General features: G+C 51.7%; 1 protein-coding gene across 1 annotated transcript; it reads left to right on the forward strand.

The window, feature by feature from the left end:
- The first annotated feature begins 22,521 nt into the window (after window positions 1-22,521).
- LOC131491241 (large ribosomal subunit protein P1-like) lies at window positions 22,522-53,693 on the forward strand. Its single transcript, XM_058693879.1, has 4 exons — window positions 22,522-22,578; window positions 30,325-30,651; window positions 33,006-33,017; window positions 53,538-53,693. Exons 1-4 carry the CDS (start codon window positions 22,522-22,524, stop codon window positions 53,691-53,693), a joined length of 552 nt encoding a protein of 183 aa, XP_058549862.1.
- The last annotated feature ends 17,633 nt before the right edge of the window (window positions 53,694-71,326 follow it).

The following is a 71,326-nucleotide window of genomic DNA, read 5'->3' on the forward strand; positions in this document are numbered from 1 at the left end:
CCAGATTGACTCTTTCCTGTCAGTCTGCTGGCCGTCGGGCGGGGAAGGCGGAGCTGGGACCTGTGGGCAGGCGCTGCACCCCCTGTGGCTGACCCCCTAGTGACAGGCTGGAGGCATAACTGTCCTCTCCCACAGGTGCTTAAGAAACAAGTTCTCACAGGGGTGCCTGGGTGGCTCAGTCGGCTGAGCGTCCGACTTCAGCTCAGGTCATGATCTTTCGGTCTATGAGTTCAAGCCCCGTGTCAGGCCCTGTGCTGACAGCTTAGAGCCTGCTTCGGATTCCGTGTCTCCTTCTCTCTCTGCCCCAACCCACTCGCATTCTGTCTCTATCTCTCTCAAAAATAAATAAACATTAAAAAAAATTTTTTTTGAAAAGAAAGAAACAAGTTCTCACAGAGGCAACCAAGATGCAACAGACATGACCTGCCCGCATGAAGGGTCTGCCCAAGACTCAATTCCGGTGTCCAACTCCTGCCGGAAATCTAACTGGCAAAAGATCGTGGCGTAGAAAAGTGGCTGCCCTGGGGGGGTGGCGTGCACGTCCAGAGCTTGCGGGGTCACAGTCTGCTCAAATGCTTACTGCACACCCAAGAAAGAAAGAAGAGCTTGGGACCCACTGAATCCTCCCAGGAAGAGCAGGGACTCAGCAGCAGAAGTCAGAAGGGACCCGTAGACACCTGGGAGTGAGGGGAAGCAGAGGAGATGCTCACCAGCCAGCCTTACTCCGACCAGAGCCAGGAAGGAATCTCACTGCCCCCGCCCCTCCCCTTGCCCAAACCCTTTCCCCACCCTGGAGGGGTCATTTACAGCAGCCTTATCCCCTGTTCCCTATAGCCTGTCAGTTGCTCTGGCTTAGGGAGGGGAAAGGGTTGACAGCGAATCAAATTTGAAATGGGGATTGCTATTATTATCTGTGACTATACTTTTTTTTTAATGTTTATTTATTTTTGAAAGAGAGAGCGCACAAGCAGGGGAGGGGCAGAGGGAGAGAAGGAGACACCGAACCTGAAGCAGGCTCCTGGATCAGAGCCGGATGTGAAGCTCGAAGCCCCCGACTGGGAGATCGTGACCTGAGCCGAAATCAAGAGTTGGATGCTTAACCGACTGAGCCACCCAGGCGCCCCTGGGACTATCCTTTCTAATTCTGGGATTGAAACCTGTTTTATGCCTGAAAGTGACTTTTTTTTAATGGGCTTGTAATCTAAAAGTGAGCCAATAAGCCATGGGGATACAATTTATTTTTTGTTGTTTTTTTAACATTTATTCATTTTTGAGAGACAGAGCATGAGCGGGGGAGGTGGAGAGAGAGAGGGAGACACAGAATCCGAAGCAGGCTCCAGGCTCTGAGCTGTCAGCACAGAGCCCAACGCAGAGCTCGAACTCACGGACCGTGAGATCATGACCTGAGCCAAATTCGGAAGCTTAACCCACTTGAGCCACCCAGGCGCCCCAGTGGGGATACAATTTACAAGGACAGTGAGAGACACAAATAAAGCTGCATTTTGTTTACCTCTCATAAATTTCAGGTTGCAATTTTTCAAAGGATCCATTATACCTGGCCAGCCCAGGATTCCATGGGATGAGGCAGCCAAAAGTATAGAGGGAGATTCTAAATTCCAGCCCAGAGCAAAAGTGAGGACAGGAGTCATCTTCTAATAGAACCATGCGCATTAGCCAGACTCTCCAGGCCAGGCCCTGAGCTGGTTTGTGTCAGAAGTAACAATGAATGAACGTAACCTTCCAATCATGCCAACGGCAACCTGTCAGGGGCCCAAAGGAGTTGCCCAGCCATTGGGCTTGGTTCTTCCCTTGAGAACTCTTGTGCCCCTCACTAGCCAGGAGGCTGAGATAAAAGGACTTGGGAGTGTATATAAGGCCTAAACCATACGCCGCAGGCAATGGCGAATCACTGAAAATGTGTAAGCAAGGAAGTAGCCTGGGACTTCTGGTATCTGAGACCCAGGAGTCAAGAGAGCTAGAGAGGGGGCTTCGGTGTCTCAGGGGAATGGCTTCTGACTGCTTCTGGGCCTCACTCACCCACCCCCACTCTGGTTCCAGCTTAGGAGTTTTGTAACTTCCAACGGTGGATGGGATCTGGAACCAGGACCAGGAGATACGGTGCCCGGGACCTGTTCCTGATGCAGCTGCGTGAGCTGTTTCCAGCCCCCAGGACCTCCCCAGCCCAGACCAGGAGAACCACAGCCCCAAACACCTGAGATGCAGTCTCTCAGAGCAGGCAGAGATGCAGCCATCCAGGCAGGGGTGAACCAGGAGGGGTGAAGGTGGGCATCTCCCAGACCCTGTATCCCTGGAGACTCTAAAGAGAGAAAGGTGAGCCTAGTAGGTCCCCCATCTGCCCGTTGTTCACAAAGGAGAACAGGGAGTGTTCCGTATGGGCATGAGCTCCAGCCAGCTCCTGTCCCTCAGCTTCAGCTCAGCGCCCAATGCCAATGCCAATGCCAGCTCCAGGCTGGATCCACCTGCTGTTGTAGCTCCAGCACCTGCTCTGGAACCGTGTGGTTCCTGCTTAGAACCAACCTCGAAGGCAGGCTGCATTGGTGCAAATCCCTGATCTACCACTTAGGAGCTGTGGGATGGGGCGCCTGGGTGGCTCAGTCGGTTGAGCACCGACTTTGGCTCAGGTCACGATCTCGCGGTCCGTGAGTTCGAGCCCCGCGTCAGGCTCTGGGCTGACGGCTCGGAGCCTGGAGCCCGTTTCCGATTCTGTGTCTCCCTCTCTCTCTGCCCCTCCCCTGTTCATGCTCTCTCTCTGTCTCAAAAATAAATAAACGTTAAAAAAAAAATTTTTTTTTAAAAATTTAAAAAATTAAAAAAAAAAAAGGAGCCGTGGGAGCTGAGGCAAATTAGTTCACCTCTCTGCCGGTCACTCTCCCCATCTGTCAAATAGGCACGATTATAGTACCTACCTGATGGGTCTGAGCGAGGCTGAGACAACTGACAGAGCAATAGTCAGGTGGCACATCCTTCATTCTGTGTAAAATTTGCCCCAATTCTAGTGCCAACTCCAGCCCTCACCCACATTTTTTGGCTTCCAGGGCTCAGAGGGCTGATGCGTGCACTCACCTCCCATCTCTCTCTCCAGGGTGGATTGGTTTGAGTACGATCTGTAATCTTTCTCCCAAAAGGCCCCAGAGGGACCCATTGGCTCCTTCTAAGGAGCATTAACTCAAATGGTAACCAGCTCTCTGCGCCTGCCAGGAGGCCAGGTCCTCGGGGAGCCCTCCAGACTGCCATGGAAGAACCAGCAGGCTAGTTTTCTAGCCCAGGAGTGGGAATTGCAGGACAGCTGCCCTATGCATGCCCAGGAGCCTGCTGCCCCTCAGAGGTCTCCCACCCTGTTGCCAGCTGAGTGCACCCTGCAGAGGTGGTTTCCGGGGGTCGGGGGATGACCGCAGGGCCACCTGGGCAGGTATCACAATATGGCCCATGAGCCCCTTCCCTCCCTGGGCTTTGGAGCAGCCCTCAACCTCCCAGCAAACAGATTCCCTAGGAGTGTGACCACAAATCCTTGACTGCTGGCCAGGAGCTCCTGTTTCCCCTGTCACCTCCCTGGGGTGGAAATGAAGAGTCCCCTAGTAACTGGCTCACCAGGGCCCTCATGTCCCAGGAAGCAGGGGAAATCTCACTGAGGAGTCTGGTCTAAGAGGAGCTGCTAGGGCCAAAGAGATCCTTCAAGGGGACCAGCAGGAGCCGGACACAGGGAGGGCCACAGAGGGGCCAGACCACCAGCCCTGCCAGGATTAACTCAAAAGCCCCACTCTGTGGACAAAATGTCCACAGCATCCACTCCCTACGTGCTGGAATTCGATCTGGGCTCCAAGAGACATAGGGACGAGCCAGCTGGGGGCCAGAGAGAGAGGCCAAGAGAGGGAAAGAGAAGGGAAGTTTCTGCCACGGCTTTCCTCAGACTGGGGCTCCCTGAGAACAGAGCTGGGTCTCCCCTCTCAGACTGGAACTTCCTGAAAACAGAGCTGGGTCTCTTTTAAGCAGAGCATGCGGTGTGCTTTAATGGGGAGGCTTGCCCCCTTCCCTGCCTCCAGACACTCCCAGAGGCCTCAGCACCCCACCCTGCTCCAACTCTCAACTTGAACTGCCATTCAAGCTCCCTGGGAAGAAACCAAGGCTGGCAGGGGTATATACCTCAATTGCCCCTCCCCACCCCGTTCTGCTCCCTGAAGGAGCGGGTCTGTGGTTACTCTGACCCCTCTGGTTCAGTTCCTCCTACACCCTGGGGCAGCTCTTCTAAAGTCCTCTCTCTACTGCCCTCTGCATTTAACCATGGGCAAGTCTTCTGTGCAGAAACACAAGCCTCCCTCCACCCCACCAGCTCGTCTGTCTATCACCCCCTCCTCCTTTTAATAGACCTGCCATTCGAAAAGTATTGGCCGGACTCTGATGGAGAATTCAAGGCGACAGACACGGAGGTAGCTGGTATGTAGCTATATATGCCACTCATTCAACACTACGTGCCGGGCCCTGGGTTACGGCCTAGGATTCGGTGGTGAGCAAGGCTCGAGTGGCCTTTGCCCTGGTGGACTGCCCAGCCTTGCTTCAGCCCTGCTGTCCACCTCCCTGGGTTAGTCACAGGGCTGGGGAATCACAGCAGCCAAATCCCCCTTGCGGGGGACCAATGGTCACAGGGTAAAACAGCAAACACCCCAGGGCCCTCACCAGGGCTCGGTCCCATGCAAATCTTCCCTTCAACCCTCTGAGTTCATACCTCACTCCTATCACTCCTAGGTTACTGAGACACAGAAAGTTCTGGTATGAATGAATGAACAAAGAAACAAATGAATAATTGCCATCTGTCACCCCGCTTCACAGATGATCTCCCCAACCCCCAGCAGCCCCCATGACCAGAACACAGAGGTTCCAGCCTATGGGCCTGGAAGGTCTAGAAAATGAGGACGCCTATGCCGAGCTGGGGCCTCTGTGGGATTTGCTGGCTGAGACAGAAGACGATGTAGTCGAACCTATGCCCTGAACGTCAATCTAGCAGAAAAGCATTGAAAGGCAGGCCCCTGAGCCTCTCTTGTTTGGAATGGGAGAGAAGGAGGGGGCTTTGCCCAGCAGCAGGTAGGCCCATTATATGCCAGTCTGTCTGCCGACTCCCTGCCAGGCCTGCCAGCCCCTCACCCAGATCCCAGCAGGGTGAGGTCACGGACTGAACCTAGGGACCCCCTCCAGTCAGTCCCCCAACCCTCCAGTCCACAGCCCCTACCTCTTATTCCAGGCCTAGGTGGGGTCCTGCTGGGCTAAGAAGGGCCTTGAGTTCCAGGGAGGAGAGAAAATGGAAAAAAAGTCAATGATTCCCTGCCCCGCCCCCTCCTGACATGCACAGATGCAGGTTGCCACTCAAAAAGCAATCTCTCCAAACGTTTAAAAACTGCCTGCAATTTGTATCTTGTGCTTGACAGAGCATCTCCAAGTCATTTCCTGGCGCACAGAAGTATAGACTCCTGAGCTGGGAGCCGCACCACCCCCAGCCTAGGTCACTAGTTGGGTACCCCCCAACACACACACAGGAGAGGGAGGGAACCGCCTGGAGAAACCCCCTCAAAGCCCCTTCCCACCTGGAAGGAAATCTGAGGGAGTTCCCAGAGGCCAAGAGCTGCAACCCCAGCCAGCCACGCTTGGAAGTTTCAGATCCACAGTCAAAAATGAGGCATGTTCTTTGATTCTTCGACAGACATATTTATGAATAAGCCCTCCCTCCCCGGGGACAGTGGGTGATTCTAATGTGCTGTGTCCTGTGCCCTCAGAGGGGGAGCATGAGGACCCAGGGACGCAGGCTGGGGGTGACAGCTTTCCCTTGCCAAGGGGAAGTGGGTAAAGGAGTTCCAAATGGAGGGCACAGCATGGGCAAAGGCACAGACAAGTTTAAGAGCCAGAAGTGCGGCGTCCAGGAGGGGCAGCAGGAGGCGAGGCAGGGGATGGGCAGGGAGTAGGGAGGCCCCTTGCTCTAGAAGCTAGCTGTGCCCCTCCACTGTGTCCATGGGGCCTCGGAACAGGAAGGGACATTGATGGGGGGACAAATGGAGGCAACAAGGTCAACCAGGAGAGGAGAGGAACACTCAGAGAAGACGTGGGGTCACCATGGAGACCTGGAAACTACGACCGTCCCCTCCTGTCCCCTCTCCCTCCACGAGGGTCTGGGGTCTGCGTTCCTACCTCCCATCCTTCCAAGCCTCCCTCCCTGCACCACCCTGCTAGCCATGCTCTGCTCACCCATTTGTACGACCCGCCAAGCTCATCCCTCCCTCCAGAACCTTTGCTCTGCTTGGAACACACTTGCCACAGACCCTCGGGTGGCTGTCTCCTTCTCCTGATACAGGTCACTGTTCACTTCCACCTCCTCTGGGAGGCCTCCTCTGACCTTAATATCTAACAACGCCTCCCCTCAGCCCCGTCAGCCTTTTTCATTGTCTCCGGAGCATTCGCCATCTGAAATTAGCTTATTATGGTTTTACATCATTATTCTTTGTCATCTGCTTACAATGTTAAACTCCACAGGAGCAGAGGCCCCAGGGAGAGCCCCAAGCACCTAGAAAAAGTGCCTGGCACATAGTAGGAACCCAGTAACTATCCATGGGATGAATGAACAAACCCTGCCTCACAGCATCTGAGATTCAGGCTCGAGGATCAGAGAGAGCGGGACTCTCCCACCTGCAAACCAGCCCCGCTGCTGTCCGTGTCCTCCCTTCTGCAATTAATCATGTTCCCTCAGCGATACCCTTTGTGTTGTCATTGGAGGCCGCATCTCATTCATCTCTGTCTCGCCCCAGGCCCGGCGCATAGTAGGTGCTCAGTCAGGGGTTCCCTGCCATTAACCCTCACCACCTCCCTGCACGTGATAAGCTCAGCGGCAGACACTCCCGAGGGCAAAAGCAGCAGGGCTGAGCCAACACCCCCTGCCCCCGTCCCTGCAGGTCCCTCTGGGCAGAGGGGACGAGCGGAGAGGAGGCGAGGCTGGGGGGAGGGGCTCAAAGAGGCCCTTTGTCAAGGGCTTTCACTATCTTGCTCTTAGGAAAAACTTTGGGGGCCCGGAAAGCAGCTGGCACGGCCAGAAAGACACAGGTGTTGCTATCAAAAGAGACTCCATTCCAGCTCGGCAAACAGCTTCACCCCGCAGGAGCTGGGTGAACTTGGCCAAGCAGGTTCGCCTCTCGGAGCCTCGAGTCCCTCATCGGAAGAAACGACGTGAGAGTGGACGAAGAGTGCCTAGCACACTCCTCGCATCTGGTGGGGCCGCCATCGCAGCCCTAGCAATAACTAAATCACACCAACCGCTCACTTGTGTGTTCACTTGTGTTCATCACTCTGCTTTCGGTGTTGTTATACGGGTTTCACAACAGCTCTGCTATACATACTGGTATTAATACCGTGCGGCAGGTGAGGACAAGGGGGGATCCAGAGAGGTTAAGTAATTTGCCCAAGGCCACAGAGCCAGCAAGTGGAAGAGCCACGATTCACACCCAGGAAGTCCGGCCTCACGGTCCAGCCTCTTAAGTTTACGATCATCGTTGGTCTAGAACGACGCACAACTAAAGTAAAGCATAGCCTCACCTCCCTAAGCCTCAGTCTCCCGGTCCATAAAATGGGGGTAATAACACTGCCTCCCCAACAGGGCTATTAAGAGGATTCAGAAACAAGTAAGAAGGTTTCTGGCACACAGTGGGCACTTAATAAGTGCCGGTGGCCTTTCCTTCCCCAGCCCAAAGGGCCAGCAGCCCACTCGGAGCGCTCTGAGCAGAAAGGCGCTCGGAGAACAGAGCCAGCTGATAAAACAAGTGTCGGCTGCTCATTTGGTAAATGGGATTTGGTTAGAAAGATGAACGCTGCCACTTCTGGCTAATGTGTCATGTAAATTCTAATGATAATACAGCTCCCGCGCCCGCGCCCGCCCCGTGCCGCTGCCTCTGCCGCCGCCGCTCAATTATCTCCCGAGGCTCCTGGCAGAATCCATGCTTCACTGGGATCCGCGCCCCAGCCTGCCTTCCCCAGCCGCAAATAATGAAAACCCGCCTCGTCCGCGAGATTGCTCACTTACATTTTCTATTAATTTTTTCCTTTCAGAGGAAAAATGAGAGGCGCTGGGGAAGGAGGAGGCGAGGTGGGGGGCGGGGGCGAACCGCAGCCTTTCCAGGCCCGGTCAGCTCTGTCCCAGGGGCCGTCACAGAGACAGTCTGGGGAAGAGGGGAGGCGGGCAGGGGGAAGACCCCCCCCTTCCTGGCCCCAGTCACTGAACCCCTGAGGCAGAGGAAGCTTCCCGGGCGAGTGAGGCCCAGAGGTCAGAACCTGGACCCTTGGAGGGGCCCAGGAGCCGGGGTTCCCTCCTCAATTCACTCTGAACAAGTCAAAGGGAATGGGAAGCCGTTCCTTCATCTGTGAAAGGCCAGGTAAACTGGGTGGCTGGTGTCCAAGGCCCTGAGGGACAGACTTCAGCTCCTTGCTGACAGGAAGGGGCTCTGCGAGTGGTGGTGAGCTCCCTGTCAGAGAAGGTATTTGAGCTGGGCAGACACTCACCACTCTCTCTCACAAGGTTCTGTGTCCACCCTCAGACACTTACGCAGAATCTGATGGGTGGGGCCGGATGGAGAGTAGGGGAGGGCAGGGAGAGTTGTCCCCCCTTCGAGAGAAAGGAGAGGAAAGACTTGGGAGGGGAGACCCCCACCCCAGGTCCCACCCAGAGGCCTGAGTCTGTGCGAGGCCAGTGGGAGGCTGCAGTCGGTGTCTTCCATGTGCTAGAAACGTGGGTACAGCCTTAAACCTGGTCACGGTGTGGAGGGGGACCAGCAAGCAGGCCATTGCTCTGAAGGGAGTACACAGAAGAGTGAAAAGAGCAGAGCAGCAAGAGAAAGACACCCACCCATCCCCAAGGAAGGGGAAAGGAAGCCCCAAGGAAGGCCTCGTGAAGGAGGTGGCGTTTAATTCGGGAAGCTCTAAAAAGAGCAGAGCTAGTGTAGAGGATTCAGTAACATGTAAGAAAGCCTTAGTATACAGTGGCACTCAATAAATGTGGCCCCAACCCTAGGTGGCCGGCTTCATGGATCCACGAAGGGGACTCAGTCCTGCACGGTTAGAGCCGGGAACACCTTGGCTGCCCCGTCCCCCACCTGGCCTGGACCCTAGTCCCGGCACACACCGCCAACCCATCTGAGGAGAAGCCAGCCCAGCCTCTTAGCCCCCTTCTCTGCTTCAGACACCCCCCGGTGAGGCCACCGACAACCAGTCCCACGGCCGAGTGGCCTCCTCCTCCCGAGGAACCAGCCTCTCCGAGAGCCAGCGGCAGCCCCCGCCTCGGCCACGCTAAGGCAGGGAGGTCTGTGCCAAAGCCTGGGGCCTAAAACAGGGCCAGACACACGGCAGGGGCTCAGTTCACGCTTGAAGAATGAGTGGGTGAGAGAACTGTATTTATATGCAAAAACACAATTCCATTTATTTCAAAAAAGAAAAAAAAAGGAAAGAAATTCTAAAACCTTATGGTTTTATCTGTATGTATATGCGGAAAGGTCTGGAAGAATAGACACCACGCTGCTGATTGAAGTTGCCCCTGGAGGGTGGGCCTGGAGGAGGAAGGATATTCACTCTGCATTCTTTAAACTTCTGGATTTTGTTTTTTATAGTGAGGATGTATTACTTTTGTAACATTAACAACGACTTTTAAAATGTGAGAGATGTTTAAGGTTTACAGGCTAATTAAAAGTTATATCTATATGGAGAAGATTCCCTTGTCCTTCATCTCTCCCCCCACCCCCCACCCCCGCTCCCATCCAATAACTTTTCTTCCCAGAAAGTCCTTCCAGACATCAAACCTAAATCCGTCAAGACATTAAGCACACTTTTTGGGCCGTCTCCAGGTGAGGCAAAGAGAAGCTGGCAGAATTCTCTGCCCAGCCACAGCCTGCTGCCCTGGGAGCTGCCCCCACCCCCACAGAAATGAAGGGGAGGGAGGGGACAAGCTTGCCCTGGCCCCTCTCTGGGGAGAGCTCCCCACTTCCAGGAAGGGATTTTCCTGGCAGAAGCAGCAGCCCCTTCAGCAACCAGGACGCGTGGGATGCCTTCAGGCCCAACATATGTGGGATCTTCTAAAACAGGGACAGGAAAGGAAGAAAAATAAAGTCTGTTCCCCCAGGTCTGTTGTCTCAACATGCAAAGGCCTCCAGAAACACTTCCCACAAGAGGCAGTAGGGGCCAAGATTCGGAGGCAGAGTCCCAGTGTACAGATGGGCAAACTGAGACCCACTGGATGAGAAAGGACAGACTCTGAAACACCCAGGACAGTGGGTTAGAGGCAAAGCCAGGACTGGAACTTAAAATCCCTGGGTTGGAACATGAATAGGAGCCACTGGACCTAAAAGGGGATGGGGCAGGGCGGGGAGGCTAGAAGGTGCAGAAATAAGCTGGAGAGGCTGGGACTGGGTTACAGAGGGGAGGAGAAGGGCTGTTTCAGGCTAGCAGTCTAGGCAATCCCTTCCAGGGACACAGCAGAGCTCCTGGGCCCCATGTTACAGGGAGTTGGAGAGAGTAGATAGGTGATAGGTGCTGTTCACTAAATTTTTCCTATTCTCCCCCCTTCATGGCAGGGGGTAGGACTGCACTTTTTAGAGTTGGAAGTGAGGCAGGCAACTAGTTCTGGCCACTTCTGTTAGAGGTGTGGCCAATCCTGGGCCAGAGCATTTAAATGCCACCACGCCCTCCAGGGCTCTCTTTCCCTCAGCCCAGCTACTGGCAAAATCCAAGATGGCAGCGGCCCTGTTGACCAGCTGACTAAGAACAGAGTGATGATGAAGAGAGGCTCTGTTGACCCTTGCTGGACATATAGCAGAAATGAGAAGTCTGGTCTTTGTTTTTGTTTTTTTTAGCCACAGAGACTTGGGCATTATTTGTTATGGCAGCACAGCCTGGCCTATGCTGACTGATACACAAAATGAGCTTTGGAACCAGATGGCCCAGGTTCAAATCCCACCAATCCACTGATTCCCTGAATGGCCTTAGGCAAGTCCTTTTTCCTCTGGTTCTCTGTATCCCCTTTTATGAAAATAGAAGGCCCATGCATGAGTTTCCTTCCAGCTCCCAGAGTTCTGGGACACTCTACCCTGTTGTAGAAATCTCCCCACTCCTGGCCAAGATCACACAGGATTCTGAAGGTACCAGGAGATAGTGTGTCCCTGGGGGTCTCCAGAGGGAAGTCTTTCTACTGCAGCCAGATATGCTCCCATCAGAGGTTGGTTCCAAACCTTACTGCTCAGCAGAATTACCTAAGGAACTTTTAAAATGCAGATTCTTTAGCCCGACTCCCAGAGATGCAGGAGGTCTGAAGTGGTGCCCCTGAGGCCAGCTTGGGGAAGCCCCAGACCAGAGAACTCCCCAGTGGAATGTCCCTACCTCTGGCAACAACCTGGACTAAACAGACCTTTCCAGCCCTAGATCCCCAGGAAGCCCACTGCCCTTTTTCATTTGGAGTCGCTGCCCCCACCTCCCTCCTGGAGCTCCAGAAGGGCCACCTTCTGAGGTGGTCCTGGCTATATTTTACATAAAAGCGGAGCAGGGCACTGGATAATGCAGCTGGAGTCTAGCTCACCTGCATGGCCACATGTCTCCCCAGCCGGGTGCCAGTTTAAAGAATCTAGCCTGGAGGCCTGCCTCCTCCCACCAGTTCCCTCCCCACGCTCCCTCCACCTTCCTCCACAACCTCTCACTGGGCCAAGTGGAGAAAAACTCACAAGTGTGAATTTCTGATTAAAAAACCAACCTCTGCTTATTGCCTTGACCGTTCTGCAAAAGGAAAAAAAAAAAAAAGGTTCAGCTTGCGTGCGTATGCACACGTGTGCCCAGGTGTGCGTGAGCTACCAACTGAGGGAGTGTGTCTGTGACTATGTGTGAGCATCCGTGTGTCCACTGGAGCCTGGGGGTGTGAGAGCGTGTGCACACATGGGTCTGTGCGCAAGTATACTGTTTGGCTGAGTGTACGTGCCTTTGCATATCTGCGTGTGTGTGAGGATGTGTGCGTGTGCAGGGGTTGGGGTGTGTACACGTGGATTTGTTTAGAAGGGCGTATGGCAGTGAACGTGTCCAGACGTGTCCTTTTATACAAGCCTTCCGATTAAACTAAGACCATTCGTTTGGGGTGGTGGGTTAATCCAAAAACAATGGTTCTGGGGGAAATCATTTTAAAAATACTCACCTTCGGAGCTCCAACGTTTTATTTCAACTCACGGCATGTAAGTTTTTTGCCTTTTTCATTCTCTTTAGCGCAGGACCAAAGCCTTGCCTTTGCCTGTGGGTCTGCTGATGGGAGAGGCGTCATATTTGTTGGGTAAACTAAACCCCCAACACATCATCCTCAATTTCCAATTTCGATTTCTCTAAAGTGGCACATGAGGGTAAAAGACACTTGTGAAGTGATGTGAGTGCTGAATCTTCTAGATTTTTACAATTTCGTTTCCAATCTTATCTTACAGTTGCTTATCCGCACCTAATGGGACGGCAAATTTTTTTTTTTTTTTTTAGCAATTCACCTTGATAGAGTCTTTCTGAAAACTTCCATTTTTTCTACAATCAACTTTTTCTACAATCAACTTTTTGTGCATTCACAATATTTTGGTTTACTGATTACTTAAGTTGCACAATGAGTGCCACGGGTGTAAGTGAATTTGGAGACCAAATTCAAGTGGTCCCATGCAAGCCTGTAACCCAGCCTGTGGCACCAGGATCCCAGGACAGGCAGGGTGGGTGTGCAGTGGGTGCCCAGGAAGCACGGTGCACAGACCAAAGGGAGAACCCCAGACAAACAGTGGAGAGGAGATGAATCGAGAAGCCCCCTATCTGTGTGGGTGTGTCAAGTGTGAGTGTGCTGACAGAATGTGTGTGTCTGCGTGTGTGACTCCATGTGCCAAGGTGCCGGTGACAGCACATCCGAGTGTCCCTGTCCCATACAGCAGCAGACAAATCTCAGCCCAGGCCACTGGGAAACCACGGCTATCCACCCAATCATCCACCTATGGCAGACGATCATCATGATGTGGTCTTTCTAAGTGAACTGGCCAGGGCAGTGACATGATGTGTGTCCCTGGCCACAAGACACAGCCAGCGGTGGGGCAGAGCCAGCACGTCCTGGGCATCCACACTCTGCCATTTCTTTGCACTCTCCCCCTGACCCGTGAGATGGAGATCCTTTCTTCCCCCACCACAGATGAGGAAACTGAGACTCTGAGGGGCCAGATGCTTCCCGGGCGGGACAATGGTGGCATTGCGGTGCAGACACAGGCCCTTCAGGCCCATTGCTGGCCAGGGCACCTCCCCAAGAGGTTAAGAGACCACCGATTTCCTGAGAAGCACTGCTAGGCTCTATCGTAGATGCAGCCCCCTCCTCATCGGCATCTGTAGAACTATGGATGGAGGTGGGCAGGGGGGCTCACTGACGGATGCCCAGGAGATGGGGAGGGGCCTGGGGACAGGCTGGCATCCACTACGAACCAGACCAGGGCTCATCTCGGCAAAGTTCTCTGGATTCTGCAAAGCCACCCACATCCCTTGAGGCACTGGATGCTCCCGTCATCCTTCGGAGGAAGGAGGAAGGGGTTCTTCTTCATTTTATAGACGAGGAAACAGAGCCCAAAGAGGCATCCCTAGCAGTGAGTAAAACCTGGGCATGACCCACATAGACCTCTGCTCTCTTCCACCCGGACTTTCACTGCCTGGCAGTTAGTAAGTGCACAATAAAATGCATTATATTGACCAGGGTTGCCAGATAAACAACAAATAATTTTGAAGTATAGGTATGTCCCAAATTTTGCATGGATTATACTCACACTTAGAAATTTATTTCATATTTAAATGTCATCGGGCATCCTGTACTTCTGTTGGCTAAATGTGGAACCTTAAAATGACCTCCCCCCTCCTAAGTCACCCACTCCTAAGCCTCCTGGAAGACATGGGGAAAGAGCTAGTGCCCCCTGATCTGAGTTCTTGCTTCTTTGTGCATTACCTTGGTCAAGTCATTTGCCCCCTCCAAGTATCTATAGGCTGGTTATGAGTATTAAATAACATAATATATGTAAAATGTTGTGTCCCGTGTCCTGTGTCCTGTGTAAGTGAATGGGAGCCATTATTTATTGTTGTTGTTGTTGTTATTTACCAAATGGTGAAATTAAGGCTGAGAGAAAGGGCCACCAGGAATCAGGAGCAGACCAGACAGATGCCCATACCCGGGCCTTCTGGGTCCTGGCCCTGGCTGCTACCCACTGCCCAGGCGCTTCACTGTTCATGGTCAAGATGCTGGTGGCACCTAGCCCTTGAACGTTCTCTATCTTTAAGTAATTGCCCCCCACCCCAGCATACTGGAGCTCACAAGCAACTCAGAGCCCCATAGTCTAGACTCACCCACTGCTGTCTCCCCAGAGCACCCACAGGCTGAGGATGGCCCTTGGTCCCCTCTCCCCTGTGATCTGGGGGTGCCTCCGGCCCCCAACCCTGGGAAGTCCAGAGACGTGGTGGGATGGCAGGAGTGAGGAGGGACACTTCCATCCAGCTCTCTCCAGGCCAGGAGGCCTGCGGCTCCTCAGCCCCCACCCTCACGTCCATGTTACTTCCAGATACAGCTGCCTGGAGAACCCCCGGACTTCCCCTGGGGCTGGGAGGGGCTGAGAAGGGAATATGGGGCCATGGCCACCCCTGCCGGGCCAGGCCTGGGGCTCCGCAAGGGGCCTGGCCAACAAGTCTACCCCTCCAACTCCCTTCCTCCCTCTTTCACTCCCAGCTCCCCATCTGTAACCCTAATGAGCTGCTGACAGTTCCCATCTGCTCCTCGCAGGCTTCCTGGGTAAAGGGAGAGAGTGAGGAGGGGACACCAAGAAACGCGGGGCAGAAAGGATGGGTTTCCAGCGCTCAGCCCTGGTCCCATTATGGCACATGCGGGAGCTGCTAGGCATCTCCCGCTTGCATGGGTGCCCCCTGCCCTTCTGCCAGAGACCTCCTCCCACCTACACCTCTGAAGGCCCCACTCCTAAGGGTAGAAGCATCTTTGAGAAAAAAGGTTGCAGCCATCCCTGTCCTGCCTGGATGCCCAGACCCCAGAGCTGGAAATCTTTAACTCCCAGAGGGGCTGTCTCAAGAAGAGAAGGGACAAGTCTTCCTCCCCAGTCCAAGAATTCTCAAGAGATCGCCTCCCCTACCCCGCGCCCCTCCGTGTTCTGCTCACAGACAGTGGGGAGGTGCGGGGGCCTCGGGACTGGAGAGCCGGGTAGCCTGCCTTAGCCCATCCCGCCTGGCCCAGCCCCCTCCCGTCCTCTCCCACTCGGCTCCTGCTCGCCAATGCTGCCATCTAGAGGTAATATGGGGAACTGCAGGAACTGGTGCCTGACCTGGGAGCCCCAGGGGTCCTTCACTCCCAAGCCCACCACGGAAGGATGGATAAATATGCCCAGACTCCTTGCCCTGGAGGCGCTGCAAGAGATCTCATCCACTCCCCTGCTTCCAGGTATCTATGTGGCCATGAGCTATTTCCTGGCTCCTTGCTCACTGGGCAAACCCCTCTAGGAAACCCGAGACCCACAAGAAGGTGTGGACCCACAAGCTATGTGCTGGACACTTGTTGTACATCACCTCCTCCGAGACTCACAGCAGCTGCCATGTGGATAATATGCTCCATTTTACCAACGAGGACACGAGGACAGGCAGGTAGAGGGAACCATTCATGTAGAGTAACTGATACCCACACCTGGATGTGAACAGTCTTCTTGGCTTCATTTTTTCTGGCTCACTTCAATATCTCAGACGTTCACTAATGTTCCAGTCCTGTGCTGGAGGGGCGCCCGCTGTGTGCCAGGGTCTGTGCCAGGTCCTGGGCAGCCCAGAGACATAACAGACCTGTCCTCCCCCTTGCCCTCCCCCTGGCAAGCTCACCACAGGGCGGGGGTTGGGGGGGGGAGCCCTAGCCTGGCCCACTCACCAGGCAGTCACATGAGGGACGAGCCATGAAGTCTCTGTGAGAAGTCACCGGCTGTGACAGCGATGCCAACAGAGCCAAAGGTGGACCCTTTGGCAGCCCATGGTTCCTAGGAGTGCTCTGTCCTGGGCTCTGCTTCAGAGGCTGCCTGGTGAGGGGCATAGAGAGGCCACATCCGGCACTCCTCTCCTCCAGAGGACCCAGCCTCTCCCAGAGGCACCTGTGACCAACCCCCAGCCCTCAGCCAAGCTAGAGAACCCCCAGGGCCTGACATACAGTAGGTGCTCAGTTCGTGGACGAAGAATAAGTGAGTAACTTAAGGGCTGTTCACACGGGAGCTCCAGCCATATGAGGTCAGATGTACCGCCCCCTCCATCCCTCGCTGTCCTCACCCAAGTGGCCAGTGAAGTCCCTAGAGTAGAGGAAACCCGGGAGACCAGAATAATCCTGGACCCGGTTAAGCTTCCTACTTGCTGTGTGAACCAGAGCAAGGCTCCACTCTCTGGGCCTCAGTTTCCCTGTATGTATATAGGGGAGTTGGGCTAGCTAGGAGGCCTCTGCAGCAAGCAAGAGGAAGGATCTGGGTGCAGGAGAGGCGGCCTAAGCCCACTCGGCCACCCTACTCTCTTGCCCTTTGCACACTGGATCGGGTGAGGCCACGAGCTGGCGTCCCACGGAGACTCAAAGGAATTGCTGCTTCATACACTTGCGTGTGCCCCCGCATACACAAAGCACACACAGGTGTACGTGCAAGCATGCACACCTGTGCATGAAGTCACATGGACACACCCACAGGAAGCCACATGCATACACCTGCACATCCATGCACACGTGTGTCCTCACACCACATACCCGGCGCCTGCTCTGTGCTCTCAGACGTCCTGCTGCACCTCAGGAACAAGTTTAGGGACGCACCGAAGTTATGAAATTGATTTCTCTGGGAGCAGTTGGAATTAGTTTTAATTATCTTTATCTTTCTTCCAATTGTGCTCTCAGCCTTCTCCTCGCTGTTTAATCCATTGCTATCGACTTCCCCGCAGGCACTGAGGAGGGGAGTCGCAGGGTGGGGTGGACAGTGTGTTCACTTTCTGAAAAAATAAACAACTGCAACAACCACACCCACCCGCCTCTTCCTCTGCACCGGCTTCTCCCCGGCAGGGCTTCCTGCACACATACGCACACTCACACACACGTGCACACGCACGTGCACGTGCACACATCACACACAACAGTCAAACCTCACTCTGTGGGGAAGCCCCACCTAGAAGTCCTCCCTGACGGGACAAGACAGGGCTGGGCTGAGATGGGCTCAGAGTCTGCATCTTTGTTGGGAGGCTGAACTTTATTGATGCGTGTCAACCCCCCTGCTGAAAAAAGCATTCCGTCTCAGTCCCCAGGCTCTCTTTCCTGAGCCCACCCCCCCAGCACCTGGGGCCTCCCAGGACCACATGATAGTATTTGCCATGGTGAGGGCAGGCCCCGACTCAGAGGCATCTCTGAGATCAGACACAGAGTAGATAATCAGTAAATATTTATTGAATGAATGAATGAGTTACATTCACTTACTCATTCATTCATTCAACCAATACTGAGCCCTGGGCCAAGAGCTGAAGATACAGAAATGAATGCAAACTGGTCCCACTCCACTTAGGAGATTTTAATGGGTGGATAGGAGTCCCCAGACTGAGCGAGGGTGAGGGTGTATTGGGGGAAGGAAAAGGCAAGAATAAAAGATTGTATTTTAAACACTCTTGATGAAGGCAAATCTCCACTTTTTGAGAATCTGTTGATTTCCTCAAGCCTGCTCTGTCTCCAGAAACGGGGGGACAGATCCTAGAGCGCCCTGTTCTCAGGGGCTCCCCGACTGTTCCTGGACCTGGACCAATTCCACAGCAGGTTCCTGAAGGCTCCGCTGCCCTGCGTGTGTGTGTGTGTGTGTGTGTGTGTGTGTGTGTGGTATTGGCCCCTCCTCCATGGGACGCTCTCCTTGGAGCTGGGGAGGAGGCGGGGTGCCATCCCTCACCAGCAAGGTGCCGGTGCTAAGTACCCTGCGGCGCTAATATTTTATGATTAAAAACCATTAAGGTTTAGACCGTGAAAATCAGAGGGACACAAAATCAATGGCCCAATATTGCTTCCCCCAGTAAGTTGTGTAAATATTGTGTCTTTTATTGTTTGGCCGATGGCAAGAGCAGAGATACAGGTGCAGATTATACTAACGAATCCCCTCCCGTCCCAGCCTGGACCTGGCGGAATTAGCATCCCGGTTTGGAGAGGCCTGGAGAGCTGGAGACAGGGAGGTCCCAGGCTGGCCCACGGTGGAAAGTCATTGCACTCTCTTCCCCTCCCGCGGAATCCCCACCCCACGCAATCCAGCCCCATTGGCCAGAGGCGGCGCCGCCCTCCCAGACTCCCCCCTCCCCCATGCAGTGTCCTCCACACTCATTGCACAGACACACATTTACACAAAGGCACACACATCACATGGTGACACGCTCCCCTGACAGCCCGCCCATCACTGCTCCACCGTCTGTTTGAATTTGCATATTTAATCAGGATCTGTCTTCTCTCCTCCAGGGTTCAGATTAGGGTGGGGAAGATGATTCCAGAGGTTGTTCTCATCTCTGGGGAAGGGGATGATTGAGGGGGTGTCTCTCCTATCTGGAGCCGGGGTGACCGTGGAACGCCTGGGGTTCCCCCTGACTCTCTGGAGGTGGTGTAAGGCCAGGTACCCCGCCCATCTCTGGGAGGGGTTGGCGATGATGTAGGGGTCCCTCCTGCCAAAGGGGGGGAGGCAGGGAATACATGAATTCTACTTCTTCCAGTCTCAAGGACGTCCTTCTCCCCACCCTTTCCATTCTCATGGAAGAGTAGGTATGAGCCCAGGATTAGACACCTCATGCCATGCCCCTGCTTCCCATGGGGTGAGGGAAGTTGGAGCCCAGTAGGGAACCCCTCTAGCAAGACCAGAGAAGCTGCCCTGGGGAAACTCAACATATCCCTTCCACTCCCTGAGAAGGTGCCCAGAAAAGAGAACCACTGAACTGATATAAGGAGAGAACCAGTTGACGCGAGGGCGAGGGGAGGGGGACGGCTGGGCTGATGTGACGAGGGAAAGGTGGGGGGACAGATGTGGAAGGGGACAGTTGGGCTGACCCGAGGAGAAATAGCTGGGATGATGTTGGGGGAGAACGGCCGAGCAGATGGGGTGGGGCACCTGGCCTGATGGGAGGGCAGAGCCACTGGTCTGATAAGGTACAACAGCTGGGTGACATGGGAAACATCTGGACTGATCTAAGGGAACAGACAGCAGATGTGAAAGAACAACTAAGCTCGTGTTGGGAAGCAGCTGAGTTGACCTGGGAAGGTCATCTTGACTAATGTTGGGGAATCGCTAGGCCTATACTGGGAGAGCAGTTGGAACAGCTAGACCGAGATGAGGGGACAGCTGGCCTGAAGTGGGGGGACAGCTGAGCTGAGATAGGGGAACAGCTGGGTTGAGGTGGGGGGACAGCTGGGCTGAGGTGGGACAGTTGGGCAAGAAAGGAGACACAAGGCAAGCCCCGGCTGCAGTGTGGTCCTTGAGAGAGCCAGCTCTCGGTGACGGCCTCAGACCAGCCTTCGCCAGCAGACCTCCCTGAAGCCCTGTCATAGTCAGCTCAGGCTTCCATAGCAAAATATCACAGACTGAGGGGGCTGAAGCAATAGAAATTTATCTTCCCACAGGTCTGGTGGCTGGAGGCCAGCATGGTGGGGTACTGGTGACAGTCCTCTTCCTGGCTGGTAGACGGCCACCATCTGTCTGTGTGCTAACACGACCTCCTCTGCATGCTGGGAGGGGACGGGGGAGGGGGACACCAAAAGAGCAAGACTCCTTACAGCGTCTCCTCTTACAAAGGGCTCTGACCCCATCATGGGGCTCCTGGCCTCATGAGCTCATCTGAACCTAATCCCCCTCCTCCAAATACCATCACACCAGAAGGCTTCAACATGTGAATCTTAGGTTCAGACGAGGAAACTGAGGACTAAGGGACTGGCCCACAGGGGTGGCTCAAACCAAAGTAGTCGGTCCTAAACAGGGACTGCACGTGGTCAGCGCAGCTCCAGGCCCCTGGTCACTTGGCTGCAGCCCAAAATACCTTTCCAGAACTTGTCCCAAGGAGCAAGGCCTCCAGGCCCAGCTCACAGCTGTCCTGCTTAGTGACTCACCTTCCCCATCCCGTTTGAGAAAACCAGTTCTGCCGCCTAGCAGCATCCCCACCCCCGCCCCCGCCCCCACCCCACACCACTCCAGCCCTGGTCCTGAGAGATCCCAGCTGCATAAAACAGCCAAAGGGAATTAGGAAACAGGTAGAGGAAGAGGTCCCGGGACAACAGACAGGAGACAAGACAGCTGGAAAAGCACACCCCCACGCCACCCCACAGCCCCACACCCCTCCTCTCCAGGGCCCTTTCCAACATGAACTGCCCCTCCCCGCAGAGGCAGGCCACTGTGAGGTCCTCGGCCTGCACCCTCCCTGCACGCAGCCTTCCCAGGAGGTGGGTGCGGGTCATTCCAAATGGGCCATGACGGTACCGTGGGTGTATGTCTGTGTGCAGATAGGTCTGGGTCTACGATGGGGGTGGCCCATGTTTCGGTTTGGGGGGCTTTTTTCTGGTCAGATTCGGATGCAAGGAAACAATACACACACACAGGTTACGCATGCTTGAGAGCCTGATGGCCTGAGTTCAAATCCCAGCTCTACTGCTCCAGAGCTGTGTGACCTCGGGCATGTCACTTAGCTTCTCTGTGTCCAAGTCCCTCATAAACTGAAGCTAATAATAGTACTTACCTCCAAAGGCTGTTATAGACATTTTAAGTTTATACATGTAAAGTGCTTACCACGGTAAGGGCCATATACAAGTACTATATATGAGGCAGCTGTAATTACTATGTGTGTCGTGTGGTCTGTTTGTGTGTACATCTCCCCGCTCCAGGCAAAGCTGCCTGAGGGCGGGCACCAGGTCTCACTCTACCGTTCAGCCCAGCACCTGATCAAAACAATAGCTGGAAAAGTGTTCCATAATGACCAGGGGCCTGAACAAAGGGAACCGTCAGCGAACTCATGAGTGTGAGTGTGTGTATGTGTGAATATTGTGTATAGGTGTATACGTGTCATGTACATGTGCGTCGTTAATTTGTGTGTCAGTGGGAGACGATATTTACGCCAGCACCGCCACTGTGTTTCTGTCTGTATTAGGCTACCAGCAGGGCATGTATGTGTCCCTTGGATGTGACTGCTGGTTGGTAGTAGGTGTGTCTGTAGAAGGTGGGTCAGCGAGCCAGCGTTTGTGTGTGTATCAGCGTTGGGCGTGTGTCAACACCATGAGCAAGAATGTATCAGCATAGGGGCACTTGGGGGGGCTCAGTCGGTTAAGCCACTGACTTCCGTTCAGGTCATGATCTTGCTTCCGTTCGTGGGTTCAAGCCCCGCGTCGGGCTCTGGGCTGACAGCTCAGGGCCTGGAGCCTGCTTCAGATTCCGTGTCTCCCTCTCTCTCTGCCCCTCCCCCGCTCAAGCTCTGTCTCTGTCTCTCTCAAAAAAATAAACATTAAAATTTTTTTTTTTTTTTTAAAGAATGTATCGGGACACCTGGGTGACTCAGTCGGTTAAGTGGCTGACTTCAGCTCAGGTCATGATCTCGCGGTCTGTGAGTTCGAGCCCCGCGTCGGGCTCTGTGCTGACCGCTCGGAGCCTGGAGCCTGTTTCGGATTCTGTGTCTCCCTCTCTCTCTGCCCCTCCCCTGCTTGTGGTCTGTCTCTCTCTGTCTCAAAAATAAATAAATGTTTAAAAAAAATTAAAAAAAAAAAAAGAATGTATCAGAATATGTGTCAGCATGCGTACGGATGTGTATCTACCAGCATCGCGGAAGCCTGTGCCAGGGTTGTGCATATGTGTGTCGGCAGGGAGTGTTTATTTATGTAAGTCAGAACTGTGCATTTCTGTGTGTCAACACTTGGACTATATGTGTGTCGATGATGGGTACGTGTGCAGGCATGTGTCCACGGCGGGTGCATATGTGTGTCGGTGTTGCACGTGCATGCGTGTACGTATCAGCATTGCACGTGTGCATGCACACACCCGTCCCTCATCTCCCCGTCCTCCTTGAGGGAGGAGGCGAGGAGGGGCTCCCCCACACCCCAGGTCTGAGCCCCGATCCCCAGCGCCCCTCGCGCCTGCGCCTGCCCAGCCCCTACTCCCCCCCACCCCCAGCTCCCCTGACTGGCATCCGAGTTAATAAGTGTTGCTTTTCTCCTATTCTACTCAGGCCTGTGATGGAAAATCCTCGGGCTGGAAGTGAGCCCCGAATCGATAGTCCATTCCATTTAACAGGGTGGCTGTCACCATAACGAGATAAAAGTGGATTAACTTCTGTGCCGCTGCCACGTCCACGGGGAGCCCATCTGTTCCCTGCACAGCCGGCCTGGCTCAGAGCAGCAGCTCAGCCCGACAGGATCTGGCCATAGGGGCTCCAGCCACAGCCCCGGCTGGGTGCGCTGGGGGGTCAGAGATGGCCCAAGACCGGGATCCAGATGCGGTTCAGAATGGGTCTCGGGACAAGCTCCAGGTAGGATCCCAGTGGGCTCCGGAAGGAGATGGGGACAGGGAGGAAGCCAGCATGAGGGGAAGACCAGCTCTGGATCCAGGATGAAGACCCAGGAGAACCTCTAAGAAGCCGGAACCTCCCAGACCTGGTATGTGGCAAGGCATGTGGCAATTCCCGAAGCCTCTTGGCCTGGACGCCCTGGGAACCACACATACTATCTGAAGTCACTTCAAGAAAAGGCCCTCCCTCTCCCCTGAGGCCTAAAGCATAGAAAAGCTCCCACCGAAGCAAGAAGGATGCAGGGTGAACACCAGGAAGAACTTCCTGATCGCCAGGGTAAGCGCTTTCATGAGCGGACGACCAAAGGTTCACCTTTCCAGGATTTGTTCCAGCTTTGGCTGACTTTATTTTTTTAAAACTACGTGTCAGGAGCAAACAAAAATGGAGATTGATTCGACCAAACCCTACTCAATTTCTTCTTTTCCTTCTATAGTGCACGCTGCCAGTAGAGTTTCCCACCTGGTCTGCTTTTTGACTTCGGGATTCTTTGTTCATTCCACTGGTTCTCACCATCCTGCCTGTGGCTTCTTCCCTTGTCTCCCTGGGAAGGCCCACCGCATCTGGAGATGATCGCCTTTGTTCCCTCTAGATCTCTCATGATTTCATTTTTTTTTTATCTTCACATTTCTATCTATCGGGAATTTGCAGGAAGTAGGTGTCTGCGTTTTTCCCACACGATTAACTAATTCTCTGCCTCCATGCCTACACTAATTTGAAATGCCACTTTTAGCATTTAGGAGGAACCGACGTTGCCCATCTCCGTTACCTGGTTAATTCTTGTGCTAACCAACTCAAGTGTTAGTAAGGATAGCTTCGTGATGTTACTTTGATATTTGAGAACGTAGTTCTCTTTAACACTGATGGCCCTATATCTGTATTATTTAATAGCTGTGTAAAAGCATAACTTTATCTAATGATGGCACCAAAAAAGCATACTATCTGAAGCCTGTGGCAACTGCTTTTGAAACGTAAGCAGCAGTCCCCAAATGCTGTTTACATTCAGGTTTCCAAAGACCTCCTTTCGCTGCAGCAGTGTGAAGGAATAAAAGCCACAGCGTGTAATCCTAAGGAGGGAGAGAAAGAATCAGATGTGCAGAGCCCAAGGGTCACCCTGGGGTGTGCGGGATGGACAAATCATGAGTCCCGTCTTGGTTTGGGCTCCCTAGAAGCCAACTCTGAGACAAGGATTTGAGTGCAAGCAGTTTCTTTGGGAGGCATCCCAGAAACCCAGCAGGGGAGTTGGGGAGGGAGGCAGGGGAGGGAGGAAGATGAGACGTGTGCCTTCAGCAAGCCAGTTACTACAGTGGAGCTTCATTCTAGCGACCTTGCGGACCTGTGTAGACCCTGGACCTCAATTATCCCACCCACAGGGGTAGGAGCGGGGGCATTTATGCAGCAACTCCCCTCAGCAACCGACCAAGAGGGGACCTGAAAAGGAGGGAGGGCTCCAGGGAAACACTGCGGGCTTTTGGAAGCAGGGCAGGCATGCACTACCCGGAAAGCCCGAGGGGTCTGGGCACTGACCAGCGAGGAAGCAGGTATGGTGGCCCAGGAGCAGAGGCCAAGACCCAGACAAGGGCAAAGGGAGGGGAGGGGAGAGTCAAGAGGCCTTTAGGAAGCAGAATGGACAGGGCTTGGAGATCTGAGACTTGTGAGGGTGTGGGAGGCAGAAGAGACTGGGGTGACCCTCAGATTTCTGGCCTAGAAGACAGGTGGATGGTGGAGGAAGGACCTAAATGGAAAACTCAAGAGGCAGAGCCAGGATGGAGTCTTTGAAGCATCAGGGAGATGTCCAGGAAACAGATGGGCACTTGGGTCTGGGGCACAGTTGGGAGGTAAGTAGAGGGTGGTGAGTCGTCACTGAAGCCATCGAAGCCAGGGGTGTGGATAAGGAGGGTCCATGCTGAGGAATGATCCAGGTTAGGGCGAGAGATGTGGTGTGCGAGACCCCAGGGAACATCCCACAGATGCGCAGGAGCGATTGTGAGTGAAGTTTGACGTGGGCTTGTCTCCCCCTGGTTCCCCAGTGATTGGGAGGCCCCTCCCATCCTTCTGGGCCAAGAGGGGTGACGCCAAGGGAGAGGATGGGAGGGGAGAGAGGGGACAGGGTGATGTGGATTCCAAAGGAGCCGACAGCTGTCAAATAATATAAAACCTCATATGTTAATAATTCTTACAATTTTGCCAAAGACTTAATGGCTGGCCTGTCAAGAGCAGTGACAGAAGCTATTATGGAAACAAGATGGGAATATTTTGGAGGCAGCATCGACAGCACATCCCGTCCCGGGCCTCCAAGGACCAGGAGGAAGACAGCAGGGCCTCCTGCCAGCACCACCAGGAAGGCCACGTGCTCAGCCAGAAAGAAGCTGGGTCCAGCCAGAAAGAAGCTGGGTCATTGTGGATTCAAGCCATTGACTGTGGATTGATCACCCATGAGGACATTTTAATTAACCGTCAGATCCCAGAGCTGCCCCATCTTTCCTGTCACCCACCCTCCCCGATCTGCAGCCACCTCCACTCCCAACACACACAAAAAGGGAGAAACGGGCCAACAGCACAATCCAGAGAGAGATAGGCACCCGGAGGGTTTCAGTGGCTGGAGGGAGGGGCTGTGGCCTGATCCCACTGCTCTAGGAGCTCCCTGAGGCCTGGCGCTGCTCACGGACACCAGTCCTGGGACCAGACCCAGTTGTGCGGCTGACTCACCAAATGAGCTTGGACTCATCACTTGGTTTGAAATGCCTCCATTGCTTACGTTTAAAATGCAAACGATGGAAGAGTAAATTAAAGGACAAAGGAAGAGTAAATAAAACATGCGCAAAAATGCTTTTGGAGCTTCGCAATCTCAGAATCACCTTGCACAACTCCCGGAGCTACCTTCTGCTTAATCTCATTGAGCTCTCCGATCTGTTCCGGGAGGTGGCGTCCTGATCTCCACGTTTACAGGTGGAGACCCGTGAAGCCAGTGCCAAAGCTGAAGTGGGCACCCACTGCGCATCCACAGAGCCGGAATGTGAGCCCCGGGGCAGCAGGTCTGGGGTGGGGCCTGAGATTCTGCATTTCTAATAAGCACCCAGGAGATACCGATGCTTCCAGTCTAGACACCATACTTTGAGTGCCAAGTATAAATGCTTTCTCTCATCTAATTGGCACAACACCCTGTTGAAAAGAAAGCCACAGGCTTGGGGCTCCTGGCTGGCTCAGTCGGTGGAGCATGTGACTCTTGACCTCGGGGTTGTGAGTTCGAGCCCCATGTTGGGTGTAGAGATTGCTTAAAAATAAAATCTTTAATTAAAAAAAAAAAAAGAGGAAAAGGAAACCACAGGCTTAAAATGGCATCACATAGGCCAAGCCATCAAACCTGGGGCTTAATATCTAACATAATTGCGGTTTCAGCCTCCCCCAGAAATGTAAGGCTTAACCAGTCAGTTGGGAATTTTGTGATCAGCACCAAGGAGGCAATCTCCACATACATAGGCCCTCTCCACCCCCCAAAGATGAAGTAATCCACTTAATGAGACCCCTTGCCCTTCTTCCACCTCAGTGCAGGTGACCTTGCCTGAAACAATCCTTTCCTAATTCATGAATCACTTAACAGAGCCAATGAGATGCTCATATTTACTCGGTCGAATTTTTTTTTTTAACAACCCCTATGAAGTAAGTACTCTTGGGGCGCCCCGGTGGCTCAGTCAGTAGAGCGGCCGACTTCCGCTCGGGTCACGATCTCGCAGATCATGAGTTTGAGCCCCGCATCAGGCTCTGTGCTAACAGCTCAGAGCCTGGAGCCTGCTTCGGATTCTGTGTCTCCCTCTCTCTCTGCCCCTCTCCCGCTCATGCCCTGCTTCTGTCTCTCTCAAAAATAAATAATTTTTTTAATAAAAAAAAGAAATAAGTACTCTTATTATCACCCTTGTTTACAGAGGAAACTGAGGCCTAGGGAGATAGAATAACCTGATCGGGTCATGAGCTAACCAGAAGAACCAGGATTTGAACCCAGGTCAGCTGGCCTGTCTACCCACTTACCCTCGGAGCCCTAACACCTCCCCAGCGTTTGCCTAGAAAGTCAATGACCAGGGGTAGGTCTCTGAGGATGAGCAGGACCCATCTCCAAATACCATCACATGGGGAGTTAGGGCTTCAACATAGGAATGGGTGGGAGGGGGTTGGGGGGGGAGGAGACATAAACTTTGAGCCCATAGCGCTTAGTAAGAGAAGAGGGTGCTTCCCACCAGAGAGGGCCCTCCAGGGCCCACTCTCCCACAAAGAACAAAACCACGAAGCTCCAGGGAGTCCCCAGTGCTCTCTTTCACACGGCCAGGAAACATAAAGACACCCTCTCTGGGTCCTCCTGCCCCTGCTCCTTCCCACCTGCCCCTGCTCCCAGGCCACTGGGCTGCAAGCCCACGCTGCCTGCAGCCACCCGCCCACGAGCATTAATTGAAAATTAATCCGCTCGGTACGTGCCAACGAGCAAATCAAAGCTAAGTGTCTCAATTAGGAAGAGAAATGGAGTCGGGCACTCTTCTCAGGAGCCGGCTTATTTATGGGGATAATATCATTTTTAATGAGGAGAGCTACTAAAAGGCACAACAAATGCAACATTTAATAGAAAAATATTACGGCATTCCATCAGCGGAACGCTGTCGGGAGGGGGCACTCGGAGATCCACGGATACCCGGGAATCTATCTGTGGTTGTGTGGGCGCCTGCGTACCAGCAGCCGTGTGTATGCGTGTCTGCGCGAGCACACACAGCTGTGTGCACACGCGTGTCAGCGTGCACGTCCATGTCTGAATATGTGAATATCTGTACACGTGTGTCTGGGCCTGGGGGAAAGGGTGAAGCATTCCTGAGTTTTTGCCACAGAGGGTGGATTCCCCACCTCCCACCTAAAGTACCCCCATTCGGGGTCCCGGGCCAGCCAAATAAGGACTCAGAGTATTTCCCAATACTTAAGGGGGACCTGGTCTGTTTAGTCCCTGGAGAGCTGGAAGTGTCTGTCACCTACCTCCATGGAGGGTCATAAAGGGGCAAATTAGACTCAGGGCCCCAGCCTCCTCTGGGCTCTCTCACATGTGAGCCATGGCGGTTCCAGCCCACCATATCACTGACGGCTGCAGGACAAGGCCCTCAGAGCCCCACTGCACCGCCCCAAGCTGGCGCCAGGCCCAGCCACCCCCTTCGGCCTTGGTCTCGGGTTCAAGAGCCAAGGACTTTGCTTGCCAGGCCCAAGTCCAAGATCCTACCCCACTGCCCCCCTTCTCTACCCAGGTGCAACCCAGACCCAGACCCAGCTCCGTAGCCCCAGCTCAGGGTGGCCTCAACTTTAGCATCTGTGGAATGGGGAAGCAGCTGAGGTGGGCAGCTCAGAACCCAGCCTGCCCTCCCCTTCCCCCAACACAACATGCACACATCGTTCTCCTTGCCTCTGCTCATGTCAGAGCCCTCCTGGAGCAGGTCCCAAATCCTGCCCTCAACTCCCTTGCCTGGAACAATACCCCACCACCCCACCACTGCCCACAGGCAGCTTCTCTAATCACCTCGCCCTCCTCAGGCTCCTCCTGAGATGTCAGTGTCCCCAGCATCAGATGGGAATAAGGCCTGCCTCCCAGGGAGGTGGCTTGCAGTATCCCCAGCAGCACATGGGCCAGAGTGGCTCACGGCTAGAATCAGCTTTGTCACTGTGACCGGAATTACAACACCACTTTCCAGCCCCATACAAACCTGCGGAGGCACAGAGTGGGGATTTTTAATCCTTGGGTCGCGAAAGAGGAACCTGAAACTCAGAGAGGCTGAGAGGCTTGACTGAGGCCACACAGCAGATGTGAAACACGAGCGCATTTGTAGAGGTTCCAGAGGGCACTGGAAGCCAGGCACCTGTGGCCAAGACCTGGGCTGTCCCACTTCAGAGAAACTCAGAGAAGTCTCTAAGCCAGGGGACTCAAGCGTAACCCAGCCATGCCTTCCACCAGCTATGTGACTTTGGACTTGTTAATTAACCTCTCTGTGTTTCTGTTTTCTCCTTGTGGGGTTCTGTCAGGGTGAAATGAGCTAATACCCATCAAGGGCCTAGAATCACGCCTGGCACATGATAAACCGCCAGTATGTATTGAGATGTTGTTACTAATATTAGGCCACCTTACCCCCAATCGCCCTCTCCCTGGCCAGGCAGCCGGAGCCATCCATCAAATGGTCCGTGAAGGTCCTCAAGGCAGGGCCCCTCCCTCCCTCAAGTGTCTAGCATGGGAGCCCACTCTAGCTTCCTTGACCCGGGCCACGTGCCTTCCCCTATGCTGTCATTCCTCCCTGCCCTGCATGCTTATGTGTTTGTTTTGCATCTTTCTAGGTGTGTGTTAGCCTTGAATTTTTCAAAAGTAAAATAACAATAATAATAAAACCAAGCAGGGATTTGTGCCCAGCAGAGGGGTACCGACGGGGCTGTAGCTGGTGGTTATCCATTTAACGTCTGCCTCCACGTGACACGGGGCAAGAACAATGTGTGTCCTTTCCTGCAGTTTCGCTGCACCTAGAAAAATCTCTCGACGTGGTAGGTAAGCAATTATCGTTGGAGAGAGGGAGCGAGCTGAGGGCGGACTCTTCCCTGGGTGGAGACCTGAGTCTTTGAACCCTCAGTCTCAGGAGGGGAGACCGCCACTCCAAACCAGGAGCCAGAACTGGGGGCCTCCTCCTCCCCTCCCCAGACCCCAGGCACCTGCAGATTGACGACATTTGAAAGTTAACTTCCCACAGAAGTCACTCTCCAGGATTAATATTTATTTCTTATGAAATTTAAATTTTTCAGTGTAATTAAATTTTTATTCGTCATGAGTTATAGGTAAAAATATTTATAACTTTCCCTTTCGCGCCACTGAGGATGAGTCTTGGATGGAACCAATTACCCGGGCCTCCTCCTGGTGACTGCTCCGGGGGGGGTCGAGGGCAGGGAGAGGGTCAGAGGGCCCGCGGGGACCAGAGCCGGCATCTATCTCCCCAGGCAGCCTTATCAGCTCTGCCTCCTACATCCAAGCAGTGGAGGTGACTGGTAGGAGGGGGAGCTCAGACCTACCCCACCCCCAAATTCCTGGCGAATAACCCAGTGGGAGCTGGGATCAGGGCCAGAGAGAGGCCAGAGGGAGGCTGGGAGAAGACAGGAAAATGAGGCCTCAGAATGAGTGCAGGAGAGGAGGGAAAGATTGCAGAGAGAGAGGGCCCACGTCTTCCCACCCCGGCGCGGAACACGGTGCAACAGCCTGTCGGAGGCAGCCCCTGTGGCCAGGAGATCGTGGCTCTTGGCTGTGGGGCCTTTAATCATTTTGTGCCCAGCCTGAAGGGCGCATCTTCAGCAGAGATAGAGAGAAGTGTGGAGGGGGAGCCAGGGGCCGCCGGTTCTGAAGCCAGGCAGGCCAGCATCCAAATCCTGGTTTGGAATGACCTGGCACGTGTCTCATAACCTCCCTGAACATCAGTTTCCTCACCTGTAAGACGGGGGCCTGAAGATCACATCAGATGATGTATAAAAGACCCGACACACAGCTGGGGTTAACAGTAGAGGATCCTGGCCCTTTTTCCCAGCTGCCGCTGAGGTGCTCGGTCCTTCCAAGGAAGCTAAGGTCGCGTCGGAGTGGGGCCCTTGCTTTAACCACCAGTGAGGAGCACCCGCCCAGGAGAGCCCACTCGGCACTCCCCGGCACCAAGGTCTCTGGCTCAGAGCTCAACTGCCTGCATCTACTCAGGCCCAGCCCTCATCCTGCACAACGATGAGGTCACAGTCACAGAGGATAAGACCAATGCCCTCCTTAAAGCAGCGGGTGTAAATGTGGGACCTTTCTGGAGGAACTTGTTTGCAAAGGCCCTGGCCAATGTCAACATCTGGAGCCTCATCTGCGAGGTAGGGGCTGGAGGAGCCACCCCAGCAGGAGATCCTGCTCCCCCCTCCGGGGCTGCCCCTGCGGAGAAGAAAGTGGAAGCAAAGAAACAAGAATTGGACGAGTCTGGTGATGACACACGTTTTGGTCTTTTGGACCACACCTCTCCCGTAACCTGTTCAATAACAAGCTGAGCTCTTAAAAAAAAAAAAAAATAGCAGAGGATCCTGGGCTGTCTATCCACTGACAAGGAGCTCACTACCTCACAAGGATAGTCAGCTATCGTCTCACTAAAGCTGAACCCTTCACTCTTAAAAATGGGGCTGTCTGGACTCCCTGTGATCTCACATGAATTGCTCTGGAATATAATTCCCCGAGGCACTGGAAGATCAGAACCCACCCTCGAAACTCTCCCACACCCACCACACTGGCTATCAACACAGCCTCAAATCTGTCCACGGATTTGCCTGGCTAGGAGACTTCTTGGCTCCCACGTGGCCCTCGACGCAATCTCGGTATCAGTGGCGTGCCCTCAACAGCCATCCCCGAGTGAGACTCACCACCAGCAGGGCGACATGAACTATGAAAGTCAGTCAGGCACCTGCCACCCCTCCCTGCCTCTCCTCCTGTGTGCCAGAGCCACGAGGTCCAGACTGGACAAGGGAGGGTCAGGACTCACTTCCCTAATGCCCCCGGGCAAGGACCAGGCTCCCTCTTCCTCCTCACCTTGCCGGCCTGCCCGCGGCTACACTTTGCGCTCACTAATTAGACCTGTCACTGGCCCTGAATCACTCTCGGCCGGGCTGGGGAGGTCATTAAGCCAGAGATGGATAAGTGCTAAGCTGGCCCCGCTCTGGAGATTTACAAGGCTCAGGCTGGGGAGGATTTATAAGGTTTGTTAAATTTCTAATTGAGTTTAGAGTGCAGTGCCATAGTCTCAGTGACCAAACTGCATGGATGAGAATTGAAACAAGTACACCTATTCCTCACGCTGTGGGAAGACGGGGCCTCCCTATCTGTCCCCCTCTGCCAAAACACCAGCCCCAACCAAGCCACTCAGCACGCCCCGCCCAGCTCCTGGCCCGCAGACCGGCCACCGGCCTCGCATAGAGCTACAGGCCCAGCATCCGTCCGCAGGTTGGCTGTTGGGATTTGTTGTTTGTTTGTTCATTTTTTTAAATAGTTAATACACTCGCATGGTTCAAAATTCAAAAAGTAGAAAGGACACCCCGAGTAAACCTCTCCCCAGCCCCCAGCCCCACCATCTCCCAGCCACACGGTTCCCCTCCCTGGAAAAAAAAACACACAGGGGTGTTATCAGTTTCTAGCAAATCCTTCAAGATCCACACACACAAGCAAACACACCCGCATATACATAATGCGTATATACGTACATATATATTCTTTTGTGTGGATGTATGTATACACCTTGCTTTTTTTCACTGAATACCAAATCTTAGAGGAATCTCGAATGCTAATTGGTCAGCACCAAACAGGCCTGGGTTTGAATCTCAGCTTTGCCCCACGGTGTGCTGAAGCTGGCTCGTCCCCACCCACAAGAGCCAATTGTGAGCATGTCTTCCCAAGTTCAAGTTCAGGGATGTCATGTTGGGGGCTTGAAATTCTGTGGGAGTATGAGCACCACAGAAAGAGGCAAACACCTCAAATCCAGGCTTTTTGTTTTGAGAGCCAGTTGCTAAACATGGACCAGCATACCACTGGGTTTTGCTCCTTATGAGTTGTGTGACCTCAGGCAAGTCACTGGACTTCTCTGAGCCTCAGTATGTTTGTGTCTAAAGTGGGCTTAAAATCGCATCACGGTGTGGGCTTGAGGATTAGATAAGATAACTCAGGTGAGTGTTCAGCACCGTGCCTGGCGCGTGGTAAGTTAGGGGTCACCGCTGATGATACTGTTCCACTCTGGACAGCATCGTTGAAGAGGAAGGGGAGGGCCGGGAGTGCTGGACGAGTTCAGGGCTCTCTGAACTCAGTGGATGGCAAGTTTGTCCCAGATATCCTTGAGAAGAGAAATCAACCCAGTCTCGACCCAACTCACTCGATATCACTACCATACCTGTGGTGCGCCTGTCCTCATGCTGCACGTGACAGATGCAGAAATGAACAAAGTTTCAGTCCCGCCCACAAGGGGCTCCAGTCTAGTGGGAGAGGGGGACAGACATCTAAACAGACAATGTCATCATGCTATCGACATAGGCAGAACAGGATAAGTCCAGGGGAAGGAGAGAACCTGACTCCCCAGATGGGGGTGGGATGGCTTTCCCAGAGGTACGCTTGATGCTGAGCATTGAAAGATGGCTAGGAACCCCAACAGAAAAGGCGGGGCCTGGATGACTGATCCCAGAAGGCAGAGCTCATTTCTTCTTGGCTCAGAGAGAGAAAGTCACTTGCTCAAGGTCACACAGCATGGAAGCCACTGAGCCAGGACTCTATCTAAGTCAGGTCTCCTTGACCCAAAGCATGACTCCTCTCCTGTTGCACTGTCTGCTCTCCATCTGGTCACCAGGTCGTCATGCAGGTAAGTACTCAAGGCTCTGGGAGGGATCCCAGGAACACACAGGGTGAGAAGGGTGCCCTGGGCAGCCTCCTGACAAGACTGGTCCTCTAACAGGGAACTCGCGTTCTCATACGGGGCTGTCATCACGGCCAGAAACCCCATCTGCACACTTTGCCTGAGTTTGGAAAATCAAAGGTATGGAGCATGTCTGCAATCCTTGGTCTCTGCTCTAGAACACCCCACCCTCAAGGCCTGTGGCTCCCCTCCTTCCTCCTCCCGTATCTTGGCTTTGGTTTGTGAATCAAACACGCCATGGCTTCCTGTCTGAGGAGTATGCTACTCATGGGGGAGACAATGAAGGAGTAAGAAGCCCAGAGAGGAACGGACACAACGGCCACAGAGGATTCCCGGGGGTCGGCATGACTCTGCACTACTGTCTGGAGACCTGCATGGGTGACAGGCAACTCTCCATCGTCCTCACTCACTCCTTCAATAATACCCATGGGATGCCTCTGACTGTGTGCCATGTGTGAGACGTGGCCCATCAGGGAACAAGGCAGGCAAGGTCCCTGCTCTGCTGGCAACTTCATTCTGACAGGGGAGACGGAGCATAAACCATAAACCAGGGTAGCAGCTGATTTCAGATGGTGACGAGTGCTCTAGAAGAAATAAAGCAAGCTGCTGAGATAACGAGGGACAAGGTATGGCCAGGGAAGGTCTCTCTGAGGAGGTGACATCTGGCCTCTCATCCAAATGATGGGAAGGAACCAGCCACGTGAAGGGGTGAGGGAAAGATACTCCAGGCAGAGGAAAGTCAGCAGTGCGAAGGCTCAGAGGCTACATCAGCTAAAGGAGCTAGCTCTCTGGAAAGGGAATGGCCCAAGGGGCACTGGACACACCCAACACAGAAGGTGAGTAGAACTGAGCATGCCACATGTCGATATGCGACCGCAGACTGATCGTCCTACTCTCTGGGGCTCAGTCTCCCCACCCATCGATGGGTCAGTAGCTAAAACATTCCCACTTCTTAAGAGAACTAAATGAGCCTCTGTACATGTGAACCTCTCCACGCGGAAGGCAACTCCCCACTCCTCCTGGCTCTCAGAGTCTGAGGGACAATCTGCAGTCCCGCCCACAAGGGGCTCCAGTCTAGTGGGAGAGGGGGACAGCCATCTAAACAGACAATGGGGGCCTCAGAGTCTGAGGGACAATCTGCAGGCCGGGGCTCTTCAATGACCTGAGGAGGGGCAGTGAAGAGCTCAGCCAAAGGAAAACACCAGAAAGGAAGCCAAAGAGCTGGAACAGGTTTGCCAGGTTTCTAGCTTCTTGGAGGGACCTCAAGGATAACAGGGTCACCCTGCTCAGTAATGCCAAAGGGTTTACTTGTCCAAAGCCGCAAGTTGATTTGGGGGTCCAGGACATGTAAGATGCCACCAAGCACCCTGTACGGTTTCCATCCTAGTGGGCCCACTTCTTCCCGTCTCCAGGAAGACACAGGTGAATCATTTCAAGGGGTCAGTTGATGGGTGGGGAGCCATGGGAGGGTGAACAGTGAGAGCTGAAACCCCACACCTTGAGCCTGGAAGTCAGGGATCCTAGAAATGCCTTCCCATTCCCCACGTCCATTTACACCACCTGCATCAGAGATCCTAATCGACAGTCACTAACAGTGACTTCTACCAACCCAAAGAGGAGCGAGGGCACAGAGCCCAATGGTCCAGAATCTAAGCATCCAGCGCCCCCTGGTGGTGATTATGACAATACAAAGCTTGGTGCCCTCAAGCCCTGGATAGAAAACATCTGGCCCTACTCCCTCTGGTAGAGTGGGAGCGGCGAAACCCAGGGCACATTTGACACAGTGCCCAGTGCGGGAGGTTAGGGGGGAGGGTGAGCTGACATTCAGCCACTGCCCACTAGAAAAGGACATGCCCTGAGTGGAACAGGACTTGTCTACAGTCGCACAGCAAGTAGATTGCACCTAATGACCAAAAAGAGCATTCATTCGTTCATTCAATCTGCTTCATTAAGCATCTACAATATGTCTGGCACTGTTCTAAGCGTAGATAACTCAAGAGTGACCAAGACAAAGTCCTTGCCCTCATGAAGCCTGTATTCAACTGAGGAAAGGATGATAAGCAGGTAAACAAAAATGCAGAAGGTCAGGTAAGGATAAGTTTTACAATGAAAAATAAAATATGGTAAGGAGAGAAGCAACAGAGTTGCTATCTTAGATCAGATAGTCATGGAAGGGCTCTATGAGGAAGGGACATTTGAGCTGAGACACAATGAAGAGACAGACAGAGAAATGTCTGGGGCGGGGGGGGGGAGGCGGTTAGCATTCTGGGTAATGGAAAGAGAAAGTATTCCCTGATGCAGGGACATCCTTGGCATTTTCCAGAAACAGCAGTTAATCTGTAAGTCCAAACCCAGCAAAAATATCTTTCAAAACAAAGACAAATTTAAGACTATTTCAGACATACAAAAGCTTAAAGAACTCATCAACAACAGACTTTCACTATAATAAATGTTAAAGAAAGCCCTTCCATCAGAAAGAAAATGTTACCAGATAGATATATGGATTCAAGGAATGAAAAACACCAGAAATGATAACTACACAGGTAAATATATTAGTTTTATTATTATTTAAACTAATTCTTAAAATAATTGACTATTTAAACAAAAACAACAATGTATATATTATGAGGTTTATAACATCTATAAGTAAAATGTATGACAGCAATAGAAAAATGGCTAGGAGATGGGAAATGAAAGCATGCTATCATAAAAGTCTTACATCACACCTGAAATAGCACAATACCATTTGTAGACGATTGTAAGTTAAAGATACATACTATACACCCTAAAATAATGACTACAAGTTATAGCTAATAAACCAACAATAGAGATAAATTGGAACCATTAAAAAAACCAAAAGAACCAAACAATATAAAAAAGGAAACAAAAACAGATGAGACAAACATAAAACAAATAACAAGATGATAGACTTAAACCTAACCATATCAATAATCACATTAAATATAAATGATCCGAACATCCCAATTAAAAGACAGAGATTGTCAGACAGGATAGAAAAGCAAGAACCAACCATGTGTCTCAAAAAAGACACATTAAATATAAAGACACATAGGGGTAAAAGGATGCCAAAAAAGCTATGCCATGCTAACACTAAACAAAAGAAATATCAAAGTAGGGACACCTGGGTGGCTCAGTCAGTTAAGTATCTGACTTCGGCTCAGGTCATGATCTCATAGTTCAGGAGTTTGAGCCCCATGTCAGGCTCTGTGCTGACAGCCCAGAGCCTGGAGCCTGCTTCAGATTCTGTCTCCCTCTCTCTCTGCCCCTACCCTACTCTCTCTCTCCCTCTCCCTCTCTCTCTCTATCTCTCAAAAATAAACATTAAAAAAAATTTTTTTTAAAAAGAGATACCAGAGTGATATCAGAGCAAAAACTATCACCAGGTAAAGTAAATCTTAGAGAAATTCATTTCATAATGATAAAGATATCACTTAATACAGAAGACATAACAATCTAAAATCTTTGTGCATCTAATAACAGAGTTTCAAAATACAGGATGCACAAACATAATGGTAAGGATTAATAGACAAATCCACAATTATTGTTGAAGACCTCCATACTCTTCCCTCAAAAGTTGATAGAACAAGTAGACAGAAAGCATTTATGATATAAGATTTGAACAACACTCTAAAACAACTTGACCTAGTTGACATTTATAGAACACTCTCTTCAACATCAGAATATACATGATTTTTAAGTACTCATGGAATATTTTAAAAGATAGAGCCATAAATCAAGTCTGAATAAATTTTAAAAGATTCAAGTCATACAAAGAATGGTCTCTGACCACAATGGAACTAAATTAGAAATCTATAACAGAAAGATATGAGGAAAATCACCAAATACTTGGAAGCTAAAAACAAAAACAAACAAAAAACATACTTACTAACCCATGGTTCAAAGAAGAAAGCAAAAGGGAAATTACAAAGTTTTTTGAACCGAATGAAAAGGAAAACACAACACAAAATAAAAACACAAAATTCATGGTATGCTTCTGTGACAATACTTAGGAGGGAATATATAGCACTAAATACCAATATTAAGAAAGAAGAAAGGTCTTGGGGCCCCTGGGTGGCTCAGTTGGTTAAGTGTCCGACTTCAGCTCCGGACATGATCTCACGGTTCGTGAGTTCGAGCCTCAGGTCAGGCTCTGAGCTATCAGCACAGATAGCTATCAGCTATCAGGAAGCCTGCTTTGGATTCCGTGTCTCCCTCTCTCTCTCTGCCACTTCCCCACTCACACTATCTCTGTCTCTCTCTCTCAAAAAATAAATAAATGTTAAAAAAATTTTTTAAAGAAAAAAAGTTCCCAAATCACTGACTTCAACTTCCACCTAAAGAAACTGGGGAAGGGGATGGGGTGATAGGGGACAAAAGATATAAACTTATAGCTATAAAAACAAATTAATCCTGGAGATGTAATGCACAGCCTGGTTATGTTACTAATACTGTATATTTGAAGGTTGCTAAGAGTGAATCTTAAAAGCTATCATCACAAGAATAAATTTACAACAATTTGTGGTGACTGATGTTAACTAGACTTACTGTGGTAATCATTTTGCAATATATATAAATAACTAGTCATTTTATTGTATACCTGAAACTGACATAACGTTATACATCAATTATACCTCAATTTGAAAAAGAAGAAAAGAAATTAGGGTGGGAAAAGCAAATTAAGCCCAAAGTAAACAGAAGGAAAGAAATACTAAAAATTAGAGCAGAAATCAATGAAACAGAAAACAGAAAAATAATAGAGAAAGCCATTGAAGCCAAAACATGGTTCTTTGAAGAAATCAGTAAAATTGATAAACCTCTAGATAGACAAGTAAGGAAAAAAGAGAGAAAATGCAAATTATCAGTATCAGGAATGAGAGAGATGACACCATAATATTTCACAAATATTAAAAGGAATAAGGGAACATTATGAACAGCTTTCTTAAAATAAATTTGACAACTTAGATGAAATAGGCAAATTCTTTGAGACATAAACGATCAAAGTTCACTCAAAAAGAAACATAACCTAAATAGCCTGTATCCATTAAATAAATTGAATTTGTATATAAAAACCTTCCAACAACAACAAAAAAAAAAAACGCTACAGGACCAGATGATTTCAGTGGAGAATTCTAGCAGACATTTAAGGAAACCATAATGCCAATTCAACAAAAACTCTTCCAGAAAATTAAGTAGGAAAGAATATTTTCCAACTCATTCTGTGAGGCCAGCATTACTCTGATAACAAAGCCAAAGACATTATAAGAAAACTACAAACCAATATCCCTCATGAACATAGAAGTAAAATGCTAAACAAAATTGTAGCAACTTGAATCTGACAATATATAAAATGGATTATATATAATGACCAAGTGAGGGTTATCCCGGGAATACAAAGTTGGTTTAACATTCAAAAATAAACCAGTGTAATTCATCATATCAACAGAAATTATTAATGTCCCATGGCTGCTATAACAAATTACCACAATCTTAGTGGCTTAATACAATGCAAACTTACTATCGTAGAGTCGTGAAGGGCAGAAGTCCAAAGGGGTTTCAATTCACTAGGCTAAAATCAAGGTGACAGCGGGGTTGCATTTTTCCTGGAGGCTGTGAGGGGAAAAGATGTTTCCCTGTCTTTTCTGGCTTCTAGAGGCTTCCTGTGGCTTCCTAGAGGCTTCTTGGGTTTTGGCTTCCTCCTCCCTCTCCAAAGCTGCCAGCAGCATAACATCATGGGAGGGAAGGACTCCTGGAGGTTGAGGGCAGCAGCTGTCAAGATGTTCTTTTTAAGATGGAATTAATTTTTGTTTGTTTGTTCAGTGAGTATCTATATGGATGAACCATCACTTGGTCCAGCCTCCTACACCCAAGAAAATGTGTACCTAATCCCCCCAAATAGAAGAATCTGACTTTCGTCTTCCTAATGGCCGGAGATTGGGAAGAGCAGGGGGCCAGGGAGGTGGAAGGAGAGCCTGGGTGTGCCGTGCCTGGGGGCAGAAGCCGAATGCAGAGAGTGTTTCTTTCAAGGAGAAGACAGAATGCGCCACTGAGGCCTGAGAAGTGACTGCTGAATCGTCACTGTAAGGGCCCCTGGGACCTTGACAAGAGCTGTTTCACTAGGCTGGTGGGAGACAAGGACAGACTGGGTGGGTTCGAGAGAAGAGGGGAGGGAGGAGGTGGTGACGGTGAGGACACACGCTGCCTTTCAGAGATCCTGCTGTGAAGCGGGGAAGACAGACACACACAGAGCACCTGTCAGGGGATTTGTTTTTTTTACAAAGCCCCCACTTAGGGCTGGAGTGATCACTTGGGGCTTGAGATTCCTAGGAATGTTAGATGGTTCTCCTTCCCCAGAGGAGTCCCAGACCTACAGTCACGGCTGAGGGGCCATCGTCCCCCACCTCACCCACAGCCTCAGTTCATTCCCCCTGCGGTGGAACAGTAGATCCTACTCTAGGAAAGCCTGGGCTCAAGTACCCATGCAGGACCCTGGACAAGTACCCCCGTCCCCATTTCCTCAGCCGTAGAATGAAGGGGGTAGAGGGGGATTACCCCGGCCTCCCAGTTTCCTCCCCTAGCTTACTCCCATCTGTGTGCCTATTTGGCCCTGGGCGTTGCCAGCTCTCCCCTGCTTCTGCCCTGATGTGACGATGTTGTCCCTTGGCCCAGCAAAACCATGGCAGCTGAGGAGTAGCAATTATCTTCGAATGGTGTGCCTGATAGAGGAAGTCTCCCAGCTCCCCTGTGGGTCCCCAGGACCCCCACTGCGGGTGGAGAGGAGACAGGGGAGCCCCACACAAGGGGATATTAAGCAAAGCGGTTAAGACAGTAGCTCAGGACCCTAGTGTGAAGCTGGTCTCCTCACTTGCTAGCCGTGAGGCCCTGGGCAGGTCCCTCCACCTGGCCGAGCTTCGGATGGGCTCACATTATGCATACACTTCTACAAAACAGCATCTCCTTCAGAGTTGACGTGAGGATTAAGTGAGATACTGCGTGAATGTGCTTTGCCCAGTATCCAGCCCGTGGGGAGCCTCGTTTGCTCACCAGGAGACTGGTGTCGCCCTCTGTCTGGGTCTCCTGGGAGCCTGGGTTCAGAGAGCCACAGCTCGGCCAGGGGCTTCAGAATAATAGGAATCCCCTAACCCTGCTAACCACCCTCTAGTGTCTGGATTAGCCCTGAGAGATCTGCTCCTTCCCCAGCAGGCACCTCCCACCTCGCCCCTGCGCTCCCAGTTGGGGAGCAGGGTGGAACCCACAGCGGACTCCCTGTGTCCCTCAGGCATGTAGTCTGGAGGCTGAGCAATGACTCGTGAGGCAGGTCACTTGACTTTTCTGTGCCTCGGTTTCAGAATCTATAAAACGGCTAAGAATAGTGTCCCTTCACAGAGTTATGGTGTAGATTTAAACAGTGAATAAACTCCAAGTACTTACAATAGTGCCCGGCACCACATAGAAGGGTTCGCTATTCTCATCATCACTACTGTCTTCATCCAGCACGCAGCCAAGCACACAGTATGTTCCAAGCCACGCTTATTGAATTAATAAATAGATGGGAGGGTTAATTAATAAACAAACCAACTTCTAAGGTTCCTTAGTTCACTGATAACCGAGAACAACGGCTATGGATTTTGAATGCCTAGCAGGTGCCAGATGCTTCGTAACACGTGATCTCACGGAATCTTCCCCAAATCCAGCGAAGTGAGTATGGTCACGCCTGTTTCACAGATAAGGAAATTGTGACCCTTAGAGGCTAACGTGTCCAACAGCACATAGTTGTTTTTTCCTTCCCTTTCATTTTTAATTGCACCCACGATACAAAATCACTGAGGAAAAAATTTAAATAGAGGCAAAATAAAAACAATAAAGATAAAACCACCTGGGATTCCACACCCAGAAATTTCCATTAAGTTTTTGCTGACTATCATGGAGACTTTCTTCATGCACATATATATATATATATATATATATATATATATATATTTTTTTTTTTTTTTTCTACAAAGATGGGCTCACATTATGCATACACTGCACTATAATAGACTGGGGCTCTCTCTTTCTGTGCCAATAAATCTGTGCCACGGGCAGCAGCTACAGTATTCTATTGTAGAGCTGAATCAAAATTTATTTAACCAATTTGCTGTTGTGGGATATTTAGTCTGATCCAATTCTCACCATTTTATGTGATGAATATCCTTCTCATCCATGCAACTTTCTGAACTTGTCCAATTATTTCCTTAAGATAAATTCCTAGAAGTAAAATTTCTGAGTCAAAGACAATACATTTATTTAGGGCTTTTCATATACGTGTACTACCAAATTGTCTCCCAGCAAGGCTGTACCAATTCACGCTCCCATGGGCAGAGAATGAGCTATGAGCCACCAATTCTGAAAGTATACAAAATAGGTCCGAAACGGCGCATTAGTCAGGAAAGGCTAGACCAAGCTGCAGTTAACAAATTAACCCCAAATCACAGTGGTATAAGACAACAAAGATTTATTTCAAGCCACACTGCAGGCTCAACCTGGGTCAGCAAAACAAGGGTCTCTGCCTCGCACAGTGAACTTCAGGGACCCAGGCTGGCAGAGAGAGACCCGGCCATCTTGTAGTTACACCAGCTGGAATACAGGACCTCCAGGGTCACCCCGGAATTAGAAGAGTGAGCACCCAGGTTCTGAAATGCCTCAGCTCAGAAGTGACACATGCTACCTGCACTCACTGCATCGGCTAGAAATGTCACACTGCACGGAGGCTGGAAACTGTGGTCTTCCGTGTGTCCAAACCCGATCTGCATAAACACTAGTCAAGTCAGCTACATGTAGGAAGGGGTAAAAGTCACAAGGCTTTCCTTTGGCAAGAGAAATCTAAATTGGAAGCAACTGGGTGGTTCAGTCGGTTAAGTGTCTGATTCTTGATCTTGGCTCAGGTCACGATCTCAGGGTCATGAGATCGAGCCCCGCATCAGGCTCTGCACTGTGGAGTGGAGCCTGCTCGGGATTCTCTCTTTCTCCCTCCCTCTCTGCCCCTTCCCAGTTCTCTCTCTCTCTCTCTCTTTCTCTCTCTCTAAACAAAAAACTTTTTAAAAAAGAGAGAAATCTGGAGCACCTGGGTGGCTCAGTCGGTTAAGCCTCCAACTTCGGCTCAGGTCATGATCTCACGGTTTGTGAGTTCGAGCCCCGCGTCAGGCTCTGTGCTGACAGCTCGGAGCCTGGAGCCTGCTTCAGATTCCGTGTCTCCGTCTCTCTCTGTCCCTGCCCTGCTCACGCTCTGTCTCTTTCTCAAAAATAAATAAACATTAAAAAAAAAATTTTTTAATAGAGAAATCTGAATTGAATCCTATGATTTGCACTACGTGTGGCTTTTTCTTAGGAAAGAATTATGTCTCAGGATAATGAAGACAAGGGGATAGGCCAGGCAAGTGAGTTGAGCAGTGGGCTGGTGACAGCTCCCCTCTTACCTGCAGGGCAACCCACCCCCAGTGCTTACTTATCCTGGGCTCCTCGCCTGGAGCCGTGTGGACCCCAGGAAGGCTGGAAGCCAGGTGGGTTCTTCCTGCAAAGTCCATGGGAGGCACAGGAGTGGCATCCATGAGAAACTCTGCCCTTGGTAGCCACTCAGCCAGCCCCTGACCTATCAGCAGAGAGCAGCAGGAGGCCAGCCCACCCCCTTGTGTCAGGTACAAACAGGAAACTGGGGGACAAAAGTGGTAAAAACGAGGGTTCTGGAGTGAGACTACTGTGTCTGTGAACCAGCTAAGCCACTTACCATTTCTGTGACCTTGATGAGCAAGTTACTTATTATCCCTGTGCCTCTGTCTCCCTATTTCTACCTGGGGTTAATTAAGCATAACCACTTCCAGGAGTGCCTGGGTGGCTCAGTCAGTTGAGCGTCCGAATTCAGCCCCGGTCATGATCTCGCAGTTCGTGAGTTCGAGCCCCACGTCAGGCTTGCTGCTGTCAGCGCAGAGTGTACTTTGGATCCTCTGTTCCCCTCTCCCTCTGCCGCTCCCCTACTTGCACTCTCTCAAAAAGAAACAAACCTTAAAAAAAAAAAAAAAAAGAGTGGCTACTTTCAAGGGTGATTGTGAAGCTTAAATAAGACGCTATTCATTCCTTCCCTTAAGAGGCAGGCAACAGACACCCTTACAGGATGCAGAGGTGAACAAAACAAAGACCCTTCCCTCCGGGAGTTTATATTATCTGAAGGGGACAAGCAACAAATAACACAGCTTTTCGGGCACTGATAAGTCTGGGCTTTTATCATTGTCCTAGACTGCCTCTTGAAAGGCAGATTTCTTCTACAAAGATCAGAGGACTGAATCTCCTTGCCCCTCGGACGGCAGGTAAGTTCACTGGGGAGCCACTCTGGGCTGAGCTGGCCACCCAGAGGGATGCACCTGGAAAAGGACTCCCCTGGTGAGCGAGGGGCAGGAACAGGGAGGAGCAGACAAAGGGGCTGTCGCCCCCACCAGGCCCAGGAAGGTGGCTGTGCTCTGGGCCCGCGTGTCCATTGTCCACATCAGAGTAAAAGCCACTCCACGTGTCTGGCTGGCAGCTGTCCTCTCACTGATCTACAGGCGGGCAGACAGGGCAGAGCAAACGTGGCGAGGGGGAGGGGGATGGAAGACACGAGAAACCGGGGGCCAGGGGCTTATAGTCCTCAGCTCCATCGGCATCACTAAAGCCCCTCGGACATTTGTCGCCTCACGTAGACCCAGACCTCACACAGATCCAGAGCATGCCAGGGCTTTGGGAAAGGAGACCTCAGACTGCAATCGGGACCCAGAGACAGTGCTGATGGCCCCGGAGGCCACCAACCAGGACAAACCGAATCCAAACAAAGGTACAGTCAAGCCTGTAGACCAGACCCAGTGGGGGAAGCCCTACAGAATGAGCGCTCGGCTTTAGAAGCTTCTGAGATAGTGAGCTGGTCCAGCAAAATGGCCACTTCTGCCATCTGGCTGGGAGTAAGGAAGGGTCCCTCCCAAAATCTAGACACCAGAAGTCAGCAAAAGAAATTCCCAACTGAAGTGAGCCAGCTGTCGCCTCCCAGCTCAGGGCTGGGGTAGGACTTCAGAGTGGATGGGAGAAGAGCAGAGAATAAATAAGCAGTAATAGGTGCTCCCCCAGAGCCCTGCGAGAGCCCAGAAGAGAGAGAGGTTAATCCTGCAAAGCTCAAGCAGACTCCGGGGCGGATTTCAAAAAGCTGGACTGTGAGGACTCAGAGAAGTCGCGATTGTATCTCATCCCACGACCCCCATTTGCTGTTCTGGAGCAACCCAGCCATCAGGGAAGGCTACCATCTCCAGGCATGTGAATTGCAGACAGCTTTTCCCACCAAACCTCATGCTGTCCTATGGGAACACAAAGGAGAGGTGGGCGGTGGGGAAAGGGGACCGTTGGTAACTACCTGTGTAATGAAGTGCCCTATGCTCGGGTCAGCATGTGTGGCCATGGCGTGGATACAGCCAGGGAAGGTACCCTGACTCACTCTCCAAGGGAGAGAAGAAAAATGCCAAGAACAGGGGCACCTGGGTGGTTCGGTTGGTTGAGCCTCTGACTCTTGGTTTCAGCTCGGGTCATGATCCCGCAAGTTCGTGGGTTCAAGCCCCGCACCAGGCTGTGTGCTGTCAGCACAGAGCCTGCTCGGGATTCTCTTGTCCCTCTCTCTCAAAAATAAATAAATAAACGTAAAGCCTCTTCTAAAAAGAAAAATGCCAAGGACAACAACGCAGGCTGGCAGTGGTCTGAGAATCACTGTTGGCTACAGCTGGCGTGTCCCAGATGGGACCACCAGAATGGGCCTCGTGGAAGTCCCAGTGGGCCATGATATCCAGTGTAGGGGGTTGAATTGTAGCCCCCAAAAGTATGTCCACCTAGACCCTCAGCCTGTGACCTCACTTAAAATAAGGGTCTTAATTACCTTAATTAAGGTGAGGATCTCAAGATACGATCATCTTGGATGAGGTGGGCCCTACACCCCAATAACAACTACCCTCAGAAGGAACAGAAAAGAGAAAACAGACTCACGGAGAGAAGACAGCACATGGAGTGACGCCTGAAGCCGTGTGAGCCCAAACCAAGGAGCACCGGGGGCTGCTGGCAGCCGCAAGGCACAAATAAGGGGTGCAGAACGGACTCTCCCTCGGAGCCTCCAGAGGGCACCGATCCGGCCAACGCCTTGATTTTGGACTTCTGGCCTCCGGAATCACGAGAGAATAAATTTCTGTGGTTTTCAGCCGCCAAGCTTGCGGTCATTTGTAAGGACAGACCTAAGAAACTAACACATTTGGTGACCGTTTCGGTTTTGCCACGTAGCAAACTACCCCAAAAGGTCATGGTTTAAGACAACAACCATCTATCACGTCTGTAACTCGGTGGGCTGGGAATTCAGACAGAAGTCACCTAGGTGGTTTTTCTGCCCTGGATGCGTTCAGCCGAGGTCACATGCTGGCTGCATCCAGCTGATAAGTGGCTCAGGCTGGAAAGCCCAACATCTCGCTCACCTGTCTGGTGCCCCAACGCCGTTCTGTGCGCCTGGCTTGGGCTTCCTCACAATGTGGTGGCCTCGGGGTAGTCAGACCTCTTACACAGCACCTGGCTTCCAAGAGGGCGTGTTATAAGCAACAAAAGTGGAAGTTACAAATCTCTTTAGATCTGGCCTTGCCAGAACCTCCCTAGAGGTTCTGCCTCCCAGGTACAGAAGAGGGTGGAGGGGGTTGAAGGCAGGGTGAGGGAGTGAGCGGGCAAACACCAGAAGGATGGAGAGAACCTGTATCTGCAGAGCATGCCTGTGCTCACCCTACTGTGTGCCCGGCACCTTCTGTATGTTGTACCTCTTCCTGAGCTTTTCTGGACTGGAGACCAAGGCCTGCGCTGAACCGGGCTGGGAACTGAGGGGCTCTGCCCAGGCACAAGGGGCTGGGGGAGACTGAGGGTGGGGATGCTCCCGACCCTGATGCCCAGAGGTGGTTGGGACCCCTGCTGCCACGTGCCGCTCCACCCCCACCCTCTGAGGACTTCCCCCCCCCCCCCCCGGGACAGGTCATGCCCCCACCTCCCTGACTCCACCCCTGGCTCCCTCCCTCCCCCGGCTGGACCCCACCCTCACCACCTTAATGAAGTTCCCCAGCTGACACCTCCTAATTCCCCAATGATTAACTTCCAGCGGATTAGAACCAGGACAGCTATTTAATTAACACGCATGTCTGAGATTACTCAGGACTCATTAAGACTCCATGATTGACTTGTTAACGTACAGGAATTCAATTACTTGCCTGGCACCGAACTCCTGGCCAGGGCATGGGGGGGGGGGGGGGGTGCGCAGAGCAGGCTACAAATGCCCAGCCTGAGAGCCCCAGTCTGAAGGGATAAATAGGCCTATTCCAGAAAAGCCCAAGCGTGAGGGAGGAGACACAAGTTGACCCCAGGGAGCCCAGATCTGAGCAGGAAGTCACAACCCTTGTCCCCGGAAAGCCCCAAACTGAGGGGGAGGATACGGCCTCTATCTTTGACCATCTGCAAGTGTGACAGGAGAAATTTCTCACCCCCAAGGAGTTTCCTGAGGGGGAAGACCTAATTCATGTCCCTGGGGGGCCCTGGGGGCCCCGACCTGGGGAGACACAGACTCTTTCTTTGGGTACCCCCATTCTGAGATGGACAGGACAGCAATCAGAGGGGGCAGCCTCACCCCTGTTCTGGAGGGCCTTGGTGGAAAGACACACGCATCACTGGAGGCCCCAGTCTGAAGGGAGACACATAGCCAGGGCTGTGGGAAGTCCAATCTGAGGACACATCGTCCCTTCCCAGGAGAGACCCTTATCCAGGAAGGAAGACAGGGCACAAGGCCAGAACATCTCCATCAGAGAAAGCCACAGCCCAGAAAGACCCAGCAGTCATGGGGTGAGGGAGGGGGTGTCTGGAATGTCCTTCCCTCAGAAGAGACCAGGGAGTGGACATTTCCTCAGAGGCTGGTGGGGAAGGGACGGGCCGAGTAGGGGAAAGGACAGACAGAGCCAATCCCAGACTTCCCCGCCCAGGCCTGGCTGCCCTATCCACACACAGGAAACCTCAAAGTCGGGACCAAGATTATTCACGTCTCCAGCCCCACCCTGCCCAGCTAGGACCTGTACTGCACCATTGAAGAAGGGCTAACTGAGGAAACTGAGGAGTAAAAGGGAGGCCCAGGTCTGACAAATAAGATTGGGATGACCACCATAACAACGATGGGGGATCTCCTGGCTGCCTCCTTGCCACTGAGCATTTTCCACACATCATCTCAGCTATTCTCCCCAGGTGTGGAGGAGACTGGGGTCCAGAGAGGTTAAGTAACTTGTCCAAAGTCACACAGGAGCAAGGAGTGGAACCTGGCCGAAATGCGGTGGTCTTGATCGTTACCCTTCCCTGCACCGTGCCCTTCTGCTGGCCCCGGGGGATGGCAGGCTCACACCTGCTGCCACAGTTCCTGCGAACGAAAGCCCTGTCCACAAAACTGCACGCAGGACACCCACAGCGGCAGAGCAGGGGTCAGCCAATGAGGGAAGGCCCCTCCGAGGCCCCGTGAAGAGGAGACCCCATGAAGAAGCCTGGACCACCGTGCCCAGGGGGCCCATTAGGATGGTGGCAATTCGGGGGCAGCAACTCAGTGCAGATGCCTGACAAAGCTCTGCAACACATTTGCCAACTGATGAGATGACAGAGACAACACCTAGCGGCAGAGCTGGGGAAGCCAGAGGGTGGGCTCCTGGGACGGCTCAGCCTCCTACAAGCTGTGTGGCCTCAGGCAAGTTACTTCACCTCTCTGAGACTGGTTCCTAACCTTTAAACAGGGTGGTAACAGGGGCGCCTGGGTGGCTCAGTTAAGTGTCCGACTTCAGTTCATGTCATGATCTCACGGTTTGTAGGTTCGAGCCCTCCGCCCAGCTCTGTGCTGACAGCTCAGAGCCTGGAGCCTGTTTCAGATTCTGTGTCTCCCTCTCTCTCTGCCTCTCTGCCCTTCCCCGCTCTCTCTGCCCCTCTCCCTTTCTCTCTGCCCCTCCACCCGCTCTCTGCCCCCCTTCCCCCACTCGTACTCAGTCTCTCTCTTTCTCAAAAATAAACAAACATTAAAAAAAAATTTGGCAGCTCTTTCTGCCCACAGGTCCTGTCCCCATGCTTTAATAAAATCACCTTTTTGCACCCCCCCAAAAAAAATTTTTTAATCAGGGTAGTAACGGTCCCTTTCTTGTAAGGGTCTTTGGAGGAATAAATGACATAAGGTACGTGAGGTAACCATGCCTGGCAGGGGGAGAGTCCTCACCGTGTTAGCCGTTCTGTGCTCATTTGTTAGCTCTTCAGGAAGAAAAGAGAAGTCGCCAGGAGCCAACAATGGTTCACTTGAAAAAGTTACATCCTGCTAACGTCCACACTGAATGGCGTTTCTGGAACGACGAGTCAAAGAGCAGTGGGGATACTTCAGAACCACAGGTGAGGCTCTCCTAAGAGAGCCACACTGGTTTCTGTAAAATGTGGGCTGGGCGAAATACTGTCCTACGTTGATGGAAGCTGTGCTGAGCGTTGATTAAATGGGGTGGAGGCCGTGTCATTGGAGAGGGTCACCGCAAACACACCTGAAAATGACAAGATGTCAGAAAGCTGGAAGGGCCGACAGAAGAATGTCAAATGACCCTGAAAGTCCAAAACAGTGCCTTCAGGCCAAGAAGACAAAGTGTAACAGGAAGTGTTGAAAGATCCGATCTTTGAAAACCAACAGACAGAGTTCCACATGCTGTTTAGCAAACAAAGCAGTGAACAAAAATGGGGGGTGGGGAGGAAAACGTGTGTGTGTGTGTGTGTGTCCTCACATGGCTTAAAAGACCCTTTAAAATAGCCCAACAGTATCTTAAAAGATCTTAAAATAGCCTCATATATCTTAATATATCTCTGGAAATATCCGTAAGAAATTAATAACTTTTTTAGTCTGTGGGGAGGAAAACTAAGGCTACCAGAGGTGTGGGAGGGAAATTTTCCCCTGAATAATACCCTTTTATGATTTTTAATTTTGAACCCTGTGAATGTATTGCCTATTCAAAAATTAAATTAAAGCATGTTAACACTGGTTATCTCTCGTTGCTGGGGTGATAGGTGGTTTTACTTTCTTCCTCCTATTTTCCTGTATTGTCTGAATTTTCTTAGTGACCATGTATTACATTTTTAAATCAAGAAAAATAATAGGATTAACATTTTCTTTAAAAGTCTGCCTCACCTGTAGAGGCTGAGGACGGAGGCCGCAGTTCAAGGGAATCCATTTAGAAATGGGACGAGGCTTGCTGCATGGCTGCAGAGGGCAGAAGGAGGAATCATGGACAGAATGACATGTCGCTGCTCAGGGCAGTAGCCAGAAAGAACTTTCTATCAATGTTGCTCTGGGAGGAAATGAGCTCCCCATCACTGGAGGTGTGCAAACAAAAAGACAAACAAACAAACAAACAAACGCTGATGTGCTTGTCAGGGAGTTCCAGTGAGAATTCCTGTTCAGCAAAGGACACAGACAGTCTAGGAGCTCTGGGGTTCAAGGTCAGATCTCAGGGATACAGTTTTCTAAGCCCAGGGATGCTAAGCAGGAAGCCCACCTCAGAGGTGTGGACCTTGCTACCATTCATTACAGGCGCAGTGTCACCTGTGATGCAACAAATATAAAACTGTTTATCATAATAAATGATCATAAAAACAGCTAATGTTTATTGAGCACATACTGTGTGCCAGGCAGGCATCACCCTAAGCACCTCCATAGATTAATTGATTTAATTTTCAAAACAACTCTACGAGGTGCGTACAGTTATTATCCCCATTTTACAGACGAGGACATTGAAGCAAGGCCAAAGTCAAGGTGTTCTGTACAGAGAAAACTGTGCTAGAGAATTTCTCTCCCCCAGTGTTATGGGCTGAACTGTGTCCCCCCAGAATTCACATACTGAAGTCCTAGCCCCCAGTACCTTCAGACTATGACTGCGTTTGGAGATGGGATCTTTGAAGAGGTAATTAAGGGGGTGCCTGGGTGGCTCAGGTCATGATCTCGAGGTCCGTGAGTTCAAGCCCCGCCCCAGGGTCTGTGCTGACAGCTCAGAGCCTGGAGCCTGCTTTGCATTCTGTGTCTCCCTCTCTCTCTGCCCCTCTCCCTCCCCCACTCACGCTCTTTCTCTCTCTCTCTCTCAAAAATAAATAAAACAACATGGGGCGCCTGGGTGGCACAGTCGGTTAAGCGTCCGACTTCAGCCAGGTCACGATCTCGCGGTCTGTGAGTTCGAGCCCCTCGTCAGGCTCTGGGCTAATGGCTCGGAGCCTGGAACCTGTTTCCGATTCTGTGTCTCCCTCTCTCTCTGCCCCTCCCCCGTTCATGCTCTGTCTCTCTCTGTCCCAAAAATAAATTAAAAAAAAAAAAAAGTTGAAAAAATAAATAAATAAATAAATAAATAAATAAAACATCAAAAAATTAATAAATGAGAGGTAATTAAGGTAAAATGAGGTCTTTAGGGTGGGCCCTCATCCAGTATGACTAGTGTCCTTAGAAGAAAAGATTAAGACACAGACACACACAGAGGTGGACCAGGAAGCCACAGGGAGAAGACGGTCACCCATAAACCAAGGAGAGCAGCCTCAGAAGAAGCCAATCCTGCTGGCCCTCTGATCTCAGACTTCCAGCCCCTAGAGCGGTGAGAGAAGACCTGTCTGCTGGTCAAGCCACCCCGTCTGTGGTACTTTGTTATGACACCCCTAGAAATTAACACACCGGTCAGTTACAAATGGCTGTCCGGGGAATAGCACGTTGTTCAGCCATCTTTGGGGGGGTGTGCTCGTGCTAGTGGGCAGGTGTGTGCGCACAGGGCAATGCCAGAATGTGCGTGTGTGTACATCTACCTGCACGGGGCGGGGGGGGGGGGGGGGTACGTGGGTGAGTATGCATTGACTTGGTTGTACACGCGTGAGCACGTGTGGAAACACGGGCATGGCCACAGGGGTGGGCTGGGTGTGCACTCAGGCGGGTGGGGCGGTCGGTACACAGGTGTGTGTTCATGCAGCCCAGCCTGGAAACCGAGAAAGACACTGGGCTGTGCACGCACACTCACGTATGTACATCCACAACGACTTCCATCCTAGGAGCCCAGATCATGTTGGTTGGTAATGCACTTCTGAATCTGAATCTAATGCCAACCTAGAGGAAGCGCTGGTTAAACATGTGCCGTGATTATCGCCATCGTCTTTATCACTTTACAGATGAGGCAACAGGTAAACGGCCTGTTCGACATCATACATAATACATATATGGTAGAAATAGAAACAGAACTCACAGAGCTGAATTCCCCAGCCAAGCTTTTTTCTCCTACGCGTTGTCTTTCGTACGCGGTCCAACATGCGCAGGTGTCCATCCTACACGCACGTACTCAGTGCCCATCACGTGGACACGTACAGGGGTTTCCGGGACAACCCACACGTGCGCTGGCACGCAGATACCTAAATGCAACAACATGGTAATGGCCAACATTTTGCCTGACGACAGACTTCGCGTGTGCGTAATCTCATTTCATACTCACAAATACCCTGTAAAGTAAGTGCCATTCTTGTCTTACAGGTGAGGAAACTGAGGCACGGGGTTGCTAAGTAACCTATCCACGGCCCCCCGGCTGTTAAGCAGAAGAGCCAAACCCCCGCTTCTGACCCATCCGCTCCATGCCTCCCGGCACGCACCTTCTTTCCATCCTTCTTTCGCTGTGCGCAGGTATGTAATTATTCGTCATACAATGGTCTAATATCAAAACGAAATTAGCAGCGACCCACGCCTGGGCAGACGCTTTGAAACTTGGCTCCCTCCCCCATGCGCTTCGCAGGGAAAGCCAGAGTGGTTCTAAACGATCAGACATACATAATGGCTTCCCTTTGTCCTTTTTCTTCCTGACTAAATTGGCCAGAATGCACACCTCTGTTAAACCCAGAGGCATCCGGGTCTGATCACGGCCACCTGTCAACGAGTGTTCGGGTGGAAAAGGTGGAAATGTCTCTTCCCGTCCGTCTGGTATGCAGCCTGGAATTCTGGGATTTTCAAGTCTGGCGGAGGGCACCGAGAGGTCAGCTGATGGCCCGTGCGGAAGATTAAAGGTTGGGCGAAGAGCCTCCAGGATGAACGGCAAAAGTCACAGCCACAAATCTCCTCTCTTGCCAAGGCCCGGGTGTCACATGGAAATGGAGGTGGAATTGGTAGGAGACACGGAAGTTACTGTCCCTTTAGGGCTTATAAAGGCCGCGAGGGAATCTTTCTCTCGGAGTCAGGCTGGACCCAAGACTTCGCTGACCTTCATCCTGTGGAATTCACCACCTGTCCGTAAAACCTCCAGAACATTCTGCCAGCCAAGTGATCTTGGTCTTAATTTTTGTCACACCATGCACAATGCCAGAAGCCATAGCTGTGGAGGGATGGATCCTGATATTGAAACACACTTGTGAGACTGGTATTTATTGAGCAGCTATTATGTGCCAGGAGCTGAGGATGTCTGACTGTAAAGAAGCCATAGTCCAGGCCCTCATGGGGTTCACAGTGTTGTAGGCTCTGAACAGGAGACATTTCACTGCCCAGTGACAAGCCATGGCCCGCTTAGGGGCAAGGATGGGTTCTGTCCCAGGCCACGTACCCTCCTAGGACTTGCTGTGGGAGGGGCAGGGCAGATGGCAAGAGCTTCCCCTGTGTGCTGTCCCGATACGTGGCCCAGAATGCCTTGTGCACAGAGAGATGAAGGGACATTCCCAGAAAGGGCAGTGGAAACCCCAGTGATGTTCCTGACAGATGACTGAGAGGGCCCAGCTTGAGGGAAAATAACCAGTCACCCTGTCATCCCCCGTCCCCGCTCCCGACCCCACCCCTGTCTTCTTTTACCAGTGCCTCTCCTCTCTCTCTCTCTCTCTCTCTCTCTCTCTCTCTCTCTCTCTCTCCTTCCTACCCTCCCTTCCTCTCCCTCTCTTCCTCTCTTTCGGTATCTCTCCCTGTCTCTCCCTCCCTCTCCTTCTCTCTCTCTCTTCCCCCTCCCCTCTCTCTCCCTCTCCTGCTCTTTCTCCCCCTCCTACTCTCTCTCTCCTTCTCTTACCCTCTCTCCTTTCACCCCTACTCTCTCACACACACACTCACTTTCTCTCCCCCTCTCCCCACTACTCTCTCTCCCTCTTTCCTTCCCCTCCCCCTTTCTCTCTCTCTCTCTCTCTCACACACACACATAGACACCCACACTCTCTCTCTTCCCCTCTCCCCTCCTACTCTCTCTCTCTGCCACACACACACACACACACACACACACACACACACACACACACTGGCTCTCAGAACAAATGGCCACCGCACAAGTAAAGAGGTAAAACAAAGAAGCCAAAGTGTCCCCCACACAGTCTTCAGGCCCAGAGATGACTCTGACCCTCACCACCAACCAACAGAAGACCTCGCCAGAGGGCTCGGCCCCCATGGCGTTCACCACAGATCAGGCGCTGAGCAAGCGTTTCACGTGGCCAGTCTCATTTGTCCTCCGCACACGGCCACCACAGCCTGTGTTGCTGTTTGAGGGGGATTTTAACACGGCCCCCCTGGGCTAACAGACTAGAACAGGTGCGGCCGGGGGGGGGGGGGGGTTGGCACATGGCTCTACTGAACGAAGGCATCCTTGTGGGAAAAAAGCACCCCCTTCGGCCCCGCAGCCAGAGCCGTAAGCAGCATCATGGCTTCGTGGAAGCTGTTCCTCCCTCCACTCCACCCCTGGCCTCAGTGAGGTCACAGCCAGAAGTTAGCAGATGTGGGGTTTGAACCCGGGTCTCCAAAGCCGAGGCTCATGCAAACATTGCTCTTTGGCTTCCAAATGTGCCCTCCATCAGACACGCACTCACAGTGTGCAAGCTGGAGGGTGCTGGGGTGTGCCTAGGGACCCCTCCTGACACTCTCTTCAGGGGTCTCTCAACCTCAGGGCAGCCCCGGTCAGAGAAGGAGGCAGAGCTGTGCCCTCTGGAACGTCAGGCTGAAGGGGGAGATGTGGTCATGTCCTCGAGGTACCCTGTGTGAGGTGGAGGGGAGGCATGGGCCTGTCCTCAGGGATCCCAGTCTCCGGGGGGAGATAGGGCCGTGTCCCCAGGGAGCCCAGTCTGAAGAGGTGATGCCTGATGTCCTCCAGGCACCCAGTCTGAGGGAGGGGGAGGAGACAGGGCCCGGTAGGAGTGCACGACATGGGGGACTGGACATGGCCCTATTCTGGGGTTCTCCATTCTGGGGAGGGTGGTGAGGCGAACATCAAGCAAAGAAGCCCGACAGATGGACTCTGCCCTTCACCCCTCAGGCAGGCCGCGAAGTGGGGTCCACGTTCCTCCCGGGCTGCGGGTCAGGACGAGCGCCGTCAGCCCCAGGGCCTCGCAGGGGGACAGGCGGGCAGAGAGGCGGGAGCCAGGACCCGGCTGTCACTCAGCCGCCGCACCTCCCCGGGGAACATTTTACAACCTCACCTATTCCGCGTCGCCTGCTTGACGAAGCATCCAAAGCAATTCCGGGACTATATTTCATTGTCACATCTATTTGCAAAGGGTGTCAGTCAGGCCCCGGAAGTCGGCTGCCCTGCGGCTCCTCGCTCTCTGTTACACACACACACACACACACAGAGGCACCCGCTCACCGAAACCCACAACCAGGGGCCCCTCGGGGCACGCAGAGCACCCCCAGAAACGCGCCGTCAGGCACACGTCGCGGACGCACAAACGTGGAGCCCGGCCTCACATCACTGCCCCTCTCGCACAGGGCCCTGTATGCGCACGCGGCAAGGCTCACAGATAGTGTCCCGTGCGCACACACACGCACATGGAAGCACACCCTCAGTCGCACGTGGACGCCCAGACAGCCAGAGTCCTCGGGCCAAGGGTGCCACAAGCAGGCCCTTCCCAGGCAAGCTGGCGGGAGACCCACCACCGCCCAGGCCTCCGGGGTCCCTCCGATGAGGAGATCTGGAGGGAGAGAAGAGCGGGGAGTTCTCCCAGGCCCCTCCCCGGGTCCCACGAGCCCCTCAAGCTAAGGGCCCGCTACACCCACACCCACATGCCTACGCACACGCAAACACACCCCCAGCAGGACCTCCAGCAGCCTCACTGTGGCCCAGCCATTAGCGCTAATTACCACCCTTGTCGGGGAAAGGATTCAATTAACCCTCCACTGAGGCTCGGAGGGGAGCCAGGGCCCAGGGCAGGCTTGCTGAGGCTGGGCCTCTCTCTCCTCCCTCAGGTAGCTTCCCAGCCATGGGGGAAGGGTCCCCATTGAGGGAGTGAAGGCGGTCACACGTCCGGACACCAGATACACGCTGGCAGCTATCATGTACATTCAGATGCATGCATGGCTAGGCACAGACATACTTAGGAGTGTCCCCACATACGTGTGACCCCACACTTAAAAACAGATGATAGATACATAGACAAATGGACGGACGCAAGGGTAGATAATGGATGAATGATGCAGGAATGGATGGAAGAGACCGATAATAAATGGATGGATAGGTAGATACTGGCTGAATAAATAGATAATGGGTGGTAGATGATAGATAGATAGACAGACAGACAGATAGGTGTGAGTGGGTAGGTAGATGGGAGACTGATGGATGAAGGGACAAATATAGTTACATACAGTCAAGGACACAAGGACACAGAGCTATGTTCTGTACACTGGGACATATAATCACACACTCACTTAGGTGCATATTCTCTCTTCCTTCTCCCCTGGCTCTTTCTCAGAAAGGAGATTTTATGGCTTAGTGGTTGCACAGTGAACTCTGGAGTTCAACCACTTGGATTCGAATGGTTCTGCCATTTCCTAGCCATGTGGACTTGTCCAAGTTCCTTAAGCTCTCCATGCCTATGTCTCCTCGTCTGTAAGAGGGAGACAATGGTGCTAGCATAGAGGGCTGGTGTGAGGAACAAAAAAGAGATGAAAAGTCCCTAGAATACATGAAAGGTGGTTGGAAGATACCTGGACCATAATAAAGTTTCCATCTGCCCTACCTATTAGCACTGAGGTGGGTTTTTCTCCTACACGGAACAATCTGGAGGTCCCAGAAATATCCAGAACAGGCCCATGTTCTCAGGGAAGGAAACTGAAGGCCTGCGCTCCACGTCTCCTCCCTTCCCAGTCCCCCACCCCATCAACTCAGAGACCAGGTCCTGAACAGAGCCCCAAGGGTGGGAACAAGATCCCCTGTGGACCTCAGTGGGGCAAAGAAGCCATGTGTACAGAGATGAGCTGAGCCAGGCCCCAAGCAATCAGCCATAGAGAACCAGCCTGCAGGGCTCCCAAGCCCCCAGCCCCAAACAATGATAGATATTTTCAATTTTCTCAAAGATTATATTCTTTTTTTCCTCTAGACGTTCATCTTGTGCTTTTTGACCAGGATAAACTAAAAAATAATAGAAGCCAGATGGGAAAAGGATAGTCATTCATTCTAAGCACAGACTGTGGTACCAGCAGCAGCCCCCCCCCCAACCCCTGGGGGTGGGGGGGCATGGGGGGGCATAGGGGAGCAAGTAGTCAGGCCAGACCGGGATGCAGGATGGGTCAGCAGGTGGCTTACAGCCCCCTGGAGCACTGCAGCCCCCAATGGCCTCCTCCCTGCCTGATGACATGGAAAGAGCCAGGGTATGGAGCTGGGACATCAGGGTCTTAGGACCTTAACTAACCCACTCCCCTCTTGGAGACCCATTTCCCTCATCTGCAAAATCAGGATGATAGTTCCTCGGTTGTCCATCTGAAAAGATGATGGGAGACTTAAATGAGCTGCCCACAGGAGGGCTTCGTAAGATGTGACCCCTGACCCACAGAGGCGGTATCTGTGTCCTGAGGGCCCTGGCGTCACCCACCCAAGGCTGTGTGGGCCTTCTTATCTCTTCTGCAGTTTACCCTGCCAAGTGTCCCTGAATCTGTCACATCCCCTCCCTAGACCCTCAAACCCCACTGGATTGGTTGGATTTCCATAGCGCCCACACGCCACCTAGCTGAGAAAGACTGCCCAGGTGGTCTCTCTTGCTCTGAAAGACCACCAAAGAAGGCAAAATCACAGGCTGTTGTTCATCTGTGTTAGTGCCCACTCCTTTGGGAAGTCCTTCCCAATGTCTAACTCAAATCCACGTTGCTACCATGTACTTGCTTACTCCTATTGGAGTCCCAATTGGACCAAAGCCTGGTCTATCATTTTCTGCCATACAAACCTTTCTTTTCCAATGCTCCTTTCGTGGCCACAAGGCTGACTAAGAAATAAAAAAGACATTGGAATTGGGAGCTCAGGTACCAGCTCTGCCACTTACTGGCCACGTGACCTGGGACAAGTTGCCTAACTTCTCTGAGCCCTAATCTCCACGGGGCTCAGAATCCTGCCTTGACTGCCTCCAAGGCCGCTGTGAGATGGGGAAGCCTTGGGTAAACTGAGATAATCCCTGCAAATTTGAGGGATGCCTGGCTCCTAGGGGGCAGTCCCCTCCTCTCCCATACCCCAGCTCCAGCCTCCCTGGCAGGAGGAAGGCTTTATCTTCCCAGAGCAGGAGGGAGGTGATCTGGAAGGCGAGGAGAGGGGCTCACTCTCTTCCCAGAGTAATTGGTGGTAATCCTGCAGCCGGGCCTATCGCCTCACTCCCAGCTGTGGGGAAGCTGTGGCCTCATCATCCGTCATTAACTGGGGCTCTCCTGGCGGCTCAATTGTAGAACATGATTTTAATAACCCTGGCAGGAGGGCATCATTTTTCTTTTGTCACTTAACTCCGATTCTGTTGGAGAGAGACAGAGACACAAAAAGAGAGAAAGACGAGCTGGCAGAGCGGCAGAGACAGAGTAAAAGGCAGAACTGGGGACAGAGAGTTCGGGGGGGGGGGGGCGGTGGGGGGGGGAGAGGCATCTAGATAGCCAAGAACTGGAAATGAGGTCAGGAAGAGGAAGAGAGATGAGCAAGGGAGAAGCGGGGTGAAGAAGCAGCAGAGTGAGCGAGCAGCAGCTAGGACAGGCACCCTTGCTGCCCTGGGGTGCCCACTGTCACTCCCTCGTTCTGCCCCCCACCCCCCGCACTGACTGCAGGTGTGGAGAGTCAGGGTGACCAGGCAGGCCCGGGCTGCTCTCTGGAGCTGTCCCATACAGGCTCAGCTCAGGGTCTCGTGTGGATGGTCAGAGTGCCCCAGGGTCAGGGTGGAGAAGAGCTCTGCTACCTGTTAGCTGAGTACCCTGACCTTGATGTTCTCATCTGCACAATGGGTGCCTACTTCGCGCAGTTGTGCGATGAGTACCTGAACTGATGTGTGCGCCGCACGCAGGCACCATGCACAGCACACAGACGTCGGTGGGAAGTGAGACACGCAGGCCACAGAGAACAGCCACCTGGGCAGCCGAGAAACCTCTCAGGATAGCAGAGGAGCTGGGGTAAAGGGCATGCCATGAACTTGTGTTGGCTCTTCCAGCCCTGGGAGACACCCTGTCCCACCAGAAAGCACCAGCAGAGGCAGGGAGAGAGCCACAAAGATTCAGGCAAGATTCAGGATCCCTCCAGGGCCGCAGCCCAGCCTCCAATACCGCCAGAGCCCGATTGCAGAACAAGAGCTAAGGAGGGGCAAAGCTGGGCACACAGCACCACCTGCTGGCCGTTGAGGGGAGGACACAAGAGGCCTGCCAGAGAGGGAAGCCGGGTTCTCTGCCTGCAGGAAGACCAGCTTTGGGGGCCTACCCAGGAAGGCATTATGTTGGGTCCCTGGGTCCTTCTCCCTGCCTCAGAGCCTACCCAGTTCCCCTGGGCAGGCCCAGGAGAAGGTGGGGCCGGGTCACAGCTCTCCAAGTTGGGAGTGAGCAACAGCAGCTCTCACCTAAATGGCACATTTCCCGGGGCACCTGGGTGGCTCAGTCAATTAAGCGACCGACTCTTGATTTCGGCTGAGGGCATGACCTCGCAGTTTGTGAGTTCGAGCCCCACGTCAGGCTCTGCACTGACCCTGCAGAGCCTGCTTGGGATTCCCAATCTCTCTCTCCCTCTCTCTCTCTCTCTCTCTCTCTCTCTGCCCCTCCCCTGTTCATACTCTGTCTCTCTCAAAATAAATAAATAAACTTAAAAAAAATAAATGGCACATTTCCCTCCAAGCCCCCCAGAGTCTGGGCCCATCACAGTGAAAGGAACATCTTCAATGTTCATCTTCTGCCAGACTCTGTGGTGGACTGGAGGGGGGGTCTCAGTTCCGGTCCCAGGGGAGCCACAGTCTGGTTGAAAGCAGAGCTTCTTGTGGGTAGGTGACGTAAGGCAAGCCAGCTGGGGAATACACAGGCAAAGGCCTGCAGGGGACAAAGAACCTGGGCCGTGGGGGAGTTCAGGGTGCAGTCAGGGGCTCTGGAAGTAAAAGGAACCCCATCATGACTGTCGCTCACTCTGCGAGACTCAGTTCCTCCAAGGGCCAGGCCCATGGATGGGGCTATTCCCATCTCTGACTGTAAGTGTTACCTCCTTCCCGAGCCTTCTGTGTTTCCCCATCAGTGAAATGGGACTAGGGAGGGGGACCCAGGTCTTTGACCCCAGCCCAGGGTTTACAGCCCAACAGTGCCACCTCTGATTTCTGCTTTCTCATGTCCAGGAGGAAGCCGTGCTATTCTGAGACCTGCTAGTAATTCCTCTTTCCCAGGAATGGCAGGCAAGCCCGGCGGTGAGCTCGGAGCCTGGGCAGGAGGAGGGGGCACTGATGTCCAGGCCAGGGTTTGAGCAGGGCCGAGAAGAACTGACCACATAGCCTCAGCCCAGGAAGCAAAGGCTCACAGCCTACAGACCAGTGGACTCTGGCTTGGTGGCTGATGAGCACAGGTCAGGATGTCCCAGGACCCTGGAGAGCTTCGAGGACCAGCCTGAGGGACTGGCCTGGGGCCCGCTATGGCCTTTGTCCTCAGACTTGGGCCCCAGAGCTCCAGGGACTCCCCAGACCCTTCCACTCAATGTGGGGCTCCTCGGCCTGTCCCACCAGCCTTCTGACTCCTGGGGTACTGGCCACCCGGAGGAGGGTGGCAGGCAGTCTCCGAAGCCCCCACTGGACCTCCCGCAGGGCCTGCTCATTTTTTGCCTCTTCCCAGAAGCCTTCTCTGAAGTAGGTATGGTTTATGACATGGGGACTTGCCCTCGGAAAGTCCCCACAGGGCATGGCCACCAACATCACACTTAAGCAGCCGGGATCATCTCTACTTCCTCCTCCAGTTGGAGGAAAAATGAATCCCATGTCATGTGCCCCCCGATCACATCCAAAGAGGGTTCAAATCCTCTTGAAATCGTGCAAATCCATGCTGTTCTCTTACTCCCATGGCCTTGGCCACCTACAGCAGCCTCTGCTGGCGCCCCCTGGCTCCCTCCACACCACCACAACGATCAGTGCCTTCCAACCCATGAGCCCCTCTCCAACCGCAAAGGACAGCCCCAGGAGCTCCTCTGTCACCTCCCCCAGGCCCACCTGGAGGACACAGGAGTAGCAGACTGAATGTCCCCTCAGCAGGGAACAGAGCACCCCAACAAGGTATCCCAGCACAGTGCTGGGGTCTGTTCTCAGGTCCCAGGGGTCGGCAGGATGCCCCAGCAGCCCAAGAGCAATGCCCTGCTACGGAACCACTCTCAGGAGTCTGCCAGGGGTCCCAGGCCAGGAGCCCACCCCTGACCCCTTCCCTCCCCACCACCCCTTCTCTTCCAGTTTCTCCCTGTGTCAGTCCCAGAACTGTTTGCCCTCAGAGTCCTTCCCTGCTCCCAGGGGCTGGCCCCTGCTGGCCGTGTGGCCCAGACCCCGGGGACAGTAAGGAGCATTCGTGGGAGACTAGAGGACAGGATGAAGGGAGAGGCCAGGACATTTCTCAGCCGCCCTCCTTCCCTCTCAGCCGCCATCTCTGGCAGCAGCTCTGTCCCTTTCTGTGGCTCCAGCTTGTGCCTGACAGGCCCTCCATGGGGCTGACCCAGCCCCTGAGTTTCAGGAACCCTGCCTCTTCCCTTGTGTCTCCTTCCCAGGAGGGGCAACGGCTCCCGGCTGTTAACAGCCTCCTTGTTGGCTTCTAAGCCCTTCTGTAAGCCATGCAGCCAATCCCTGCACTAAATTCCCTCTATTTATTTATTTATTTATTTATTTATTTATTTATTTTTAATTAATTTGTTTAGAGAGAGCACACTCACGCGCGCATGGGCAGGGGAGGAGCAGAGAAAGGGAGAGAGAGAACCCCAAGCAGGCTCCGAGCTGTCAGCACAGAGCCCAATGCAGGGCTCAATCCCATGAACCGCGAGATCATGACCAGAGCCGAAACCAAGAGTCAAACGCTCAACCAACTGAGCCACCCAGGCCCCCCACCAAATCCCCTCTATTTAAATACTCTGAATGGTTTCATTTTCCTGGCTGGCCCTTCCCTCTGTAGGGGTGTGCCACACAGTGATCTGGTTCCCCTTCTTTTCTCGCACAGTAGCACTTGACAGAGAGCTCAAAGGACCAGCAGAAACCCCCACCGCCCCAGCCCTCCCAACATGCGTGCGTGCATGGGCACAAACACACACACACTCAGTCCCTGAGGACAGAGGGGAAGCCAGCCCCTGGAAACACAAAGGGATCTGGCCCTCCACAGAGAAGTGATGTCTTTTCGTTTCTCCCTGTTGATTCAGCCTCCCTGGCCAGGACAGGAGGAAGGGCTTCAGAAAAGAAGAAAAAATGCTCCCCTCCCCCATTAGACCATCTGCAGGCTACAGCCTCTGAGCCCTGAAAAGAGCATGGACCCAGGAGGAGGGGGACATGGGCCGGCTGTGCAGCCTGGACCCTGGATATTCCTGTTCGCAGCTGAGGCTCCCAATCACTGCCCCCTGAAAAAGAGGACCTCATAGTGTGGTTAATCAGGGAAGGAGCCGGATCTTGTTAACCTCCTGCTTGATGCCGTGGTCTTTCCTCATGCCCCCAGCTTGCCCGCTGTGTGGGCAGACCCAAGTGCTCCCATCCCCCCAGTCACCCCAGGTGAGTACTTCTCAAAAGGGGACAGAATTAAGCGCCCCGTCCAAGAAGCCACTGCCCCCACATCACAAGCCTGACTCTCGCTGGCCTGTCCTCACCTCTCACCCCCTAAAGCACTGGGGTCACAGTCATCAGATTCTGTCTAGGGGTGCCCCCATTTTCTGCCATGATGACCCCCACCCACCCTGAGCTACACAGGGGCCTGTTCATCCTCCAGGCAGCCCGTTACTTTTTCCGTGGCTCCCCTCCCACCCGTCCCGTCCCCCTCCACCTGTCCCTTAAACACAGGCAAAACCCCAATCTCCCCCCACCCCCAAGAAGTAAGGAGCAGCTTCCAGAATTATAGCACTTTATCCTCCCTGGGCAGCCCTGGGTTCTGAGGCAGCACTCATACCCCTTCTCGCAGTGACCGGCATCACCCAGGGCTTGTCCTGTTATGTTGCAGCAAAGGGCACTTGCAGCCAGCTGGCTCAGACCCTTAACTTACCCCTGAGGTTGGCGCCCCGCAAAGCCAGCCCACGGCCGGGTGAAGGGCAGCAGAAGGTGGATCCCACGGCAGCAGTATCATGTGGGCGGTTAACAGAACAGCGCAGGAACTGTGCACACAAACTTTCTAAAGCTAGGGTGCCTGGGTCCCATCCCGGCTCAGACACTTACTGGGCAACCTCAAGTTGGTTACCGAACCTCTCCCGTTCATCTATAAAGTGGGAGTGCTGCTCGCAGCTGCCTTGTCGAGTCTTTTAAGGATTAAATGAGTTAATGCATGTAAAATGCTTAGTTGGAATAACGAATGGCACATGAAAAGTCATATACGAATATTACATGAATCAGAAATGCTGTCAGGGGAGGCTGGCTGGCTCCGTCAGTAAAGCATGCCAGTCTTGATCTTGGGGTCATGAGTTCGAGCCCCACCCACGTTGGGTGTAGAGATTACTAAAAAAAAAAAAAAAAAAAAAAAAAAAAAAAAATGGCGTCAAGGTGCCCGCCTGGCTGGCTCAGTCGGTAAAGCATGTGACTCCTGATCTTGCGGTCGTGAGTTCAAGCCCCGCATACAGCTTACTTGCAAGATAAATTAATGTATTAAATAAAATGAAAATGCTGCCAGTTGGCTCCACTTCTGTTCGAGTTGGGATGTCCTCCACATATGTATCCAGGTTGCACATGCTCCAGCCTCCCTTCCGGCCAGCTCTGGCACGTCGCTATGTCCTGGCTCTGAAGTGTCGCGCACCAGCCCCGGGGCCCTTATTTAAAGGAAGCTGGATGGAGCCTGCCTTGCACTCCTTCTTCATTCACCCTCCCCCCTGTTCCCTAAAATGTGAACCTGCCATCTTGGACCACGAGGATGAGAGGCGCACCCTGGGGATGGGGGACAGGAAGCTTGCAAGGAGCCTGGGTCCTTGAACGTTCCCGAGCCCCTCCAGCCCTGGACTTGTACATGACAGAGAAAGAAATTCTCTGCTGTCCAGGCTCCCCTGACAAATACACCTTCCCATCTGCCACGTGAATAGAAACGACGGCCTCGGATGCCTGCCGGCTAGCATCCCAATAGGGACCCGCCACAGTGCCCCATCCTCCTCGCCAACTAGGGCAAGGAAAGGGGACGGCACAGCTCGGGCCGTGCTGGTGGTGGGGACCCACTGGTTGGGATCACGGCCAGGAGAGGGTAGAGAGGGTTCAGAACCTCAGCTAGAACCAGGAGGATTTTGTAGCAGGCAGGCTGTACGGCAAGTGGGTGATTCGTGGGGCTCTATGCGAGGTGTCAGGCTTCAGGCCCACACTGGACTCTGGTTAACAGGCTCCTTTCTGGCTGATAGAGAAAACATTGTCGGATTAACTCCAAGTCAGCCCAATGGGGAGACCCGGCACCGAGACCCACCCTCAGAGAAATCCCCCTCCTCCCTCTCCTCCTGATACCAAGGCACGTTGGGGAAAAGCTGAGACTATTTTCTCTTTTCCCCTTCAAATCTCAGTCTGTGGCTTGTCTTTTTAGCTTTGTTTATGGTGTCATCTGTCTTCTAGATTTTCATTGTTATGAGTTCAAACCTGACAGTGTTTGCCTTTATAGCTTCCGAGTGGTGTGCCTTGCTAAGAAAAGCCGTCTCATCTCAAGGACGGAGGTGCCCCACAGAGGGCCCTGGCAGTGGCGAGGCGGTGAGGCAGCCTCAGGCAACCTCACAGACAGCGGGCACCAAGGGGGCAGGGAGCGGGAGCCGGGGCCAGAGGACACGGCTGATGCCACGAGACAACTCAAGCTGGTCGGATCTTGCGTGAACACCAGGCAAAACCCCCTGGAGGCTCCCAGAAATAACTGGACGAGACCTGCAGGCTTCTGGAAATCCTGGCGAACAGATGGGGATAGAAGCCAGCCAAGGACAGGTCGTGACTGTTACCGCGACTCCACGGGTACCTTTCCCGGGCTGCTGGGGCCTTGGGGGAAACTCTAGACAAAGCGTGTGTGCCCGGCCACCCCCAACATGGCGATTTCCTTACAACTGTATCCTTCTTCCCTGCTTCTTGTCCCATTGTCCCGACACCCAGGGCAGATGTTCAGAGCTGTACCTTCAGAACAGTTGAACATTTATTCTGTGGCAGACCCCAGGCTAAGTAGTGTACAGGAAATCTGTTCATTAATCCTCATGGTGAGGGGCGCCTGGGTGGCTCAGTCGGTTGAGCGACCGACCCTTGGTTTCCACTCAGGTCACGATCTCACAGTTTGTGAGTTCGAGCCCCACATCGGGCTCTGCGCTGACAGGGCAGGGCCTGCTTGGGATTCTGTCTCTCTGCCTTGCGCTCTGCCCCTCCCCTGCTCACCCTCACTCACGTTCTCTCTCTCAAAATGAGTAAACTTAAAAAAACATTATAAAGTAGATCCAGTGACGGTCCCTATGTACAACTGAGGAAGCTCAGAAAAGTTATGAGATGGGCAGGAGAGCCCTGGGGGAGTGATAGGCAGAGCTGGGGTTTGCATAGGGGCAGCGTGACCCAAGCCACAGCTTTTCACCAGCGTCCCACGTGCCTCGATTGATGGCTTATTCTTCCTCTCTGTCCTCCCCCCACCATCTCCTTGTGTTGTTGCTGCTGCTGCTGCTGTTGCCATCGTTTTGAGACCCTCGTGTGCTGCATCTCGGTCCCAAAAGGACATAAGATGGCTTACAACAGGAAAGATTAATTCATTCAACAGATTCATATTGCTCAAGAGAAAAAAAAAATAGCAATCTTGAGGGTTGCCATCGTTGTTGTAACTGATCCTGAAATTTGGCTTTGAGCTTCCAGGCAGCCAGGGCAAAAAATGAAACAGTAAGTTCTGACACTGATTATGAGAAAGGAGGAAGCAGATCAGTTCCTGCACAGGTACAAATATTTCCAGGAACTAATTCTGAAAGAGACTTCTCATACAGGGCCTCTTGTCGGGGACACGGTGTGACATAACAAGAAAGCAGCCTTTGTAACAATTTGACAGAGGAAATGGAGAATTTCAGTATAAGCACAGAGGGCATCCTGCAGTCTTGGAAACAAGATTCAGGGACCCCAGCATGTGGATTGCCTGTCGGCTAAAGTCAGGAAAGCTAGAATTTTCCCCCATGTGTCTTAACTCTTGCTGGATTTTGTCTTTTGAGAACAGAAAGCTATAATTGGTTTTGACAGCTCCCCAAGGACTATGAGGTGGGGGTGGGGCAGAGCCACAGCTATGGAAACCAGAGATGCCCCGAGGTTTCATTCACACATGCACTTATCAGACATGTATTATGTCCCTTTTGTGGCAGGTCTTGTACCACACGCGGGAGGAACCAATGGAAGAAGTAATACAGGGTTCCCAACCTCAAGGAATTCAATCATGAACAGAACAAAAAGGACCTAGGTTTTTTTGAGCACCTACTGTGTGCCAAGCACTGAGTTGGCTGCTTTGCACATAGCACTTCATTTAATATTTCTAACAAAGCTATATAATACGTATCATCATTGCTAGCCACAACACAGGACCAGACAGAAACTGACAAGAGTACGAGACCCCACATTGGTACATGCCCAAAAAGGAAGCCAGAGACCCATTTCATAGTCTCTGTGCATCTAATAGACCTCATCTAGTGAAAGACACTTAGTCATCCTGAGCCCTGGTAGGGAACCTCACATCAAAGACATCAAATGATGTCCTCATACGTAAAAATGCTTCTAATCAACAAATAATTTCAAGCAAGAGACATTTCAGGATGGGCAGAGAGGGTCTCTGTTCGATCCAACAAACATTTATGGAGCAAGTTTTCCATGGCAGTACTGTGCCAAGCAGTGTGAATACCCAGTGAGAAACCATCCCTGACCTCAAGAGGCACCTCCATTTTAGCGGAGAAGCAAATGCATAAATGGTAACTTTCAACACGGGTTGATGGCTGCTGAGAGTCAGGTAAGCCCAGGGGGCTTTGAGAAGACAGAGGAGTCTATCCAATGGATAGAGGAGTCTTCCAACCTGAAGGAGGATCAGTAAAGGTTTCCTGGAAGAGGTGGCACAAGAGGTAAGTCTTATAGAATGAATAAGATTTATCCAGGGGGGGAAAAAGGAGTGACGGCTGAGACAGTTGAAAAGGGAATCTCAGGCAGTAGAAAAAGCTTGGGAAATAGACAAATAACATGGGAAAGAAGTCGGGGTAGAGGGTAGGAGCCACAGAGAAGTTAGGAATTACTGGAGCATACAGTTTGAGGCTAGAAGCCGTGGGGATGAGACCAGGAAGACCAGCAGGGGCCAGGCCTTGAGGAACTTGGACTTTATCCCGTGGGCAGCAGGGACCGCTGGAAGGTTTTAGCCAGGGAAGCGACTTGATCACATGTGTGCTTTGAGAATTCTCTCTAGCATCAGTATGGAGGATGGTTAATAGCCCGGAGATAAGAAGAACGTACAAGACACAAAAGAGGGAGTAGGGAGTTGCACAAAACAGAGGAGTCCTCTCCCAGCAACAGCGTAGATTCTGGGCCCTCACAATACAGATCAAACAGATCCTTGAAAGAAAGTGCCTTTTACAATGTTGCTAGGTGTACAGGCATAAGGGTTTGCTCTGAGCGCACAAGCACCATCAGCAGAGAGATAGGAAAACGGACAGGTGACATCTGAGCGGGAGCCGTGAGAAAACAAGAGAGTAAGAACAAATTCTACCATCGAGAGACCAAGATGGGGCTAGAAGCAAGGTGCGGGCCATCACCTTAACACTAACCCAGGACCCACAATGCAACAGAAGCTAAAGTGACCCCAGGCAGAGGTGTCCCTCGACCCCTAGCAAAACCAAATGAACCCTCGCTGGAGGACAGCATCCCCAACTTAGGCACTCAGGGTTCCCAAAGAATATACATATAGACCCGCAATTTTTTGAAAAACCAAATACACCCACGAGGCCAGAGCAGATGTAACAATAGATTGAGATCCCCAAGGATGTCAGAAATTGTAACTGTTATAATTATAGTATATGAAATAACTGGTTGAAATTTTCAAAGAAATAAAAGACGAAATCATAAGAGTTATCAAGTAACAGAAGGCAATTTAAAAAGTGACTAGCCAGCTCTGGGAGAGAACCAGAACTTTCAGAAATGAAAATGGTAGGGGCGCCTGGGTGGCTCAGTCAGTTGAGTATCTGACTTCGGCTCAGGTCATGATCTCACGGTTCGTGGGTTCGAGCCCCGTGTTGGGCTCTGTGCTGACAGCTAGCAGCCTGGAGCCTGCTTCAGATTCTGTGTCTCCCTCTCTCTCTGCCTCTCCCCTGCTCATAATCTCTCTCTCTCTCTCTCTCTCTCTCTCTCTCTCTCTCTCTCTCTCTCTCAAAAATAAATAATAAAGATTTTTTTTCATTTTTTTAAAGAAATGAAAATGGTAACTTGAAACTGAAAGTCAACAATGGACTATACAGTATATTGGACATGATGTAAGAGACAAAGGGTGAGTTAAAAGATCCGAAGAAATCACACAGATAGCAGCACAGGCAAAAGCAGATGGAAAATGTGAAAGAGAAGTGAACGGCCAAGCTGGGCAGAACCAAGGCCCCTGCAAGAGGAGAGAGAGAAAGGGAGCAGGGCTATATTTGAAGAGACAATGGCTGAGCATTTTCCAGAACTGCCAAAAGGCATGCCTCCATAGACACGGAGAGCAAAACATAACATCTCACAAGACCAATAAAAAGAAATCCGCATCTAGCCATACATGGCAAAACCACATAGCAAAGTGCAATCTGAGACGAAGATCTTAAAAGCAGCTACGTGGAAAAGCCGCACCACCTACAAAGAAAGGATAATTAGACAACACACACCTCTCAAAAGCAGCCGTGAAAACCAGAAGACAGGGAACAGCTTCAAAGCACTGAGAGAAAATAACCGTCAAGCTAGAATTATGAGCTGAGCCAAACTATCTTTCCAGGCTGAAGCTGAAATGGAGATTTTTTTTTTTCCAGTAAACAAAAAGACCCACCAGCAAGTCTTTACTAAAGGAGCCTCTGAAGGACGTGCTGTACGAAAAAGGAAGTTTACCCCAAAAGAAAGATGTGGTGTGCCAGAAAAGAGCAGTGAGTAAAGACACTGATAAACATGTAGCTAGGTCTACAACATTGTATAAAATAATAACAACATACAGGAACAGAAGGCTAAAATAAGCAAACAGGGGCACCTGGGTGGCTCAGTCAGTTAAGCGACCAACTCTTGATATCCGCTCCGATCGTGATCTCACTGTTCATGACATGAAGCCCCACATTGGGTTCTACGCTGACAGCCTGGAGCCTGCTTGAGATTCTCTCTCTCTCTCTCTCCCTCTCTCTGCCCCGCCCCCACTCGCTCTCTCTTTCTCTCAAAATAAGTAAATAAACTTAAAAACAGAAAAGAAAAGAAGCAAACAAAAACTCCAAAGTGAGGAGAAAGGATAGGGAAAAAACACAATAAGAAAACAAAAGTAAATCAAAAATACCAATAATCATGATCAACTTAAAGGGACTAAATGGGCCATCTAAAAGACAGAGTGTTAGACTGGATTTTTAAAAACCAAGCTTGGGGCGCCTGGGTGGCGCAGTCGGTTAAGCGTCCGACTTCAGCCAGGTCACGATCTCGCGGTCCGTGAGTTCGAGCCCCGCGTCAGGCTCTGGGCTGATGGCTCGGAGCCTGGAGCCTGTTTCCGATTCTGTGTCTCCCTCTCTCTCTGCCCCTCCCCCGTTCATGCTCTGTCTCTCTCTGTCCCAAAAATAAATAAAAAACATTAAAAAAAAAAAAATTTAAAAACCAAGCTCTTTGCTGTTTACAGTTTGCAAAAGCTGTTTGCCATAAGCATTGTTAGGGGGAGAAAAGGTCAGTACACAAAGACTAAACAATTCAGTTTCCTTGGAAGACAGCAATTCTAAGTCTACGTGTACCTAATAAAATAGCCTTAAAAATTAGGAAGCAAAAATGGATGGAGGTGAAGAGGGAGATAGAAAAACCCACTTGCAGGGGTAAATTTGAATACTCATCTCTCCATTATCGGTAGGCCAAGCAGACAGAAAATTAGTCAGAAGACTTGAACAATATAATAGAAATAGATTTAATGGAAGTTTCCGGAATCCTGCATCCAACGATAAGAGACTATACATCTCAAGCACGTAGTGTTTTTAAGTTATTTTAATGGGTCACGTATTAGGGTGTAAAGCAGGTCTCAGTTCCAAAGAAACATCACACAAATCATGGACTCTGACTGCCGTGCATTTAAAATAGAACTCAGTAAGAAACAGATACATTTAAAATCCCCATACGTTCAGAAATTTTCAAGTTTTCTTCTAAGTAATTCATAAATCAAAGAAGAAATCCAAGTGAAAATTTCAAAGCATTTAGAACAGAACGATGAAATGAAAATAGGGTCTGTCAAAAATGGGGGACAGAGCCAAAGTAGTATCTCTTGTAAAATAGAGAGCCTTGAAAGTTTCTATTAGAAAAGATGAAAGCCAAAAAAATTAATGAACTAAGCCCCCGACTTACGACTTTATAAAAAGAACCACAGAATAGCACCCAAAGAAATTTTTAAAGTAATAAAGCTAAGAAATTAATGAAGTCAAAGCAAAAGCAAAACAAATTAATGCAAAGGAAAGCAAAAACAATCAACAAAGTCAAACATTGGCTTCATGAAAAGAAAAATAAACAGACAAACCTCTGGTGAGACTGATCCAAAATTAAAGAGACAAGTGACCAAAATTTTGTATTAAAAAAAATTTTAGGGGGCACCTGGGTGGCTCAGTTGGTTAAGTGTCTGACTTCAGCTCAGGTCATGGTCTCACGGTGTGTGGGTTCAAGCCCCGTATTGGGCTCTGTGCTGACAGCTTAGGGACTGGAACCTGCTTCGGATTCTGTGTCTCCCTCTCTCTCTGCCCCTCCCCCACTCACTCTCTCTTTCTCTCTTTCAAAAATAAATAAACTTTAAAAAATTATTTAAAAAAATTTTTAAGGAACATATGTATATTATCCAGAAGAGATTAGAAAGACAGACAGGGAATACCATAAACAACTCACTGTCAAGGAAAAAATCATTCCAACTTATACAAACTCTTATAGAAACCAGAAAAAGAGCACTTCCCGGCCCATTTCATGAGGACAGTATAACCTTGATTCCAAAATCTAACAGGGAGAATATGAGAAAGGAGAATTATAGGCCAATTTCACTCAAGAGCATAGATGCAAAAAATCCTAAACAAGGTAATAACAACTTGAACCCGGCCATGCATAAAAATGATAATATATTCTGGCTAGGTTGGGTTTATCCTCGAATTGCAAGGGTGTTTTAATACTTTAAACCTATAAATGTTATTCATCACATTAACAAATTAATTGAGAAAAAACACATTATCTTTTCATTAGATGCAGAAACATTTGATACGATTTAAAACCTTATCCATGATTTTTTTTAATGCTTAACAAACTGGCACTAGAAGAGAAAATTCTTAAATAATAATGTTACCTACCCAAAACCTTTAGAAAACTTTATTCTTAATGGGAAACATTAGAATTTCCTTTAAAATAATAAACAAGAGGGGCGCCTGGGTGGCTCAGTCCATTGAGCATCCGTCTTCAGCTCAGGTTATGATTTCATGGCTCGTGGGTTCAAGCCCTGCATCGGGCTCTGTGCTGACAGCTCAGAGCCTGGAGCCTGCTTCGGATTCTGTGTCCCCCTCTCTCTCTGCCCCTCCCCTGCTTGCACTCTGTCTCTCTCTCAAAAATAAATAAACATTAAAAAAAACTTTAATAAATAAAAT

This window comes from Neofelis nebulosa, chromosome 2 (assembly GCF_028018385.1).
Source record: "Neofelis nebulosa isolate mNeoNeb1 chromosome 2, mNeoNeb1.pri, whole genome shotgun sequence".
Taxonomy (NCBI): domain Eukaryota; kingdom Metazoa; phylum Chordata; class Mammalia; order Carnivora; family Felidae; genus Neofelis; species Neofelis nebulosa.

What these genes read in the sequence shown, in the direction of transcription:
- LOC131491241 (XM_058693879.1), top strand. Translation starts at nt 22,522, where the DNA reads ATGGCCCAAGACCGGGATCCAGATGCGGTTCAGAATGGGTCTCGGGAC. An exon ending in GGTCTCGGGACAAGCTCCAG is followed by an intron (nt 22,579 to 30,324) that starts GTAGGATCCCAG and finishes TCTCTGGCTCAG; the next exon opens with AGCTCAACTGCCTGCATCTA.